The sequence below is a fragment of the Vicia villosa genome, unplaced genomic scaffold, assembly GCF_029867415.1.
Source record: "Vicia villosa cultivar HV-30 ecotype Madison, WI unplaced genomic scaffold, Vvil1.0 ctg.004345F_1_1, whole genome shotgun sequence".
Taxonomy (NCBI): Eukaryota; Viridiplantae; Streptophyta; class Magnoliopsida; order Fabales; family Fabaceae; genus Vicia; species Vicia villosa.
The window spans coordinates 96,713-168,801 of NW_026706417.1; the positions used below are offsets into that span (position 1 = coordinate 96,713).

A 72,089-nucleotide genomic window follows, 5' to 3' on the forward strand; every position below is an offset into this window, starting at 1 on the left:
TGGAAAGGTGACCTCTACTCCAACGGTGATTCCTGATTCCTGATATTCCTGATATCTCTGATTTTGTACCTATTAATAATTCTGAACAAGTATCAACAGAATCCCTTAAAATACCCAGAACTTCTGAACAGTTTTAGAAGCTCATAGAAGATATCGATAATGTAGACACCTCTAGTTTACATTCTTCCTCGGACCTTCCTCCTCAGAAAATACCATCATCTTCTGAACTTCCATCTTCTTCGACCACCTCAAAAAGAAATCGTCCAATTGATTCTGAATCTATTCTAAACCCCCAACCACTAAATGTTATCTTCCCACCAATTCCATCAGAAAATATCTTCTCCACTATGTCATACCCCAAAATTTACCCGATACACTCCACATCTCTTATTTCATTCAGGGTCCAAATTAGGAGTCATGGGGTTTGACATTCCTATTGTCAAACCCACGCTCTTATAAAATATCCTGAGATGAAATATGGGTGTAATCAGCAGGTATTTTGGGGCCCAATTATTTTAGGGTTTTAGTGATATTTGTTTAATTATTATCAGTAGTTCTATTGGTATTAATTATTAATACTAATATTATTAATTTTAGTAATTAATTAGGGTTACCATTTTGATTGGGATTAGCTTTAGGTTTTTATCATTTTTAATAATATTAATACTTAATATTATTAATTTTTATTTATTAATATTGGTATTAATAGTAGGATTTTTAGGGTTTTTGTATTATTTAAATTTTGGTTTATTTTGGGGTATTTATTTAATTAGGGTGTTATTTAGGGGTTAACATTATTAATATTATTATTGTTAATTATTTCTATTATTATTAAATAATTAGTTATTTTTTTATTTAAGGTTAGTGTTGTATTGTTAAGATTATTAAATATTATTAGTACTATCATTAGTATATTATTTATTTAATTAAATGGTTAGGAAATTAATTAAGGTGATTGAGTGGACTAAAGAGTGAATGATCTACACGGGCTAGAACGCGCTAAGTAAGGTTAGGCCCAATGGGGCGTTGGATCACGAAGCTGGGCTAAGGTGGACCGGGTCAGATCGACCCGTCCACTGTTCCTCCTTCGTTCTCCTCTGCGCAGCCGCTGCCAAACTCAAACCCTAGATCTAACTTCTAATGAACCAAAGCCCAAATCCATAAAATCTGAATACAATCTGCATTCAATCTTATCAAATCCAGAATCAACACAATCTTCAACAAAATAACGCAAATCAAATCAGGTAAAAACTTTATTTAATCAAACAATGATTTACAATTTACAACAAAATCAAATCCAAAATCAACTAAAACCTAAATCGGATTGAATCTAATTTTTCCTAACTAAAATCCTAACCTAACTATAAAAGAAAATTTAATCATAAGGGAAGGGGGACGAATGGCTGGAGAACGAAAACCCTTGCGCAGCTAAGAACGCCGAACCCTCACTTAAAGCTCCTTGAACGTAAGAATTTAGGGTTCATCATTAGAACCCTAAATCTCTTGAGCGCTAGCCTTCACGTCACCTGCACAACAAGAGAAGGAGAGAGATCAGGAATCAAATCGGAGCACACACGTTCCAACAACTCAAGAACTCAAGAGGTAAACACAAAGGATCACTTAGCTTAGGGTTTAAATTTGTGATTTGTATGTTTGATTGGTTTTCAATTGCATTTTTGGAAACGATTAGGTTAGGGTTCGTGCAATTGAAGGTTAGGGTTCATATAAAGAAGGGTTAGGGTTGGGGTTTAGGTATGTTCTGGGTTGCTGGGGTTGAATAGGTTTGAATGGTGGAGTTTACCGGTTGAGTGTTCAACTGGAAACTAGGGTTTGTGGTGGTTGGAAGGGTGGGTCACGGTGGTGTGAAGGTGGTTTCTGGGTTAGGTTTGAAGGGTTGAGAGAGAGAGATCGGAGAGAAGGAGTGAGGAAAGAGAAAGGAAAAAATGAAATGAAATGGGAAGAATGGGATTTGGGGTTAATCGCTCCTGTTAGCCGCTGGATCGTTGCCACGTGGCCTCCTGATGGCCACCTGGTTAACACAATAACCTTGATCATGTGTGCGACCCTCAGCGTGTTCCCTCCACCAGCAACACATGCAGGCCCTTTGATCTTCTTAGATCTAGATCCAACGCTCCAAACCTGAGCACACACCATAGCGCCATGAACACGCCCTCACTCAAACTAGCGGATCAAACCTTTAGTGGGCTTTACCTAATCACTATTGACACCCCCAAATTACTTGCCTAACATAAAATACACCCCCTGCCTTTAAAATAAAATTTAATTAATTATTTTTGCAAAACATTAGTTATTTAAATGATTGTTTTTTTATATAACTTAATTTTCTCCTCGAACCGACTAAATCTATTAGTCGCATTAGACGAGAAATAATTTTTATTAGTTAGTTTATTTATTAATAATATAATTGGTTCTAGCTTAAATTCTCTCCTCGACCCGACTAAATCTATTAGTCGCATTAGACGAGAGATAAGAAATATATATAATTTAAAACACATTTAATTTGCTGCCCGCGACGATCGAATCTATCGATCAGAGTAACCAGCAATGCCCCATTAATCCGTTAGCTATACTGATCAAATCTATTGATCATCGCATCTAACAGTGACAAATCAAATCAGGGTTGTATGTCAAACCTCAAAACTTTTTCATCTTCAAATCAAATTCAAAACTGCGATAGGCCACTCAAAAAGCCTTTAAACAATTTCAAACCACAAATTCTAATTCTAAGGCGTACAACCCTGTGCCCGAACTACGTTGACTCTGATTCTCCCTAAGGAGATACGTAGGCTCTTGGATAACCAAGGCGAGTCCCCTTCCCCTTAAATATCATTTTTCCCTATTCACTTCCTTAGCTATTAAACCTTGATGTTTAGCCATAAACCTTCACTTTGAACATAAAACCTTAGGAAAGGCTTGATGGTGCCTAACACCTTCCTTCCACCTAATTATAATAATCTTACCCCGAATCTCATATATGTGTATGGTTTCTTATTCGCCCTTCAGAATAGGTGGCGACTCTAAATCTTAATTTTTAGGGCAGGTTGCTACAGCTGGCGACTCTGCTGGGGACACTTTTGGTGAATTATTATGCTCCTAAGTTTAAGGTTTAGGGTTTGGGTTTGATATTTTTAGGGTTTTTAGTTTTGGTTTTAGGGTAAAGGTTTAGGTTTTAGGGGGGTTTAGGTTTAGGTTTTTATTTAATTGTTTTGGTTTATTATTTATTTATTTTTTATTATTTATAATAATTGAATAAATGTTTGCCTAAATTGCATATATGTTTTATTTGTTTTTTATTGCATTGCTGAGATATAAAACTGTAGTTAAACCTAAGTGTGGGAATTATCCTTAAGACCAGAGGGGACTTGCATCGCCTACGAGTCTTATTGATAATTCCACCTAGAGTGGGTTAGATATCCGGAAAGGTTTGATACGAGGCTTGACCTTGTTGAGGGCTGGACTTGGTATTTAGCTGATCTCTCTGGGAACCTACCCCTAAAATTCGAACCTTATGGATAAATGAGTTGTTCTAAAATCCAACGAGACAAAAAGTCTCGGCGGCTACGAACGACCCCATGAGACCTTCTAGAACATACCTATGGGAAGGGTAGGCACCCTAAGCCGTTACGTCGAACCTATGTGTAACACGCCTCTAATAACCCGCGGCAGTTAAATAATTATTAATCAGAGTAAACATGCAAGAGGTGTCACAATTCATAAGTAAAGAAAACACACGTCGGTACATGTCATGCATTCACTGAAAACAACTGAAATTATAACTCATTAATAAAATCATGTTTTACACAGCGGAATCAAACACACAGAGTCAACATTCATCAATAATGTATCCGACTCAACCAACAAAACCAATTAGAGTTATAATCAAACTCAAAACAAACGTGTTCCCAGTGTTACATCTATCAGAGCATGACACCGACACAATACTAAAAACCGACTTATGAGCTAATCCTCACCAAGTCACGCCGCTATCCTCAATCTGAAAAATGACAACAAGTAAGGGTGAGTCTCATCACAGTTAACCAATGTTATTGCATCATAAATAATAACATTTCATAGTTATATCATTCACCCAATTGTTTCATATTCAGACAAATCATCATTCACACATCCACAGATACACAGACAGTCATCATATAACATATATCATCATGTTATAAACAAATCATGCACATGTATGAAACTGACACTATGCATGTGGTACCAAATCATCACCAGTGGAAATCATCCACCGACCGATCTATCATCATCCAGATACGGCCCTGCCAGCACAAATTCCACACAATGGGAATTCTGCCATTCACGAAAATCCTCTCATCATCTAGGATTCAGTCCAACATCAATGTTTATGAATGCATGTAACATATATATAACATACTTTCATCATCATACTATGAGTAGCATCATCTATACTCATTTCATCATCATCATCATCATTATTAAGCATGTTCATATATACATTCACATCATTCAAATACAATCAACATATCAGTAAACCACAGATCGCATCACAAGGTTTACCTATTCTCAAACAGCACACAAAACAGGCATACAGATCGAAAGTTACACATCATTGGACTTTCCAGAAAAATCACAAAACAGAAATTTGCACACACAGCGTCCATACGCGTATCTTCAAGCCCATACGCATCCATACGCGTACCACTATGTCCCATACGCGTATCATACGCATTTCAACAGGATCAGATTTTGCCTAAAAGCAATCTCATACGCGTACCAGTCTTGCCATACGCGTATCACCAGAATAATTTTCCTCTTTCAAAACTTCCATACGCGTATGAGCATCCTCATACGCTCCTCATACGTAAAACACCAGTACTAGGTATCTGGGACAGGGCACCTGCGTATCATACGCGTATAGCCCCTTGGGAGTGTCCGTCATACGCGTATGACCTCATCCCATACGCGTATGGCACTGTTTCATACGCGAAACACCAGAAAAATTGCCCAGAACCTGCAACTTCGTAACAGTCCAAAACCCATTAGTTTTTACTCATACCAATCCATGATTTTGAGTCTAAAAACCAGAAAAATTCACATCTAAACAGCATACGAATTCATCCACAACCACAGTATATGATTCTATAATCAATTTCATTCATCATACCCTAAATCTATCAGTTATTAGGGATTCACAGTCCAAATTTCAATGATGAACACATACACAATTTCAGAATATATAATCAATGGATCCAACCATACTCCGAATCCATACTATCACCTATAATACGATAAAAGAGATTAAATGGAGAGTCTCCCCTTACCTCAGATAAAATCTTGGTTCTTGGTCTCTCCCTCTACAGTTCTCCTTCACGTTCCTTGTTCCCACTTCTGTTCTTTCACGTTCTTTCTTTTCTTTGTTTCCCAATTCCCAATTATTTTATGAAAAATAATAATATTGAGATTAGTGAAAGCTTTACTAAATTACACCCCCATCTTTACTATTTCCTCATATGGCCCAAACGCCTTAAACCATTATTTATTCATTATTTCCTCAAAATCCCTAATAATTCTAATTATTAATTAAATATTCCAATTTAAATTAATAATAAAATTATACGGGTGTTACAACTCTCCCCCACTAAAAGAGTTTTCGTCCTCGAAAACATACCTCAGGTAAAAAGTTCTGGATAAGAGTCTTTCATCTGACTCTCTAGTTCCCAAGTAACATTTCCCTCAGCAGGTCCTCCCCAATCTACTCTGACCAAAGCTATTTCCTTGCCCCGCAATTGTTTCAGCCTTCGGTCCTCTATCCTCACAGGTAAAGTCTCAACCGTCAAGTTATCTTTCACCTGTACATCATCTAGTTGGATCACATGGGACGGATCTGAAATGTATTTCCTCAACTGGGACACATGAAATACATCATGCAAATTTGCAAGCATCGGCGGTAAAGCGATACGATACGCCACTTCTCCCACTCTTTCAGAAATTTGGAATGGTCCAATAAAACGCGGAGTCAACTTCTTCGACTTCAATGCTCGACCAATTCCTGTCATAGGAGTAACTCTCACAAACACATGATCTCCCTCTTGAAACTCAAGTGCTTTCCTCCTCTTGTCGTGATAACTCTTCTGACGACTCTGAGAAGCCTTCATCTTCTCCTGAATCATTTTAATCTTCTCTGTAGTCTGTTGTACAATTTCTTGACCAATTACAGCACCCTCACCAGATTCGTACCAACACAACGGTGTCCTACACCTCCTACCATACAAAGCCTCAAACGGAGCCATACCGATACTCGAATGAAAACTATTGTTGTAGGTAAACTCAATCAAAGGCAGATAACTATCCCAAGTACCTCCTTTCTCCAACACACAAGCCCTCAACAAATCCTCTAACGACTAAATCGTCCTCTCAGTCTGTCCATCAGTCTGCGGATGATAAGCAGAACTCAATCTCAGCTTAGTACTCAAAGCTTTCTGCAAACCTTCCCAGAACTTAGATGTAAACCTCGGATCTCTGTCTGACACGATACTTGAAGGAATACCATGTAGACTAACTATCTTCTCAATATACAATTGAGCTAGCTTCTCCATCGGATAATCCATTCTCACCGGTATAAAATGAGCAGACTTCGGCAACCTTTCCACCACGACCCAAATAGCTTCACAATTTCTGACAGTTCTCGGCAAACCCGACACAAAATCCATTGATATGCTATCCCACTTCCACTCAGGAATAAACATCGGTTGCATCAACCCAGATGGTTTCTGATGCTCAATCTTCGACTTCTGGCATGTGAAACAAGAGTACACAAACTCAGCAACTTCTTTCTTCATACCAGGCCACCAAAACAACTTTTTCAAATCATGATACATCTTGGTAGCACCAGGATGAATGCTCAGTCCACTACGGTGTCCTTCTTCCAGAATACGTTTTCGGAGTTCATCAACATCAGGAACACAAACTCTGTCACCGAACCTCAGTATACCATTCTCATCCACTCTGAATTCACCACTCTTGCCTTGGTTAATCAAAGTCATCTTGTCGACCAATTCGACATCAGCCTTCTGACCCTCTCTGATTTCTTCAAGAATACCATTGGTCAGCTTCAGCATACCCAACTTAACACTAGTAGGAGTACTTTCACACACTAAACTCAAGTCTCTGAATTGTTCAATCAAATCTAATTCCCTCACCATTAGCATAGACATATGCAAGGTCTTCCTACTCAAAGCATCAGCTACCACGTTTGCCTTACCCGGATGGTAATTCAAACCAAAATCATAATCTTTCAGAAATTCTAACCACCTTCCCTGCCTCATATTCAACTCTTTCTGATCAAATAGATACTTCAGGCTTTTATGATCACTGAATACTTCAAATCTCGAACCATACAAATAGTGTCGCCATAACTTCAAAACAAAAACCACGGCTGCCAACTCCAAATCATGAGTCGGGTAGTTCCTCTCATGCACTTTGAGTTGTCTCGACGCATAAGCGACCACTTGTTGATTCTGCATCAATACACCACCTAAACCCATCAGCGACGCATCACAATAGACCACAAACGATTCTGTCGAATTCGGCAAAATCAAAATAGGAGCACTAGTCAACCTCCTCTTCAGCTTTTGGAATCCTTCTTCACACTTTACATCCCAAATAAAGGCTTGTCCTTTCCTGGTTAATTTAGTTAACGGCAATGCTAACTTTGAAAATCCCTCAATGAACTTTCTGTAGTAACCTGCAAGACCAAGAAAACTACGAATCTCTAAAACAGACTTCGGAGCTTCCCACTGAGACACAGCTTCTATCTTTGTAGGATCAACAGCAATACCATCCTTAGAAATCACATGTCCAAGAAAACTGACTTCTTCTAAACAGAATTCACACTTCGACAATTTGGCAAAAAGTTGTTTCTCTTTCAACAGTTCTAACACAGTTCTGAGATGCTCTGCATGTTCTTCCTCACTCTTAGAATATATTAGGATATCGTCTATAAACACCACTACAAACTTGTCGAGATAAGGATGAAAGATCCTATTCATATATTCCATAAAAACACCAGGTGCATTAGTAACTCCAAACGGAATTACAGAATACTCATAATGTCCGTACCTCGTTCTAAAAGCAGTCTTCTGAATATCATCATCTTTCACACGTATCTGATGATACCCCGATCTCAGATCAATCTTACTAAACACACGTGCTTCAACCAACTGATCCATCAAGTCATCAATCCCCGGCAATGGATACCGATTCTTGATAGTAACCTTGTTCAATTGTCTGTAATCTACACACAGTCTCATTGAACCCTCTTTCTTCTTTACCAGCAACACAGGCGCACCCCACGGCGAAACACTAGGACGAATAAATTTCTTCTCAAGCAATTCCTCTAACTGCTTCTTCAGTTCAGCCAATTCAGACGGCGACATACGATACGGTGCCATCGACACTGGACTAGTTCCCGGAACCAAATCGATAGAAAATTCCACTTCTCTTTCTGGTGGTAATTCATTCACATCTTCTGGAAAAACTTCTGGAAACTCACACACCACAGGCAATTCGCCACTCGCCACTTTCTCCTTCACATTCATCAATGCGAACAACATAAACACTGTTGCACCATCTCCGATAGCTTCATTCACCTGTCTAGCTGTCATTTCCAGACTACCAGAACTAACCTCTTCAGGAAAAATTACCGTCTTCGTAAAACAGTTGATATGAACACGGTTGAATTCCAACCAGTTCATTCCTAGGATTACATCGAGTTGCTTCAACGGAAGGCACACTAAGTCCATCCCGAATTCTCTACCAAAAATGTCAACCGGACAATTCAGGCATGCAGACGAAGTAGTTACTGAACCCGACGCAGGAGTGTCAATAACCATACTTCCATTTATATCAGATATCTCAAGATTCAACCTCATAGCACAATCCAAAGAAATAAAAGAATAAGTTGCTCCAGTATCAATAATTGCAACTAAAGGTGTGCCATGAATGAAACACGTACCTTTAATCAACCTGTCCTTTGGAGTAGTCTCAGACCCGGTCAAAGCAAAAACCTTTCCTCCCGATTGGTTCTCCTTTGGCTTAGGACAATTAGGACTGATGTGACCCTCTTCACCACAGTTATAACAAGTCACAACCCTCTTCTTGCAGTCAGCAGCAATATGACCTATTTGGTCACACTTGTAACACTTCTTCTGATCAAGCTTGCACTCATTCCTACGATGTCCCATCTCACCACAATTGTAACATCTGATACGAGCACTGGAATCTCCCCCACTGGGTTTCTTCCAGTCAGCAGGTTTACCTCTACCATACGGCTTACCTCTACCATACGGCTTACCTCTATCCATATGCTTCTTACCCTTTCTGTCAACTAACTCGCGAGAGTGAGACGACCTCAGCTTGATGTTATCTTCCTCAAAAATCCTGCTATAATCCACCAGATCAACAAACCTCTGGATCCTCTGGTACCTGATACCCTGCTTGATCTCATCACGAAGGCTGTTCTCAAATTTGACACATTTCGAGAACTCACTGGCTTCATCATCATTATAGTGCACATAGTACTTTGCCAGTTCCACAAACTTAGCAGCATACTCCGGCACCGACATATTGCCTTGAGCCAGTGCCAGAAATTCAACTTCCTTTCTGCCCATGACATCTTCAGGAAAATACCTCCTCAGGAATTCCCTTCTAAATACAGCCCAGGTAATTGCTGTACCACTAGCATCCAGTTCAGCTCTGGTTGACATCCACCAGTCATCAGCCTCCTCAGATAACATGTGAGTGCCATATCTCACCTTGAGATTCTCAGCACAGTCAATGACTCTGAAAATCCTCTCGATTTCCTTAAGCCATTTCTGAGCACCCTCGGGATCATGCGTACCCTTGAACAATGGAGGATTGTTCCTCTGAAAATTCCCCAACTGTCTTTCAGCACCAATCCCAGCCCCTACGGCATTTCCCCCAAGCACACCAGCAATCATGCCCAGAGCCTCAGCGATAGCATCATCGTTTCTTCCTCCTCTTCCAGCCATTGTTTTGCTTACCCAAACAATCCAGTCAGAACAAAAGTATCGACAAATAACTCGTATTAGTCGCATACACAGAAAATTGACACTAAGACTCTGGTCACAACGACCGACTATGCTCTGATACCACTATTGTAACACCCCTCTAATAACCCGCGACAGTTAAATAATTATTAATCAGAGTAAACATGCAAGAGGTGTCACAATTCATAAGTAAAGAAAACACACGTCGGTACATGTCATGCATTCACTGAAAACAACTGAAATTATAACTCATTAATAAAATCATGTTTTACACAGCAGAATTAAACACACAGAGTCAACATTCATCAATAATGTATCCGACTCAACCAACAAAACCAATTAGAGTTATAATCAAACTCAAAACACACGTGTTCCCAGTGTTACATCTATCAGAGCATGACACCGACACAATACTAAAAACCGACTTATGAGCTAATCCTCACCAAGTCACGCCGCTATCCTCAATCTGAAAAATGACAACAAGTAAGGGTGAGTCTCATTACAGTTAACCAATGTTATTGCATCATAAATAATAACATTTCATAGTTATATCATTCACCCAATTGTTTCATATTCAGACAAATCATCATTCACACATCCACAGATACACAGACAGTCATCATATAACATATATCATCATGTTATAAACAAATCATGCACATGTATGAAACTGACACTATGCATGTGGTACCAAATCATCACCAGTGGAAATCATCCACCGCTTGATCTATCATCATCCAGATACGGCCCTGCCAGCACAAATTCCACACAATGGGAATTCTGCCATTCACTGAAATCCTCTCATCATCTAGGATTCAGTCCTCATCAATGTTTATGAATGCATGTAACATATATATAACATACTTTCATCATCATACTATGAGTAGCATCATCTATACTCATTTCATCATCATCATCATCATCATCATTATTAAGCATGTTCATATATACATTCACATCATTCAAATACAATCAACATATCAGTAAACCACAGATCGCATCACAAGGTTTACCTATTCTCAAACAGCACACAAAACAGGCCTACAGATCGAAAGTTACACATCATTGGACTTTCCAGAAAAATCACAAAACAGAAATTTGCACACACAGCGTCCATACGCGTATCTTCAAGCCCATACGCATCCATACGCGTACCACTATGTCCCATACGCGTATCATACGCATTTCAACAGGATCAGATTTTGCCTAAAAGAAATCTCATACGCGTACCAGTCCTGCCATACGCGTATCACCAGAATAATTTTCCTCTTTCAAAACTTCCATACGCGTATGAGCATCCTCATACGCTCCTCATACGCAAAACACCAGTACTAGGTATCTGGGACAGGGCACCTGCGTATCATACGCGTATAGCCCTTTGGGAGTGTCCCTCATACGCGTATGGCCTCATCCCATACGCGTATGGCACTGTTTCATACGCGAAACACTAGAAAAATTGCCCAGAACCGGCAACTTCGTAACAGTCCAAAACCCATTAGTTTTTACTCATACCAATCCACGATTTTGAGTCTAAAAACCAGAAAAATTCACATCTAAACAGCATACGAATTCATCCACAACTACAGTATATGATTCTATAATCAATTTCATTCATCATACCCTAAATCTATCAGTTATTCGGGATTCACAGTCCAAATTTCAATGATGAACACATACACAATTTCAGAATATAGAATCAATGGATCCAACCATACTCCTAATCCATACTATCACCTATAATACGATAAAAGAGATTAAATGGAGAGTCTCCCCTTACCTCAGATAAAATCTTGGTTCTTGGTCTCTCCCTCTACAGTTCTCCTTCACGTTCCTTGTTCCCACTTCTGTTCTTTCACGTTCTTTCTTTTCTTTGTTTCCCAATTCCCAATTATTTTATGAAAAATAATAATATTCAGATTAGTGAAAGTTTTACTAAATTACACCCCCATCTTTACTATTTCCTCATATGGCCCAAATGCCTTAAACCATTATTTATTCATTATTTCCTCAAAATCCCTAATAATTCTAATTATTAATTAAATATTCCAATTTAAATTAATAATAAAATTATACGGGTGTTACACTATGAACCTTGGGCTTATGTGCTTATGTGTTTAATTATGTGTTTATTATATCTTTTATTCATATAAATTGGTTGCATGCATCATTCATCATATGCATTTTTTTCCATCATGTCTTATCCACAGGTAAAAAAAAAGAGAATAAAAAAAAGAAATAATAAAGATATAATTTCTTTTGGTGAATATTCAGGAAAATGAGTGCTAGGAAGCCCATCATCCACCTTACTGCTTCAGTGCCCGATATCAAGAAGCTAAGAATAATCAAGGAGAAAATGCCGTCGAATGCTCTGAACAGGTTTGTGGGTCGCTATCGTGACATTCTGGATTTGCTTAAGGTTAAAGTTCAAAAGGAAGCTATCACTGCCTTGGTCCAGTTCTATGATCCTTCGCTTAGGTGTTTTACATTTCAGGATTTTCAGTTGGCTCCTACTTTGGAAGAGATGGATACTATGTTAGGGTTCTCAAGGATTAAAAAGGGATATTATACAGGTATTGGAAAGAAGGTTGAGATTGCTGATTTGGCCAAAACCTTAGAAGTGCCCACTGCGGATTTAGAGCCTAACTACAAGACTGATGATAATGTACATGGTATTAGGAGATCTTATTTAGAAGCTCAAGCTATGTTGTATTCTCAAAAGAAACAATGGGACATTTGTGGGCATTTTCTGGCTCTCTTAATTTTTGGTGTTATTTTATTGCCTAAAAAGGTGGAATATGTGGATCATGCTGCGATTCATGTTTTTACATCCTTTAGGGTTTCAGATGTGGATCCAACTCCTACGATCCCCGCTAATATTTACTATACCATCCATACTCGATGCGAAAAGAAAAGGGGAATGTTATTTTGTTGCGTGCAATTATTGTACTCTTGGTTGACTTCTCACATTTACAAAGCTAATTACTTGGTTAAGGATTTGACTAGACATGAGTGGTCGCAAAAATTAAGGGCTCTCAAAGCGGATTCCATCTTTTGGTATGCAAGAAAACTGAACTACGAAAGGATTATTTACAAATGTGGAGACTTCCCTAATGTACCTTTAATTGGGACTTTAGGTTGTATTAATTATAATCCCGTGCTAGCATTGCGCCAACTGGGCCATTCTATGGATGATGAACCTTCCAAGCAACAAGTGGAGGAATTGATTTTGCATGATATGGGAAAGGGTGATCCTAGAACATTGAAGAAGGTTATTCAAGCTTGGAAATTCGTTCAAACAAAGAACTTTGGGCCGAAGAATGTCATAGCTAAGGAGCCTTACACCAGATGGGTTCAAGAAAGGGTCGGAAGGATTTTGCTACCATTTATTGTGGATCCCGTGTACGAGTCTGATTCTCCTAATCCTGTTCCTCTATCCATCGAAGAGATAGAAGGGATCAAGGCTTCCCTAGAGGCGTCTCGTAAGGAAAAGGAAAAATTAGAGCTTCAAATCCACCAACTGACCAATGAGAAAAGTCAATTACGCCTCGACCTTAAGGAGAAGAACCAAGAGCTTCAAGTTTATAAAGAGGAGAATGAAAAGGAAAGGGGTAAAAGGAAACGTGCAATAGATGGTGTCTTGAGTGCTAATTTCAATTTAATTGCACATAATGAAAGGTTAGAGCAAGCAGGTATGGAAATTGCAAAGTGGAAAAGGTACTACGAACAAGCTTCCTGGGATAAAAAGGAGTCCGAGGAAAATTTGGAAACTATGATCTTCGAATTAACTATAGGACCAAGGATCAAGAGAGGCAAATAAGGGATCTTAAGTATGATCTTTAAGAAGCCCACCATTCTGGACAAGAGGAGCGCACAAGGAGAGTAGCTACGGAAGATGCACTTGCACAACGCATCGAGGATCATAAAAGGGCACTTTTAGCTTTGGCCGCACTTAGGGAAGTCTTTGTAAGGCAAAGAGAGTTATTTGAGCAAACAAGGGATGAAAAGGAGCATTGGAAGTGGCAACATACAATTGTCTCTATGGCAAGTGAGCATGTGAGCTTGGTTCCTAAGCTTCTTAAGGATTATGAGATATGTCGTGACAACTATGATAAGTTAATCTTCTTGTGTAACGACTTGATCGAAGACATTCCGAAGAGTTTGGAAAGAGCGGAATCCTCTCCCGACATCCTTCCCGAAGTGGTGAGAGATTTCACGGAGCTTTGTAGGAGCATGGTGGACAAGTTCAAGGTGGATATTCATAGGCGTTCTTAGGCGTTTATAGTTTTACCTTAAATTGGAGTGTTTAAGTTTCTATTGATTATTTCTTTTCGCATTATGAACAATTTGGCTTGTATTTTCTCTTGAGTATTTTGAATTAATAAAAGGTGTTTGCTTCTGCGTTATTCATTTTTATTCACCAAAAGGATTATGTTAAAAAAAAGAGGCGTTTCTTTCTCTAAAAAAGAAAAGAGAATAAAAAAAGAGGAAAAATAAATATATGGATGTGGATAAGATATGAACATAGCATTTGCATTTCATTCATAGCACGCATATCATTGCATTTTTTTCAAAACATTAAAGGAAGAAGCTATCTCTATCTCCAGTTACACCATTGTAAAAGATCACTAAGCAACCGCACCGCCGTACCACGCTAGGTATCAACAAAAGAAAGCAATGGAGCAATTGGAGCATAATCAAGCCGCCCTCCGCGAAGAAGTGACTCAACTAAAAAGGACTGTGGGTGAGATTAAGGGAGGGATGACACAAGTGATAAGCCTCATGAAGGATCTCTTGGAAAAACAAGAAAGAACCATTGAGATCTTGGCCAAAGAACTTCAAGCTCGAATTAACGACTGGCCAAATGATGACAACCCCCTACAAGGATATCTCCCTGGTTTTGGCCCGCCTAAAAACACACCTTTTTATCCAGGGGCATATGTACCATCTCCTGATAAAGTCACACAATCCTCCGATGAAGGGGAGACTTCTCAAGAAAGATTTGTCCCTCCTCCACAGAAGGGCGGGGCACCCAGCACAACACCTATCCCAGTCATTAATCCTCCTAAAATGGAAGTGCAACCTCCACTAAAAGGACTTATGGATATGTTCGTGGATACTTTACGCGGGCAATACCACAACCAAAGGATGGATAACACCGTTCCAGGATTCTCCGACTCAAAGATCATAGGAGAAGGGGCTGAGGTTGATATTGGAAATGACAAAATTCAAGGAGCACATGCTAACTCCTTTAATTCAAGGGAGTCTAATCCCAATTTCCCAAGTAGGAAAAGAGGAGAAATCAATACTGAGGGGTACCAAAGGGTTAGGCAACCAGTAGCGAAATTGCAAGGGTTAAAAAGAGGACCTACAAGGAAGTTTGACCCACTTCCCATGACACGCCGTCAACTATTGCAATATCTAGTTAGCATGTCGCTTGTGGAAATTAAACCACTCCCTCCTCCTCCCAAAGGAAAATTACTACCCAAATACAACGCCAATGAAAGGTGCGAGTACCATGCTAATTCCCCTAGACACACGCTGGAAAAATGTTGGTCCTTTGGACACAAGGTCCAGGATTTGATAGAGTCAGGGGCAATTACCTTTGATAAACCCAATGTAAAGGCGAATCCTATGACCCACCGCGATGGGGCAGTCAATGCAATAGAGGTCGTTGACGAGCGAGAGTTGGTTCAACAAAGAAGTTCCCCTATAGATGCACTTAAGAGGTATCTACTTATAAGGGGGTTCATCTTAGAACACAACGGAGCTTTCAAAGACACTCTGCAAAGGCTCATGGATCAAGGGTTAATCCAGTTAAAGGAACACCCTGTGGAGAAAATAAGGAGGGTGGTAACATCCTGGAGAGACCTACAAGATGTGGATATGGAAGGCTGGGGCAAGGTACCGGAAATCTCGGAGAAGAAGGATCGCTTGGGGTTAGGATATCGACCGCTGAAGATCATAAGCACTGCAACGGAGGAACAACGATTCCCCCCGATTATGCAGACTTTCATGACAGGCGGGTACGAACACGTAACTATGATATCCAACAAGGGCTCCAATGAAGGAACATCTAACTTCATCCGAAGTGTCAGATCAGGGGAACAACTTCAGAATTGGACAAGTTTGGAGATACCAGAGATAGTTTTTATTTCAAAGTAATTTACTTTTCGTTTTGTTTCGTTTCTTTCAATAAAAAACAATAACGCCCGTGCCTCGCCCGAAGTATAGAGCTGGTTTGTAAGGCCCCCATTTACTTTCAAATTTAAGGTTTATTAATAAAAATTGTCTTTTGCATTTGGTATTGGAAATCTTGTCTCTGCTTGCATTTATTTCTTTCAAAATGACAAATAAACTTCTTGCACGAAAGCACATCCATATCTGCATACTAAAAAGCAAAATATAAAACACGTGCAGATCACCTGCCGACACTACCGATAATAATACTGCTGAAACTCAATATAAACTCGAGGCTCTCGCTAATCAGTCCAAGGAAGGGGATGAGGAAGACGATGAACTTCCAGAAGAATTGTCAAGGTTAATAGACGGAGAATCCAAAAGCATGCTCCCTCCTCAGGAGGCCATTGACATCATAAACTTGGGTACAGACAAAGAACCCAGGGAAATCAAGATTGGGGCAACACTGAACGAGGACGTCAAAGCAGCACTAATCAAGCTCCTCCACGAGTATGCAGAAGTATTTGCTTGGTCATACCGTGACATGCCAGGGTTGGATACGGATATCGTCGTACATAGACTACCACTCAAAGAAGGGTGTGCACCTGTCAGACAAAAGCGGAGAAGGATTCGTCCTGACATGGATAACAAAATCCGAGAAGAGGTGCTCAAACAATTCGACGCAGGGTTTCTTGCTGTTGTTGACTATCCACCATGGATTGCCAATATAGTGCCAGTTCATAAGAAAGACGGGAAAGTACGCATGTGTGTGGATTACAGGGATCTGAACAAAGCAAGTCCAAAAGACGACTTCCCACTACCACACATAGATGTTTTGGTGGACAATAAAGCGCAAGCTTCGGTTTTCTTCTTCATGGACGGGTTCTCTGAGTATAATCAAATCAAAATGGCTTCCGAAGATATGGAGAAAACAACCTTCATGACATCCTGGGGCACATTCTGCTACAAGGTAATGCCTTTTGGTTTACGAAACGAAGGGGCAACATATCAACGAGCCATGGTCACACTATTCCATGACATGATTCATAAGGAGGTTGAAGTATACGTGGATGATATGATTGCTAAGTCCTGCACAGAGGAAGAGCATATTACACACCTACAGAAATTGTTCGAACGCTTGAAGAAGTTCAAACTGAGGTTAAATCCAAACAAGTGTACATTTGGTGTGAGGTCAGGAAAGATATTGGGATTCATTGTGAGCCAACGTGGCATAGAAGTAGATCCCGATAAGGTGAAGGCTATACAAGAAATGCCTGTTCCAAGGACAGAAAAAGAGGTTCGTGGGTTCTTGGGTCGGTTGAATTACATCTCAAGGTTCATCTCACATCTTACAGCCACATGTGAGCCTATATTCAAATTACTAAGAAAGGATCAGCCGATCAGATGGAATAACGATTGCCAAGTAGCATTCGAAGCTATAAAAAGCTACTTACAAGAACCACCTACCCTCATACCTCCCGTGCCAGGGAGACCACTAATCATGTATCTCACAGTTCTCGAAAGATCTATGGGATGTGTACTGAGGCAACAGGATGAAACAAGCAGAAAGGAGCATGCTATTTACTATCTTAGTAAGAAATTCACGGATTGCGAATCTCGGTATTCACCATTGGAAAAGACATGTTGTGCCCTAGCATGGGCCTCCAAACATCTTCGGCAATATATGCTGAACCATTCCACATGGTTGATATCGAGGATGGATCCTTTGAAGTACGTGTTCGAAAAGCAGGCTCTCACGGGTAGAATTGCAAGGTGGTAAATGTTACTGTCAGAATACGATATACAATATGTCACTCAAAAGGCAATAAAAGGGAGTGTATTGGCAGAACATCTTGCTCACCAACTCCTCGAAGAATACCAGTCAATGAAATTTGACTTTCCTGACGAGGATATCATGTGATAATGGATTATGAAATACCAGGGCCCGACGAAGGACCTGAACCAGGGGCAATATGGACACTTACGTTCGATGGGGCCTCAAATGCACTAGGACATGGTATAGGAGCAGTCTTGACTTCTCCTAACAATCATCACATACCTTTCACTGCGAGATTATGCTTCGACTGCACCAACAACATTGCAGAATATGAAGCATGCATATTGGGGTTAGAAGCTGCGATTGATCTAAGGATTAAACTTCTTGAGGTGTATGGGAATTCAGCATTGGTGATCCACCAAGTCAATAAAGAAGGGGATACTCGAAATGCAAAGCTCATCCCATACCGAGATCTCATATTGGAGTTAATGACTGAATTTGAAACAATCACGTTCACTCACATCCCAAGGGAAGAGAATCAAATGGCTGACGCACTGGCAACGCTTTCCTCCATGTTCAAAGTAACTTGGCCGAATCATGAACCGCATATAACGGTTAGATACTTTGATGAGCCTGCCTATTGGTGCAGGTGAGTTTGCTATAACCCTAGCAAACGATCCTATTGGTGCAGGTGAGTTTGCTATAACCCTAGCAAACGATCCTGTTGGTGCAGGTGAGTTTGCTATAACCCTAGCAAATGATCCTATTGGTGCAGGTGAGTTTGCTATAACCCTAGCAAACGATCCTATTGGTGCAGGTGAGTTTGCTATAACCCTAGCAAATGACCCTATTGGTGCAGGTGAGTTTGCTATAACCCTAGCAAATGATCCTATTGGTGCAGGTGAGTTTGCTATAACCCTAGCAAACGATCATATTGGTGCAGGTGAGTTTTCTATAACCCTAGCAAATGATCCTATTGGTGCAGGTGAGTTTGCTATAACCCTAGCAAATGATCCTATTGGTGCAGGTGGGCGTGTTAGAACTATAACAAGTGATCCCTATTACAAGTTCTCGCTATGTAAGTCTCCAGGCTTTAGCAGAACATTTCATCTTTCACAATCCGGTATAAGGTAAATTTAGGGGTCTTCCATTTATTTAATAACTCTTAGATCCGATAAGCGTGAGACCTGCGGGTTCTCACGCCATTCGATCCAAAGTAATTAAATAGGGGCAGCTGTCATACCCCAAAATTTACCCGATACACTCCACATCTCTTATTTCGTTCAGGGTCCAAATTAGGAGTCATGGGGTTTGAAATTCCTATTGTCAAACCCACGCTCTTATAAAATATCCTGAGATGAAATATGGGTGTAATCAGCAGGTATTTTGGGGCCCAATTATTTCAGGGTTTCAGTGATATTTGTTTAATTATTATCAGTAGTTCTATTGGTATTAATTATTAATACTAATATTATTAATTTTAGTAATTAATTAGGGTTACCATTTTGATTGGGATTAGCTTTAGGTTTTTATCATTTTTAATAACTATTAATACTTAATGTTATTAATTTTTATTTATTAATATTGGTATTAATAGTAGAATTTTTGGGGTTTTTGTATTATTTAAATTTTGGTTTATTTTGGGGTATTTATTTAATTAGGGTGTTATTTAGGGGTTAACATTATTAATATTATTATTGTTAATTATTTCTATTATTATTAACTAATTAGTTATTTTTTTATTTAAGGTTAGTGTTGTTTTGTTAAGATTATTAAATATTATTAGTACTATCATTAGTATATTATTCATTTAATTAAATGGTTAGGAAATTAATTAAGGTGATTAAGTGGACTAAAGAGTGAATGATCTACACGGGCCAGAACGCGCTAAGTAAGGTTAGGCCCAATGGGGCGTTGGATCACGAAGCTGGGCTAACGTGGACCGGGTCAGATCGACCCGTCCACTGTTCCTCCTTCTTTCTCCTCTGCGCAGCCGCTGCCAAACTCAAACCCTAGATCTAACTTCTAATGAACCAAAGCCCAAATCCAGAAAATCTGAATACAATCTGCATTCAATCTTATCAAATCCAGAATCAACACAATCTTCAACAAAATAATGCAAATCAAATCAGATAAAAACTTTATTTAATCAAACTATGATTTTCAATTTACAACAGAATCAAATCCAAAATCAACTAAAACCTAAATCAGATTAAATCTAATTTTTCCTAACTAAAATCCTAACCTAACTATAAAAGAAAATTTAATCAGAAGGGAAGGGGGACGAATGGTTGGAGAACGAAAACCCTTGCGCAGCTAAGAACACCGAACCCTCACTTAAAGCTCATTGAACGTAAGAATTTAGGGTTCATCATTAGAACCCTAAATCTCTTGAGCGCTAGCCTTCACGTCACCTGCACAAAAAGAGAAGGAGAGAGATCAGGAATCAAATCGGAGCACACACGTTCCAACAACTCAAGAACACAAGAGGTAAACACAAAGGATCACTTAGCTTAGGGTTTAAATTTGTGATTTGTATGTTTGATTGGTTTTCGATTGCATTTCTGGAAACGATTAGGTTAGGGTTCGTGCAATTGAAGGTTAGGGTTCATCTAAAGAAGGGTTAGGGTTGGGGTTTAGGTATGTTCTGGGTTGCTGGGGTTGAATAGGTTTGAATGGTGGAGTTTACCGGTTGAGTGTTCAACTGGAAACTGGGGTTTGTGGTGGTTGGAAGGGTGGGTCACGGTGGTGTGAAGGTGGTTTTTGGGTTAGGTTTGAAGGGTTGAGAGAGAGAGATCGGAGATAAGGAGTGAGGAAAGAGAAAGGAAAAAATGAAATGAAATGGGAAGAATGGGATTTGGGGTTAATCGCTCCCCTTAGCTGCTGGATCGTTGCCACGTGGCCTCCTGATGGCCACCTGGTTAACACAATGACCTTGATCATGTGTGCGACCCTCGGCGTGTTCCCTCCACTAGCAACACATGCAGGCCCTTTGATCTGCTTAGATCTAGATACAACGCTCCAAACCTGAGCACACACCATAGCGCCATGAACACGCCCTCACTCAAACCAGCGGATCAAACCTTTAGTCGGCCTAACCTAATCACTATTGACACCCCCAAATTACTTGCCAAACATAAAATACACCCCCTGCCTTTAAAATAAAATTTAATTAATTATTTTTGCAAAACATTAATTATTTAAATGATTGTTTTTTATATAACTTAATTTTCTCCTCGAACCGACTAAATCTATTAGTCGCATTAGACGAGAAATAATTTTTATCAGTTAGTTTATTTATTAATAATATAATTGATTCTAGCTTAAATTCTCTCCTCGACCCGACTAAATCTATTAGTCGCATTAGACGAGAGATAAAAAATATATATAATTTAAAACACATTTAATTTGCTGCCCGCGACGATCGAATCTATCGATCAGAGTAACCAGCAATGCCCCATGAATTCGTTAGCTATACTGATCAAATCTATTGATCATCGCATCTAATAGTGACAAATCAAATCAGGGTTGTATGTCAAACCTCAAAACTTTTTCATCTTCAAATCAAATTCAAAACTGCGATAGGCCACTCAAAAAGCCTTTAAACAATTTCAAACCACAAATTCTAATTCTAAGGCGTACAACCCTGTGCCTGAACTACGTTGACTCTGATTCTCCCTAAGGAGATACGTAGGCACTTGGATAACCAAGGCGAGTCCCCTTCCCCCTAAATCTCATTTTTCCCTATTCACTTCCTTAGCTATTAAACCTTGATGTTTAGCCATAAACCATCACTTTGAACATAAAACCTTAGGAAAGGGTTGAGGGTGCCTAACACCTTCCCTCGACCTGATTATAATAATCTTACCCCGAATCTCATATCTGCGTAGGGTTTCCTATTCGGCCTTCAGAATAGGTGGCGACTCTAAATCTTAATTTTTAGGGCAGGTTGCTACACACTAATCAACCAACCTCCTCTATTCCTAAACCAATCTCACCCATTGCTGATCCTTCATCACCAGCCACTTTTTCTGACCCTCTTGTTGCTATCATTGACTCTAAAAATGAAGTAGAATCTTCACCCCCTCCATCCTCTTCAAACACTTCTTTGTTTGATAGAGTTTCTGAACCATATTCTGTTTCTAACACCTTTGACCCAATAACCATTCTCAGATATAACCCTTCTAAACCCTCTGTTGATATACGTTTTTAATTATTAAAGTATAAAGTCAGAACAGGTTTAGACTATCTGAAGGTTACTCATGACTCCAAGCTGGATCATGTAGCTGCTGGAAAGATGTGGAGAGCTTTTGCTGAAGAAGTGCAGGCAGAATTTTTGGATTTCCAGAAGGATTGCCTAACTGCTGCTCCTGGTCTTGCTGGACTATGCTTGGAGTACATTGCTGGCATCTACTCTCATCCAATCACTGACTATAAGCCTCTGGAAGAGAAGCCTTTCATTAATGAAATGGAAGTGGATAATTCTTTGGCCATGGTTCAGGGAGAATCCTTTGGAAGCGAATCCTGACATGGTGTATCCAGTGATTGAGTATCCTGCAGAAGAAGAAGAAGAATCTGAAAAAGAGCAACAAGCTGAACAACATCATGCTGAAGAGATTCAAGTTCCTGTTGAAGAGGAACCAGTTGCTGAAAATCAGATGATTCAAGCTTCTGATATTCCTACCTCTTTTGTTGGTCCTTCTACTTCTGTGCTGATGAACACTCTGAAGGATCTTCAAGTGAACCAAGCTTCAGTGTTCAGTCGCCTATACAAGCAAGATGAGACTAATTAAGAATTCCGAACTTGGATGCATAGACAAGAAGAAACCTCCAAGAAGCATGCTGAAGACACTACTGAGATTAAGAACCTTCTGGTTGCTTTGGCCTCCAAGCTAACCCAGTCATAGTCTGTGTCTTTGTGTCTTAGTTAGCTTTCTTTGTTTTTGCATCTGTTTGTTTTGCATCTGCTTGTACTCTCCTTCTGATTAATCAATGAAAATCATTTCTTTCTTCACTCTATATGTCTTTTCATCTGAATCTTTTATGCTTTTTGATGTTATGACAAAAAGGGGGAGAAGCGTGCTAATTGAATTGATTTATAATATCAGTTGTTGGGCTTAAGTCTCAACATTCCTAACTATTATTTTGCAAGCTTTTTGATTCTGATAGTTTTGCAGGAATGTGATACTCTGAACAAGCTCAATATAGAAAGAAGCAAATATGGGGAGAAGCAAATATGAGGAGAAGCATATCTAAAGAAAATCTCTTAAAGAGTTGAAGCAATCGAGATTAATGTTCTAATGCATAAAGTTTCAAAGATCTGATACAAGCTATTCCTCAAAGTGCTCTGATACAGATCTTGCTCTGATTACTCATATAGAAGAAGTTTCAAGATCAGAAAGAAGCTATGTTCTTATTCAAGTTATGCTCTGATTCAAGAAGCAATGAAGCTCTGATTCAAAGCAAGCCTTCTTAAAAGCTCTGATAAAGCAAAGTGATCTTAAAGAGAAATTCGAAGCTCTGAAGCTGTCCAATGGAAGCGCTGAAGAGAAGCTATGAATTATTTGAAGTTCAAAGTTCAACGTGAAAGTCTCAACTGAAATGGAAAAATACTCAGGGAAGTCTTTTATTTATAAAATCTTCCAGTATTAATTTCAGGGAGAGATTGTTAATCTCAGGGGGAGACATATTCACACACTCTGATTAATATGCTTAATGCTAAATCTGTGTATTGTCTTTTTCATCTGATATTCTGGATACAAATTCATATCAATTCTGTATGTTTTTGTCATCATTAAAAAGGGGGAGATTGTTAGAACAAGAATTGTTCTGATCAATATTCTTAGTTTTGATGATAACATTATATATGAATTCTGTATAAGAGAATGTGGTACTCTAATTATTCACGTTTTCCATTTCAGGAAAAGTATAAAAGAGTATGCACAAATCAGCGTTCAGAAGCACTAACCCATAAGTTCTGGATGGCTTCATCAGAACATGGTCTGGCAAGACATCAGAAGATGGTCCTGCAGAATCAGAACATGAATTGGAAAGCATTAGAAGATGGCAGTCAGAAGGAAAGCTCTGAAGCTCTAATGGTATCACGCTCAAAGCACTTCTGAAGTCTGAAGACAGAAGTTGCAATCTGCACCAAAGCTGAAGACTCTGATATTCAAACGATTATTCTACATATTCTGAGTCCAGAAGAAAGTACAAGTACAAAAGGCTATAACGTCAAATCTCTGACTGACAAAAGGAACGTAAGAAGCTACAAAAGGCAAAGTCAGTAAAAGCAGTGAAAGCATGGCTCGAGGTAGTTGACAAAAGTGTGAAACATTAAATGCAGCGGTGTACTATTCACGCAATGAATTAAATGCTCCCAACGGTCACATTTCCTCCAACGCCTATAAATAGAAGTTCTGATTCAGAAGCAGCTAGAACTCTCTTGCGCAAACATACCAAAACTTTGTCAAACTGAAATCAAAGAAAAGCAAAGAAGAACTTCATCTTCAACCTTACAACTTTGTAATATTTTAATGAGTGTTACGAACTAGAACTTAAGAGAAATATCACTTGGTGATTACAGCTTTATTAGAAGCAAATTAAACTCTTGTAATATTTATTTTACATTGATTGTAAAAGGATTTCCTAGAGTGATCAAGTTGTGATCTGTAGACTCTAGAAGACTTAGAGGGTATCTAAGTGGAGAACCATTGTAATCAGTTTGATTAGTGGATTAAATCCTCACTTGAGGTAAATCACCTTGTCAGGGGTGGACTGGAGTAGAATGGTTAACAATGGACCAGGATAAAAATAATTGTGTTCTTTATTTTTATCTACCATTTTTGAGAAGTTACACTTATTCAATCCCCCCCTTTCTAAGTGTTTTTCACTCCTTCACAAAGGTGTACTTTTTATACAAAGGAGTAAACGACTTAATGAATTTAGTCAGATCAACAACAAAAGTATTTTATGTTGTAGAGCCTTGTCAAATTTGGCCTTAAGACTTTTTACTTCTTTTTGCCAAATGTGCTAAGTCTCACAACCAAACTAAGATGATTTTCTATCCTTATTCTCATCCATTTGCATATCTAGCATGGATTGTTTTAAAGCTTTCATATTCTTTTCTGTTTGTTCAACCTTAGATTCAAGATATGAAAATATTTTCTTATATGAAGCTAATATTTTAAACTCTTCAATAACATCTCTATGTAGATCATCAAATGCTAATTTTAATTGAGAATGAGATACTCTATCTACAAGTTTGGGTTTCAAGTGACTTACATGTTATTTTTCTTGTGTTGATGAGCCATGAGACAAATATTTTCCTTTTCTTTCTCATCGCTTGAGCTTTCATCATTTGAGGATTCATCGCTACCCTAGCTATATAGGCTCTACGAGGCTTGTTGTACCTTTTGCCTTAACTAATGCTTTTGTCCTTCTTGAGTGCTGGACAATCCGGTTTATAGTGGCTGGACTTTCCACAATTAAAACATAGTCCTTGGCTTTTCCCTTTATTGTTGTCATCTTGTTGAGCTTGTTTGGATTGATTTAGATAGTTTTTTAGGTTGTTGTCCGAGTAATTGACACCTTTCCCCCTATGTACCTATTGTACCTCCTAACAAACAATCTCATTTCTTCATCATCATATTTCTCATCATCGCTTAAGTCATTCTCATATTGCTCTTTGTTTGAGGTCTTGGAGCTTGAAGCCTTTAGAGAAATGGACTTTTTCTCTACCTCCTTGTCCATGTTTATCTCCTTCTTTACTCTTTTCTCATGCTCTTCTAAGCTTAAGAGATGTTGTTCACGCTCTTCTAGCTTTCCAAATAATGTTGTGATGCCTAAAATAGAAAGGTTGTTAGCTTCCTTAATAGTCGTGACTTTAGGTTGTCGTTCCCTGTTCAAACATCTCAAAATTTTGTTATTTGCCATCTCGTTTGGAACGGGCTTTTCAAGTGCATTCAAACGACTTAATAGATGTGAGAATCTCTTTTTCATATTGGAAATAGTTTCACCATTTTCCATATGAAGAAGTTCAAAGTCTTGATTTAAAGTGTTGACTATAGCTAGTTTGACGTCATTTGTGGCCTCATAGGCAACTGTAATGCATCCCACATAGCTTTATCCGTCGTACAATTAGAAACTCAGTAATATTCATCAACCCCCAAAGAGGCTGCTAGAGTATTTCTCGCTTTCCAATCGTACGAGTACTTTTTCTCATCTTCTGTATCCCAAGTTTATTTGAGTTTAGGAATAGTAACACCATCCTTGTTGGTCAATGTTATTTGGCACGGAATGTCTTGGATGGCTTTCCATACTTTTCTATCAACAAAGTTAATATGAATGCGCATATAATCCTTTCAATAGTCGTTGTTTTCACCATTGAAAAATGGAGCACTATTATGCGCCCATGTAGGTTAGGAAGCCATTCTTCTAATAAGTGTATTTCTTAGTAAGGATAAACTAGAGCTCTTGATACCATTTATTAGACGATAGGCTAATGATCTAGAGGGGGGTGAATAGATCAACAGAATTTTTTATGGTGTTTTAAAAACTTTTGGTTAACGGAAGCGTCCTGGAATTGACTTTCGTCTATTCCGAACCACTATTGGCAGGATCATATATGATATGAAAACATGAAGAAGTATGACGTGCTAAAGGGCTTGAAAAGGAATCAATTATGTTTTTAAAAAGCTTATTCGTTTATATAGATACACCTGATTACCTACTTCTAATGAGAATGGAATTGATAAATTGGCTAAGGCAATTTATCAAGCAAGTAATGTGTAAACAATTTCCTGCACAAAAAAAACAACAAACACTTGGCGTGCAGTAGTTAACTTGTCAATGCAATTTAAGTGTGGTTGATTGTGATATCCAATTGCAATTACCAATTACAATTCTCTTATACAAAATGGTTTAGTATCACAATTTAACACTTAGACTACTTTCCAAATTAACAATTGTGAACCAAGATTAATAGCAAATAATGGATAAGTAAGGAAAGAAGAACACAAGGATTTAATTAGGCAGTTCGTCGCTCATCCTCTCTACGACTACTTCTTCCCTCAATTCCAAACAGGAATTGAGATAGTGTTTATTTCTTTGCAAATTGTTATTACAAGAGAAGTTAAAGTAATGAACAAACAAACTCAGTTTAATGTTGATTCTTTATCTTCTCTCCCCTTGATCCTAAGCAAGATCAAGTCGACCCAAGAGCTTTCTTTGATCCTCCGTCTATTGTAACTCTCTTGAATGAACCTTTGTTCTTCAATACCTTCACTCGGTTGAATCTTCACCAAGCCTCTTGTTAAAAAACCCTAAATCGCCTTGATCTTGGGGGAAAAAACCCTAAAGATTTTATTCAATGGAACCATCATAATCTTCACCCAAAGGAATACTCAATCCCTATCCATGCACATTATTAAACTTGATCATGTACCCACAATAAAAAAATGTTTATGTGTAGTTGTGTTATGAGTAGGAAGAAGAATGAAGATGAGAAGACCTGCGTATCTTTTAGGTTCCAATGTTGCTTCATGATAGTATGCATAGGAGTATATATGTGTATGTGTGTTGGTGAGCTAAAACAATACTCTGATGCCCAAAATTTCAATTTGTGCCAACGACGCGTTGACCTTCTAGTCTTCATGCGTCTACCAAAATTGTGCATGGAGTTGCAGTTTGGAAACTGGTTCAGAATAGGTCGACCTAAATTGGATAAATTTTCCAGTTTTGACATTTCTACAATGACCTAAAGTTACAAGTCAAAATAATTCTAAGTAAAAAATGACCTATAATGTTATCCAACTTTTCATGGCCTTTCAAGCATAATTGGCTCTTGATTTTTGAAGCAAACTAGTAGATAACATCAAGTAGAGTTCATGGCAAAAATAATCATCCAAAAATGTTGAACGTTGAGAGAGTTATGGTCTTTGAAAGTCAAGTAAAATCCACTTGAAAATAGGTCAAATTTCACTAAGTCCACAAAGTGACCTCTAATGTTTCTAAAATTTTGATGGTCCTCCAAGCATAATTGACTCTTGACATGAGAAGAAAATTGTAGGGGACTTCAGGAAGAATCATATACTCAAATAGGCACTAAAAAATATTGAAAATTGAAAGAGTTACAATATTTTGAACTTTGACTTAAAATGTTGACTTTTTAGGTCAAACCCCTTGAATCAACTTGCTATCTTTGGACCTTTCCTTGCAATTCAAACCATATTGAAGGAAGAATCATTTACTTAAGCGAGAACACTTGGTTATTATGAGAAATGAAAACAATGAATCACGATCATTAAATTTTGATTTGTTTATTTTAATGGATTGAATTAGTTTCTCTTTCTATGATCCTTAATATTTATTTTAAATCAATATAGAAAAAGAAAGCAATCCAGTTCATTAAAATCAACAAATCAAAATTTAATGGTCGTGATTCATTGTTCTCATTTCTCATAATAACCAAGTGTTCTCACTTGAGTCGTCCCATATATATATATATATATATATATATATATATATATATATATATATATATATATATATATATATATATATATATATATATATATATATATATATATATATATATATATATATATATATATATATAAGATAGAAATACTAGTTTATGATTGTAACCTTTGTGAGTGTTGTCCATCATATTAAAGCTTGATATATGATGTATCGTCTTGGATACCCTCGTACTCTCATAATTAATTTTGTTTGTTTTAAATACGAAAGAAAAAAAATTGACTGTAAATCAATATTTATTTTAAAGGTCAATATTATCATATCTTAAACTAGTATGACTACATTGTTATCCCAAGTACAACCTCAAAGGGTGATTTATAATTAGATTGATATTCAAAAGATAAGAATCAATTCAATAAAGTGATTAAGTTATCTACGCGTCTATTGGGTCGAAGAAGTTGAAGTGGTGAAAATGAAGGCCGTAAATTGGATGAAATTGGAGACTAATTCCTATCATATATTTGGAAGTTAAATTTAATTTTCAATGCATGCCAATTTGATTTAAAACACATAAGTAATAGAAAATGTAAATTTAGATGTGAATGATTTTGTTTGCATGAGTTTTTCTTGTTGTCCCACAATATTTTTTCTTCTGTTGTTTTTTATTAATGTTTAGGGTGAGCGATGTTGCCCTAGTGGAATGCATAGAATATCGTAGGGCTTATTTGGTGATATATTAATTATTTTTGGTTATATAAAAAATAATAAAGAAATGGTAATTTACTCTCTTTCTAGATTTGTAATGTATAGTACAGTATATGATCTATCTATTTATGCCAACCGGCACCATCAATTTATAAGATCAGGTGAGTCGAAACCAATTAAACAAGTTACTGTTAACGAGAATTGCAGCAGGTACTTCCTCAAGCTTCATGAGTGTGACCATGAGTCAAAGCAACAGCCATGATGCCATTAACAATGACAACAACAAGCCAGATGATCATGCTCACGACATTGTGATGCCTGGGTTTCGTTTCCACCCAACTGAAGAAGAACTCGTGGAGTTCTACCTTCGCCGTAAGGTGGAGGGCAAGCCTTTCAATGTCGAGCTTATTACTTTCCTTGATCTTTATCGCTATGACCCTTGGGAGCTTCCTGGTATATATTATATTATATATATTTAATCATAAAGTTATAGTTTCCCTTTTCTATAAGGAATTCTTCAACAAGCCAACCTTACTTGACCTTTTACTTATAATATCAATTTGTTTGTTTAGTAAACATCTATATTAGTATATCAATAAAATTCAAACACATAGATCCGTGTGAAATCTTTCACTCTATAAATAAAATATATATGATGAATTGAGCAGGGTTGGCAGCAATTGGTGAAAAGGAGTGGTACTTTTATGTGCCCCGAGATAGGAAGTATCGTAACGGTGATCGTCCAAATCGTGTTACACCTTCTGGGTATTGGAAAGCAACAGGAGCTGATAGGATGATTCGAACAGAGAACTTCCGTTCAATCGGGCTTAAGAAAACCCTAGTTTTCTATTCTGGGAAAGCTCCAAAAGGCATCCGAACAAGTTGGATAATGAACGAGCATCGTTTGCCTCAACATGAAACTCAAAGATTAAGTCACAAGGTAGGCACCATGCAAACCTTCTTGTACTTTCAGATCTAAATATCACGAGGAATTGGTAACATCAATATACATAAATTTAGTTACTTTGTTATTCTATAATATTTTCATAACTGCTTATGCATGCATCATCTATCTAGACATTAATTACAGTGTCCGACCATAAAGGAAATGATTTAATTCTACAAATTTTTCTCGTGACTATAATTTAATTTATCATAGAGCTAGCTAGGTTTACATTTCTTTATTACTTTCTTCCTTATAATTACTTACTCATGCATTCATCATGAATCAATCATTCACCAAGTTCATATATAGCTAGATCTCTACTATATATATATATATATATTTATATATTATATATTCTAATTCATTATTTGGTAGGCTGAAATATCACTTTGCCGTGTTTACAAGAGAGCGGGTGTGGAAGACCATCCTCTTCCTCCCTCCATATCCTTCCCTCGTTGTCTCCCATCAAGCTCATCGTCAACAAGTTCATATTTGGACAAGAAACAACACCTGAACATGGCGTTTATGGGAATCAGTCATCTACAGCCACAGCCACAGGTAATTGATGATCATATAGTTTATAAAATTAATGAAAGCGACCCAACTGTTATTCCAGGGCTAGTAGCTCCCATAGATCAGCAAGTACAACCTGCAGATCCTTCTGTGTGTGGTATTTTCATCCCAACCAGCAGTGTTATGGCAGATGATGATCTAAACATACTAACAAGTTATCAACAACAAAGCTATCCAAATAAGTTTTCTACTTTGCTCATGCAATCACCTACTCTGCCTCTAAACTTGCTACCGAATTCGCTCACAACCATCTTCTCTGAGCGACAGTGGAAATGGAATAACTATAACCCTATCCCTGAGGCTGCAAACAGAGAGCACAGTACGTAACATATCCTAGCCTTCAAGTAATATTTAATAATCAATTAATGATCCTTTTATATTTATGATCTGTGTGTGTTTTTTTCATATCAAGATATTGGTACGTTGTATTTTCATGTATCAACATTAAACAGACCCTTTTCCTTGCTCTAATTTATATGATTTTGGATTCCAATTATATAACTATGTTGTACGAGTACGACTCAGGCATGTTGGCTGCTGTACTATATCAGTGTACAACGAAATAAAAATTTATTTGAACACAGTAACTAACCTTTATAAGTTTTTTCGATATTGTTTTTTTAATGAGTTAAAAGATAATTACGATGTAAAATAGTTTTACACTGTCATCCAATAGAGAATCATCAATATGCCATGTCATTAAAGTTTTTCACATGATGGTGATTGATAGACAGTGTAAAAATATTTTACACTATCAATGCATGACCTCATTTCTCTTTTTTAATACAATATATATATCCTAGAGTTTGGCTATATATATATTCGAACTTGAGAGGAGCACACTCTCAAGACTTAAAGACCTAAGCCTTCATTACTAAATCACACACGATTATGTAACTTAAATTGGGATGACAGTTGTACCCCTAATGGACACCCGTAAAAACTATTTATAGTAGGTTGGATAAAAATCTGCTAAAACCGGTATAGACGCGGACACAAATAATTACCTATTAAAATATGCGAGTACGAGTGCGTGCATGAATATCTTAGTACCCACACCGTCCCATACCCGCATAATAGTATATTTTAATTGAAATTCTTATAAAAAATATATTTATATATTTAAATACGACACAATTGAACTATTACACATTTTAATATAAGTGTTTTTTTATTTCACAAATCAATAATAAAAATTTTGAATTTTTTTGTTAAAAAATTAAAATGATATGATATTTTTCAATTCATAGATTTTTTAACTAGAAATACGGTTAATAGGACCGAGTAAGGGTATTTAGTACCCACAGGGTACGAGTATAAAGTTTGAGAAAAAAAATTTAAATAACCAGGTTTAATAATAAAATTACAAAAAAAACCATGTTTTCGGGGTATTTACCAAAATGTCTAGGTTTGGGACCGAATGTAAGTGAATGCGCCAAATGGTTTGGCGCATAGGTATATATTTTAGGTGAATACGCCAAACCATTTGGCTAACCCTAAAAATGTGGGTGTATGCGCCAAATGGAATGGCGCATTAGGCTAAGCATTTTGCCCTAATAGCCATACCATTTGGCGCCTTAGTGTGCTCCCCCACCTTTTTTTTTTTTTTCAATTTTTTTTTTAAGTAATGTTACTATATTTTTTTCTTTTAAAATTTTTTTTTAAATTATTTAAGTTTTTTTTTTTTTCTTTTTTTTCCAAATTTTATTTTGTAAAGTTTTGTTAAATACATAGGTTTTAACCTTGTTCTAAAACTAATTTTTTAGGGTTTATAGTTTTAAAATTGCATTTTTTATAGTTATGTTAAACATACCTATATATATATATCGATGCTTAAATATTGTATTATTTGTAAAAATGTAGTGCACAAAATGTAAAATGAAATTTGATAATCGAAAACAAAACATTGGTTATAATAGATTAAAGAAAGGAAACATCGATTACGACTGATTAAATAAACGATACATTGACACAATTGATTGAAGAAAACACAACTAAATCCTCAATGGCGTCCATCACCAAGATAGCCATCCGTTCCGCACCCTGGTCTTGTTATCACACGTTTGCCGCGATCGTTCATCCCGCCGCGAAGATTGGCACCACCCCTTTCCCTAGCTCGACCCCTGCCCCTGCCCCTTTGTGCTTCTTGTTGGGTCTGTGTCACTGGGCCTGGAATTGGGATGTCTCGTGGGTCGCTGTCTATGAATTCGTCCACGCCCCCATAATTTTCCGGTAAACGGTTGTTGTAAAGTCGGTGACCCATCCCCTCAAAAGCGTTAAGTCGTGGTTGTGGAGTGGTTTGGGAAAAGATTTCAGGTGCGTAGCATCCAGCATCACTAGAACTACCTTGAACAAATCCGAATTGGTTCGATGGTGTTGCATATCCGGAGGGGGTGCCTCGGTGAGAGGAATCACCAAAAGGACCATCGTCGGGACTTAGATGTAGGCTAGAAGAACCGGCCGTAAGGTTGTGGCCGAAAGGCCTTGAGGACCCTGCAAACGCTGTAAATCCTAATGGTTGTGAATGAGTCTCATATTGGCCCGAGGAATGATGGTGGTCTCCAGATTGTTGAAAAGGCTGGGACTGGGATTGGAACATATTTGGATGTCGGTAGTTGTGTGCGGAACGGGACGGAGTGTTGAAAATATTTTGTTGTTGCTGCTGCAGTTGTTGTTGTTGTTGTTGTTGTTGTTGTAGTTGTTGGCGTTGTTGTAGGCGTTGTTGTTGCGTTGTTGTTGCCGTAGTTGTTGTCGTAGTTGTTGTTGTTGTTGTTGTTCTTCTTCTACTTCTTCTTCCTCCTCAGGTTGTTGTTGTGGTAAGATGTAATTGTGAGCACGGGGATCAATCAAATAGAACGGAGCTGCAAGAAACAGGTTAGGGGATGTAGCTGTACGATACCAACTCATGTACTCGGCGGTCGGTTTCATCTCATGGTCACTGACGGGGAAGTTGAGGACATATTGGCGACGGTCCTTCCACATCTGGCGGTGTTCGGGTGCAAAATCCTTCCAGTTTTGGTGTGTCCATTGATGATTGACTCGTTTGAGGTGCCACCGTCCGACGTCAGTTGGAGGGTCTGGTATACGTTGGCGCATTCCGAACTGTAGCATAACACGGTCACTATGATGCATTTCAATGATGTTGTACCGGATTATGCAACACTTTGTGGTCCAAATTTCTGCATCCTGAGCTCTAGGCACATGCTCACATTCGAGATACGGTCTCCATATAAACTGCATGCATAAGAGTTATACATTATCTCGGGAAATTATTTATAAAAAATAAACATATAAAAGAGAAAAAGTTTAGAGATAATACTTGTTGAGGTCCTAGGTGATCAATCAGCGTGCGGTACATTGTTATATTTGACCGCGGATTTAGTTGGAAGTCCATACCTTTCACGCAAAATCTACAAAATAAATGTAGTGGATTAGTTAGTCTGGAGTAGATCATAATCCACCAACTGTGTATTAAAATTTATGGTATACTAAAAAATTACCTCAACGCATACGGAAAGCCCCAATCGCCATTGTTAACAGGGGCCAGTATGGGCATCCTCCACCACCCCCACACCTGCACCAACAGGGCGCATCCATAGAATGTGCAAGAATCAGCTTTGGAGTTCTTGCATAGGGATTGGTAGACCGTAGCCAGCACTGCAGACCCCCAGCTATACAGACCAACTCTAGTAAAATCCATTAACAAACGAAGATACATAAAATTAACCGTGTTACCAGTGCTATCTGGGAACAAAACGTTTCCAATTAGCAGGAGTATGTAACACCTAGTTTTCTGAAGTATGGTCTCTTGGGGAGACGCATCATCCAAATGAAACCGATCATAATAAAGCCTTAACCTCTTAAGGTTAATGCCCTGTCCCCTTGCACCAACCTGTCCCTCTACCAAGTCTATGCCAAGAGCCTGAAAGCATAAGGAGTTAGCCTGCATAACACAGCCATTAATTGCCTTACCGTCAACTGGAAGGCCTAGTAACATGTGTACATCTTCTAGGGTTATGGTGCACTCCCCTGTTGGAAGGTGGAACGTGTGTGTCTCGGGCCTCCAGCGTTCTAGCAACGCAAGAACAAATTTGTGGTCAATAGATGACTCGGCTATGGTACTAATCGGTCCGAAACCCGCCACTTCCAAGTATGGTTTTATGCGGTCGTCCGGAGAGATAGTAGAGTGACTACGAGTCAGGAAACGTCCAACGTCCTGGAGATAATAATGTATGCAAAAAAAATCAGTTACATATTCTCAGGCAGATGCATGTTATCAATGTTATACTAAAATACTTACATAGGTAGCGATGTTCTCTGGTGTTCCTCGGTGTGTATCGCCCATTGTTAAAAGAGACATGGTTGAAGTATGAAATCTGGAAGTTGTAGGCAGAAGGTTTAGTGTGGGAGTAGATGAGTGAAAGTGGTGAGGAGCTTGCAGAGCTAAGTGGTTTATATACCCGTCAGACAAAAACGGTAACATTATGCATGTTGGACAACTCAACACTTCCATAGTCGATAGGTGTTGCGTGTGCAGAAATTGTTAGCATGCATGCAGACTAACTTTCGGTGAAAAGACATATGCATGTAGATCAGAAGTAGCCTGTAGATTAGGGGGAATCGTTGCAGGAATCTATCAGGAATCGCTTCAGGAATCACTGCAGGCGCATGCTGTGCTACAGGAACTCGTTCGGACGCATGCGAAGGACAGAAAACAGGTGGGGACCATGTGGGCCCTGGGGGTCCACACCTAATACACATGCGCCAAATGATTTGGCTTATTCATAAAAAATCCTTCTTATGCGCCAAACCATTTGGCGCCTTCCAGTTGAACGTTTTCACTAATGCGCCATTCCATTTGGCGCATTAGAAGGCCTTGTTTTTTTTTTTTCAAAATTAGGGTTTACGTGTGTGCCTTGTATACGAAACCCTAATTGTGATACAGACCTAAGGCAAGGCGTCCGTCCCTCTATAAATTAGGGTTTACTATGTGCATTAGTACACACAAGCAAAAATGAGATCTCGAATAAGGCTAGATAGCTCGCACCGGACTTCAGAGCCTCCACCCCCTGTGAGGCGTTTCGACTATCAACCGGACTATCATCGAAGGACTGGAATATTCCATCGGCTTTTTTGGGCGTTCAAACCTTGCGTACGAGGGTTTGCACACTGTAAACCCATACTTCAAATTGATGGGACATGGTTATACGGCAAATACAAAGGCACCATGCTCATGGCGGTTGCACAAGACGGGAACAGCAACATATTTCCAGTGGCGTTTGCAATCGTCGAAGGTGAAACTGCGGCGGCTTGGAGTTTCTTTCTAAGGAACCTCCGAGAACATGTTGCTCCTCAGCCTGACATCTATTTAATCTCTGATAGGCACGCTTCCATAGAGAGTGCTTATAATAATCCAGCAAACGGATGGCATGACCCCCCTTCAAAACACGTCTATTGTATTCGCCACATCGCCCAGAACTTCATGCAGGAGATCAAGGACAGACATCTAAGAAAGGCCCTGGTCAATGCTGGTTATGCATTGACCCAACCCACGTTCCAGCATTATCGGAGTGAGATTGTAATGACAAATCCAGAGGCAGGTAGTTGGGTAGATAATCTTTCCAGGGAGAAATGGACAAGGGCTTACGACAAAGGCGTGCGATGGGGCCATATGACAACCAATCTCGTGGAATCCATGAATGGCGTTTTCAAAGGCATTCGTAACCTTCCAATCACAGAACTGGTGGAGGCCACATACTTTAGGATGGCTTCACTGTTCTCAACAAGAGGCAGGAGATGGGGTGATGTTAGGCAATCTGGCCAACTTTTAAGTGATAGCTGCATGAAATTTATGCAACAACAATCGGCAAAAGCAAACACTCACCAAGTAACTTCTTTCGACCGATTCAGTCGCACGTTCAGTGTGCGCGAGACAATTGACCACAATGAGGGATTGCCAAGACAACAATATAGGGTTCTTCTTGACGAAGATTGGTGCGACTGTGGAAGGTTTCAAGCTTTTCGTATGCCTTGCTCGCACGTCATAGCTGCATGTGCGTATGCCCACCGCGACGCTATATCACTACTGTCTCCGATTTACAAGACTCAGACATTGCTTAGAGTTTACAGTGTTGCGTTTCCTGTGGTGGCCAAGGAGGATTACTGGCCTGACTATGAAGGAGAGGTAGTTTGGCACAACGACGCAATGCGGCGAAAGAAAAAAGGGTGTCCCAATAGTACACGGATTAGAACCGAAATGGACGTCCACGACAAAATGGAACGAAAATGCAGCATTTGTCGTCAGGTGGGGCACAATAGAAAAAGATGCCCTCATCGTGGCTCGACCTCGTCGCAAGTTTAGTATAATCTGTATTTTTTTTTAAAGCATTGTATCAGTTTCGCTTACCACCTCTTGTAACCTTGCCTCCGTCTTTCATCAATAAATTGTGCTTTAGTGAATAACTGAAATTGCCAAGGCAAACATTATTCAGACATATTCTTCTGTTTTTCCAAAATCGATTTATCAGACATTTTCCGGAATCGATTTATCAGACATATACCCGAACCGGTGCGCGAAAATACCCGAAACAGGTAAAATTTTAAAAAAAAATAAGCACAACACATAGGAGCCAAATGAAATGGCGCCTATGTGTTGTTTTAGGAGTGCATGCGCCAATTGGATTGGCTACTTCCCTTTGCCCTAATTTTTTTAGGGTTTACGCCAAATGGATTGGCTAGTTAGGTATATATGCGCCAAATGGTTTGGCGCATTCACTTCCAGTCGGTCCCAAACCTAGACAGTTTGGTAAATAACCCGAAAACATGGTTTTTCTTGTATATTTTTTATTAAACATGGTTATTTTAATTTTTTTTCTAAAGTTTGATGCTCACGTAAATATGGAATCGAATACAGAGATTTTTTTGAACTACGGGTACGGGAACGAGTAATATAGTACCTTACCTACTGTCATCCATAAACTCAAAAAAATATCATATTGATTTCTCACCTTTTCAAAACATATCATTAGTTTTTTTTTCTTCTAATTAATGACGAAAAACACAAAAGGAGTCAAAATGAATTTTGATGTCTAGTTAAAGGACTAAAAAGTTATTAAGTAAAAAATAAATTTACAAATTCATAAATTGGCAAAATATTGAACTACAAAATGTTAAACTTTCAAAAATTTAAAGGATTATATAATCAAAAGGAAGATTTTAAAAGTTTAACAATTAAATTCTTAATAGAATTTTTTATTAGAAAAAAATATAACTATATATAAATAACGGGGCATTAAAGGGCCGATCGACGACATAAGATATACTAATACTACTATATAAAGGTGATACCACAATAGTTAGAAAAGGGATACCATAACATTTGACCAACCATTATGAGATAAGGGGGTGATTGTATGTATGATGCTTTCCACCACGACGGCGCGACCGTGATGATATGCTAGCTAGCGCGCTACCTATCACAACCGTTATACTACACAACCATTGTGAAATATATTTAGGTCATGGATTCGAAACCAAGCAATAACAATTTATTTTGAATATAATTAACATTTCACCACAGTTCCAGAAGATAACCGTCGTGGAAAGTACCATGAGCTTATTATATAATATGTAGATTGTTTATTTTTCCCCACACTTTACTAAACATATAGAACCATTAAAATTGATGTAGAAGATAATAATTTGAAAAATTAAATTATTCTTGAAAAACAACTTAAATGAACCATATTTTTCAAATTGCATGCATATTGTAATTCATATCTTGCTATTTAACATATAGAATTTGGTTCAATGCCTCAAGTTCTTCAAAGAGACGATTTCATTCTCTCCTAATTTATTTTGCAAAGCATCAATATGTTAACTACTTCAGAATCATCAACATCGCTATCATCATCATTATTTTAATCAATGAAGATGATTATTATGATGACAACAATGAAAATGATTCAGAATCTCTCAACAAATTTGATGTTTTGCAATATTAACAAAAAGAGAATGAACTGTTGCTTTGAAGAACTTGGGGCATTGAACTAAGTTCTACGTGTTAAAAAGCGATAGATGAATTACAAGATGAATAAAGTTTGAAAAACATTGATTAATCTAAGTTGGTTTTCAAATATAACTTAATTTTTAAATTATTATTTTCTAAATCACTTTAAATGAATGCATTTGCAATTAAGGATTAGTGAAACAAGCCAACTACATACATTATAATAAATTCAACAATAACATACATCAACAACAACAACATTTATCAACAAAATGACAACAACACACCTCAATATTTATTAACATAACAACAACAACATACCTTTTATTGAAAAAATTCGTGGAATAATCTAAAGTTGATCTACATAATCTATTTAGCTAACCTATATAGCATTTTTTAATAGCCTAAGCCTGACCTATCTAATAAAATAGGCTATTAAAAAAGCCTAAGCCTCACCTCTTTATTAAATAGGCCTGACCTAGCCTGGACTTAAGTAGGCTATGTTATAGGCCCCTGTAGGCCGGCCAGGCCTATTCTCACCCTTACTCGTAAGCTCTACTTTTCAAAAGTTTTGTAGCTTGCTATTTATAACACACATTTGGTCTGGACTTGGGCTTCAGAATGCAGTAAGGAGACTGCAAGATATTCTCCAAGAAAATAGTGTTCAATCATTACTTTCCTAAATATTCTCCAAATTTAGAAACCAATCAAATCTCTTTAAACAGATAAAATTTTGTATCCTTAGGTTAAGCGTTATATTGGATTGCATAATATTCTCCAAATACTCTGCATCTGTAACAACCTAACCAGAATCCAAAAGATCAATTTAATAATTAGTCACGATGTTGGAAGATCTTTGCATATGACATCTTGTTCGACATGTTATATCACATGCAGTAAATAGAACATCACGTCGCTGTCTAATTTGTTTTACTAAAATTAATGCCAACCATACAAACAGAGAATCTACAATATCCCCTTTTGGAAAATTTTCGATAAAACAAATTTAAATATTACATTCAGATTTCACCAACATAAACAATAAAAGCTTAGCAATAATGTAGTAGTCTTCATGCACTCCTAAAGTATAGACTTTCTGTTTCTCTTTAATCCAACTATCAAAGAGTTAGTCTTCTTCTTATTCATATGCAGGTTGTCAAGACATCATTCTTGATATCTTTGCACAACATTTTGAATGAGCTCCACTTTACACACACCACATAACAGCAACATCAGGAAAGGAGTACAAAGTCCTGAAGTCATTTGGTGTACATGAGGAAGAAGATAGATGACACTCCCCTTCAATGTGGAAACTAATGCTTGCCACTGATGGAAGTATCCAATTTTCCCTATTGATGGATAACTCTTCCAAAGGGCATAAGCGACCCATTAAGTGGCATAAGAGACCCATAAAGGAGCATAAGAGGAAACTTAATCAGCAGCCACCAGTCGACCTATGTAACTCAAAACACAAGACACAAACAAACAATAATCTGGCTGAAACATCTCACTTGACATCTTTGTAACCCTATAAGTTCTGACAGAAGAATGAAGGAAGTCACATAACCCGACCCATAACCATATTTTCTCTCCCCTGTTTTTCCAAAAATTGACAAAGAAGGCCATCACAGACCCATACCCATACTGTACTCATCCATACCCGAAAAAATTCCATAGGCACAAATAGGGAACAAAAACAATATGCAATGAAGAAAAGAAGGAGTGACCTCTTTAAATATCTGGACAGTTACTTAGGAATGAACAATCCTGGAAAGTAACGATGGTCTTGGTAAAAAACACGTTATTTAAGAGAGATTCCTTAGAAAAAAGTGCACCATCCAGGCCAGTTTGTATGGCTTTATTGACTTTGGATAGGTTCTCTTAAAACGGTGGTTCCAATTAATGTGCATGCAAAGACACGTTTTACACACTTCTGACGTGTTCTTGATTGCATCGTCCACAATATTCCCTTGCTGATATTGAGGGATACAAGTCCTGAACAATGTCCTGACATCTTTTCACACATTTTCTGCCTTCTCTAGTATTCTCAAGACTCCTTCAGTCAAGTAGTGGATAGCTTAAGAAGCCATCACGTGACCTGAAGTACACCATTATGCCTTCCACTGGATACAGTTCTTAACTCACACAGAATTAGTAACATAGTCCACGAAGATAAGAGATCATGTGTGACATCTTCCCTCCTTAAATGTTGGCCTTCATACAGCCACTCCTTAAACAGAAGATAAAAATAAATTCTCTTATGCTCAATGCTGACCCTCTGGGTATTTCAAAGTGACACGTGCCCACATGATTTGATCAACCAGTATCTTATGACTAGAATCATATATGTCCTCCTAAGATCACCACAACACTTGGCATTTCTTATGTTAGGACATGTTATCTAACATCATCATCCCCCAAAGCTTAACCAACACATAAAACCTCAAGGCAGTAATATTAAGGCAATAATCCATGTACAAGACTTAACTCCCCGTGTCTTGGACAACTAAAACTTCTACTGATGATGAACCCTAGAACACCTGTTAAAGACTCATGAAGCAGACTATACACAATCCTCATACATATGCTTAGCTCCCGTCAAAGTATTTGCACTCAGTCATATGCATCCCTTTATTAGAGGAACACTTTATCAAGTTCATATCATCACAACTTCTCTTATATCCTCACACATGGTATACCTCAAGATCTGGCAGATTCCTTAAATACACCACTAGTACAGTAGGATTCTTCATCATGATTAGAATTCACAATATTATGCCAGATTAGGCCAGTGACTTGTCTTCATACTCCACTATGAGCTTTTAGAACAACCCCTTGAGAAGATGTTTTAACATTAGTCCAGACATCAATCTTGAACACATGGATTTCATTATTTACTATGGCTTTTGGAAATAACACCCATAGTAATTCAAGCACATCTCTTGAAGGGACCACAAGAGACTTATATATCATCAGCTGATCAACCTTCAAGGCTAAATCTTAACTACATGTAGTAGCATGCACACTCAAGAATCTTCTTCTCACGAGTGCAATGAAAAGAGTGACTGTGGGGATTTGAGGCCCTAGAATCTTCCTATGAATTTGAACCTGATTCATTCACTAAGATATTGTATGTCATATAGTCTAGAGATGTAGCCTGTGTTTTCCCAAAATGGATGCTTTAGGAGGAAGTTACAACCATGAAAAGTCACCTATTTGGTAAGAAACTTTTGTAACTTACAAAAATTTCAAAGTGATCAAAGTTAGGGTTTACGATTTTGAGTTTAAGGTATTGGTGTTAGACATTGGCGACTTATCTAGTAGGGGGTGAATAGATACCCAACTGAAATTTCTCATTTTATGGTACAGGGTTTAGGGTTCAAGGTTTAGGGTTCAGGGATAAAGTTTCAGGGGTCACGGTTCTGGGTTTAGGGTTCGGAGTTCAGGGTTCATGGTTCTGGGTTCAAGATTTAGGATTCTGGACTCATGATTCAGGGTTCAGGGATTAGGGTTCTAGGTTACGGGTTCAGGGTTCACGATTCAGGGATCGTGGTTCTAGGTTCAGAGTTCAGGGTTTAGGTTCAGGGTTAAGGGTTTAGGGTTCATGGTTCAGGGATTTTATGCGATGTTTTAGCTTCCAAAATACCAAAAACTCAAAGTATTAGAGGTTCGATTAGAAGATATTATGGATAATGAGGGAAATCCTTTGTTAGAGATGAAAAGTGATATACAATTTTTCTTACAAATCTGCTTTACCATGGCCACTTTGATCCACCTTAACTTCATGCTTATGCACCAAAAATTTTTGCACTTGGTATCAATGGAAAGATGTCATCATCCTTTACAACTCTGATGTTTGACACTTGAAGAGAATCATTTTGCATCATGGAGAAAACTGGCCAGGAAAATTGGATTTTTCATCTAAAAAATCTCAGAAAATTTCTAATTGTTTGGACAATTTCACAACTTAAAGGTACCTTTTTGTTATGATCTACAAATCCAATGTGTGATGAATTTGAAGCTGATTCTTTCACTAAGATGTTGTATGTCATATGGTCTTGAGGTGTAGCCCTTGTTTTCCCAAAAATGGATGCTTGAGGAGGAAGTTACAACCATGAAAAGTCACTTATTTGTTAAGAAAATTTTGTAACATCAAAAATTTTCAAATTGATCAAAGTTAGGGTTTAGGGTTTAGAGATAAGGTTTAGAGTTTATGTTCTTCGTGTTAGACGTTGGCGACGTATGTAGAAGAGGGTGAATAGATACCCAACTGAAATTCACTAGTTTACGGTACAAGGATCAGGATTCAGGGTTCAGGGTTCAAGGTTCAGGGATCATGGTTCCAGGTTCAGTGTTCAGGGTTCATGGTTAAGGGTTTAGGGTATATGGTTCAGGGTTCAAGGTTCAGGGTTTATGGTTATGGGCTTTTGGTTCAGAGTTTAGGGTTCATGGTTCAGGGTTACGGGTTCAAGATTTAGGGTTCAGGGATCATGGTTCTAGGTTCAAGGTTTAGGGTTCAGGTTTAGGGTTTAGGGTTTACAGGTCAGGATTCAGGGTTAAGGTTTTAGGGTTCAGTGTTAAAGGATTTTGCAATGTTTAAGCTTTCAAAATACCAATTTGTTATTTGTATTAGAGATTCAATTCGAAGGTTTTATCGATCATGAGGCCAATCCTTTGTTAGAGATGAAAAGTGATATACAATTTTACTTAAAAATATGCTTTACCTTACACATTTTGCTCCAGCTTAAATGTATTCTCAAGCGTTAAAATTTTTTGCACTTGGTATGAATGGAAAGATGGCATCATCCTTTATAGCTTTATTGTTTGATACTTGAAGAGAATCATTTTGCATGATGGAGAAAAATGGCGACGAAAATTGGATAATTCATAAAAAAAAACTCAGAAAACTCGTAATTGTTTGGACAACTTCACAACTTCAAGGTAACTAAAGTGTTCAAGAGGGTGAGTGGTGATTGCGGTTTTAGCCTTGAGTGTGCGAGTTGTAATCTGATCTAATGTTGGGTTAATATTAGAGTCAGAGTATTTTAATTGAGTTGTATTTTATTTATTCACAAACCTGTAGGTGTGTAATGGTGTTTAATCTCTGAAGCTGTTAAGCAAGGAGAGTGGTGTTAGTTCTCATAAGCTTTTAAGCTTTGAGAATTGTGTGTCTTGAAAGAGTGACTTTTACTTTTAATTATTTGTGGTGTTTGTCATGGGTTGTGACTGTGGGGATTTGAGGAGGGCCTCATACCTAGGTGAGTCTTAGGTAGAAGTCATAGGAAGGGTAGTGATTAAGTGAGAAGTTGTAAATGGGAGAGTTTAACTTTGAATTGATACTATTGTATATTAATTTCATCCCTGGTTTGGTAGCCCCTAGAGTAGGAAGGTTGTTCTGAACTCGGTAAACAATTCCTTGTGTTTGTTACCTTTCTGCACTACTTTTCGTTACTGTTGCCATCTTGTTCCATAAAATATATCAACAGATATTTGTGTCATGACATCTCATTCGACATCACATATCTGATACCAGAATTTCAATTAGTATTAGAGCAGGCATCCTGCTCTCCATCTGGGTGAGATATAGGGAAATTACTTTCTAGTATGATGGAAAAGGAAGGAGGATCCTTGAACAGACCACCTGTTCTAGATGGAAGCAATTATCACTACTGGAAACCTCGTATGGTGGCCTTCCTGAAATCCATAAACAGTAGGCTTTCTTGAAATCCACTACTAAGCTAAAGCATGAAGAAGACTGGGACAAAGAAGAGGATGAACTAGCTCTTGGAAATTCTAAAGCCCTGAATGTCATCTTCAATGAACTGGCCACAAGAATTGGATTTTTCTTTTAAAAATCACTCAGAAAATTCCTAACTGTTTAGACAACTTCACAACTTCAAGGTATCATTTTGTCATGATCTCCAATTCTAATGTATGATGAATTCCAATGTCATCATTTTGTCAAGACTTCCACTTCTTGTAACTTGAAATAGAAGAAACTTTTGAATAGCCCTGAACATGTCTTCAACAGATAGGTCTGAACCTGAACTTTACTGGTGTCTTCAAGTGATGTAACAAACAAAACATCACATACATCTTCTTCTTTAAATGATCACATAGTAGATGTTAATATCCAGCTCCCATCAAGATACTTCTCATCTCCCATATGTTAATTCTTCTTGAATCAACTCACTATCCAACCATTGCCCTTCTTAATGCTTAAGAGAAGATAACATAGAACTACAATTGATACATAGTTCAAACCAAACCATGGATACTTCATACATATACTTAGCTCCCGACAGAGTATATGAGTCTTGTATTCAGGCTATACATTCAATAAGTACTAAGTCTCCCGTCAAAGTGTAACACCCCTCTTTACCCCATAAATAATAAGCATATAATCAAAGAATAAGCATGCATATAATTAAAAAGGGCGTCACATCGATGTTTTCGAAAAACTAAAAGCTTTTAAAAACCGACAACATTTATCCACAAAATACAATACACCTGGTCATTTCAAATAACACCTGACATATAATCATAATTCATCCAGAATATGCATTAACAGCGGAAAGTAATACTCATGTGTTTCATATAGATGATACATGTCCCATACCATGATCATATCTCCATAAACAACTCATAAGATAACCATAATCATAATATTTGGCTTAAAGCCTCTCAACAACAAGTAACCAATTAAACAGGTTCACAAGTTATAACAAAATACATAAACAATTAGAACATGAGTTCAAAGTCTAAGCTACCCAGTGTTACATGAGCAGAGCATTGACTCGCTACTTAATTACCAAGCAACTCGGACGAAACTCCGACTAGATCACACGCCAGCTACTAATCATCAAACCTGCATGTCACCAAACGAGGGCAACATTAAAACAGAAGGGTGAGAATACAAACCATTATGAAGAAAGTATAATGAGATACATTGGTTAAATCAACAATTATAGGAATGCATTACACTTGCCTAATCATAAAATTAATGCTAATCATAATTCACATATATTAAGCATACACCAAGTATAAGAGTATAATATCTCAATACTATATTCTCAATTATACACATAGCCATAATTATCACATATTCCCGCATTTAACCAATTACGTATTCAAACATCACCCATTCTCAATTATCAACTAATACAAATATCGCTACAACACCAAGTGTACATAATCAATTACCAAACTCATACACATAGCATTACGACATCAATGCACATAATCAATTGTTCACTCGTACACTTATTACAACAACATAATGCACATAATCAATTATCACAATCATGCACATATCATGACAACATAATGCACATAGTCAACTATCACATAACTCTAATGTGACTCAATGGAACATGTGACACTATGCATGTGGTACCAATGTGAAATTCTAAGTTTCACCGGCCTCCGATTCATATCTCTGGAATCTAAGCCACACTTCCGATCCGGACAAGACCAAAGTCCACCAATTGTAAACATATAGTTTACGGCTTCCGATTCACTCTAGAATCCAAGCCCGCTTGTGTTTAAAAGCAAATCCACATGTGTTTCAAGGCACGCTATGATATGAATTTATGTACAATATCACAAATATATGCAATTAAGATTATCTCTACCATCTTAACTTTCCGCATATCACAATAATTCAACTCTATGAATTATCCACCAATTGTACACAACATTCACAACACACACACATCATTCACATATGAGAGGCCAATTAATCAATTACGATTCACACAATCCAATTAACACTAGTAACCATACTATCTCATGTTAATTCTCATTTTTGTCAATTATATATGAACACACACTTTCCACATCAAACAATTAATTATTAGAATTAATGCTATCCAACTACTCATAGAGAATCAATTTTAGCACAACATCATGGCATATACATATATTTATTCTCAACATAAACATATTCAAGCCAAAACACAATTACGGACAAATTCCCAAAATACCGTAATTTACCGATAACCGAATAATTTATCCAAGTCCAAGTATATTCCAAATAAATAGTCTTATTAAAATTAATTCAACTATTAATTTAATTAACCAATTAATAATCACACTATATTAGTTTAATTCACTTCTATTTCTACTTCATTTCAAATTTCTAGCATTCTATTGCTCAAGACCATTTTTTTATTGAAAAGAATATCGCGCTAGCTTTCTATCGCTTCGAACGGAGACTCAAACGGAGTTACGGTTCAAAATATATGAATTGTTAAAGTTTCAACAAAAAAAACAAACACCGACGTCATACACTAACAACTCTAAACATGTCAAAATTACGCAAAATAAATAAAAATATGACTCTTAATAACTCTAAACAACTCTGACAACTTATTGTCAACTCTAACAACTCTATTGACAACTCTAACAACTCTATTGACAATTATATTAAATTGTTAAAATTTATTTATAAAGAATATTTAAATAAAACACAATTAAAGAGTTTAGGGTCCATGGTTCTGGGTTCAGGATTTTGGGTTCAAGATTCAGGGTCTAGGGTTCTGGGGTCAGGGATTAGGGTTCCGAGTTACAGGTTGAAGTTTTAGGATTAAGAGTTCAGGGATCATTGTTCTAGGTTCAGAGTTTAGGGATCAGTTTCAGGGTTTAGGGTTTAGGGTTTAGGGTTCAGTTTCAGGGTTTAGGGTTCAGTTTCAGGGTTTAGGGTTTAGGGTTTAAGGTTCAGTTTCAGAGTTTAGGGTTCAGTTTCAGGGTTTAGGGTTTAGGGTTCAGTTTCAGAGTTTAGGGTTCAGTTTTAGGGTTTAGGGTTTAGGGTTCAGTTTCAGGGTTTAGGGTTTAGGGTTTAGGGTTTAGGGTTCAGTTTCAGGGTTTAGGGTTTAGGGTTTAGGGTTTAAGGTTTAGGGTTCAGTTTCAGGGTTTAGGGTTTAGGGTTTAGGGTTTAGGGTTCAGTTTCATGGTTTAGGGTTTAGGGTTCAATTTCAGGGTTTAGGGTTTAGGGTTCAGTTTAAGGGTTTAGGGTTTAGGGTTTAGGATTTAGGGTTTAAGGGTTTAGGGTTTAGGGTTTAGGGTTTTAGGGTTTAGGGTTTAGGGTTCAGTTTCAGGGTTTAGGGTTTAAGGGTTTAGTTTCGGGTTTAGGGTTTAGGGTTTTAGGGTTTAGGGTTCAGTTTCAGGTTTTAGGGTTTAGGGTTCAGTTTCAGGGTTTAGGGTTTAGGGTTCAGTTTCAGGTTTTAGGGTTTAGGGTTTAGGGTTCAGTTTCAGGGTTTAGGGTTTAGGGTTTTGGGTTTAGGGTTTAGGGTTTTAGGGTTTAGGGTTTTGGGTTCAGTTTCAGGGTTTAGGGTTTAGGGTTCAGTTTCAGGGTTTAGGGTTCAGTTTCAGGGTTTAGGGTTTTAGGGTTCAGGGTTTAGGGTTCAGTTTCAGGGTTTAGGGTTTAGGGTTCAGTTTCAGGGTTTAGGGTTTAGGGTTCAGTTTCAGGGTTTAGGGTTTAGGGTTTCAGGGTTTAGGGTTCAGTTTCAGGGTTTAGGGTTTAAGGTTCAGTTTCAGGGTTCAGTTTCAGGGTTCAGTTTCAGGGTTTAGGGTTCAGTTTCAGGGTTCAGTTTCAGGGTTCAGGGTTTAGGGTTTAGGGTTCAGTTTCAGGGTTCAGTTTCAGGGTTCAGTTTCAGGGTTTAGGGTTCAGTTTCAGGGTTCAGTTTCAGGGTTTACGGTTTAGGGTTTAGGGTTCAGTTTTAGGGTTCAGTTTCAGGGTTTAGGGTTCAGTTTCAGGGTTCAGTTTCGGGTTTAGGGTTCAGTTTCAGGGTTCAGTTTCAGTTTCAGGGTTTAGGGTTTAGGGTTTAGGGTTCAGTTTCAGGGTTCAGGGTTTAGGGTTTAGGGTTCAGTTTCAGGGTTCAGGGTTTGTCATACCCCAAATTTGTCCTACCCTTTCAATTTTATCTGGCTTAGGCTCATTAACATAATTCATGCATCCTTAACATCTAAAAAAACATGGAATCAAGGATCATGGACTGAATTGAGGTCTCACGTAGGTTTTGGCACAAGGTTATTCATCTCTTCAAAGAGGATATCTAGCACTCGACCAGAGGGATTTCTTGGCCTAGGGTTTATCTCCCTAAGCACTTGGTGACCTCTTGGATATCTGTGAATTTGGGTTTCCATGACTGCAATACTTGATTACCCAGTTGGTTGATGTACACAGTTGGTTGATGTACACTATATCAGACTAGGGTGAGACATCTATTCATCTAAGCAAGTTTCTTATATTACAAGCATCGAATTCGTGATTTGATTAACTTTTGAGGATTAAGTGTAAAAAGGAGAATATGAAAGTTTACATCTACATTTAAAAGAGAGAAACTTTGTGGGAACTTCAAGATTAATTTGAAAGAGAAGATTGCTTTAATCAGTTGGAAGCTTGTAAATTGACTTCACAAGATTACAAGGTGATCATGTACTACATCCATTACAACTTTAACCCAATTCACCACAGGATGTCCATATACAAAACCATCAGCCGTGTTTAGTTCAAAAAAACAAAAAAAACAACATAAACACAATACAAAAAGAAAAGAGCTTCACAAAAACTACTTTGATTTCCTAAGAAACTCCAAGAGGACGTTTTTTTCTTCATTTTAACATAAGAACTCGCTGCAAATAATCTAATCTACATCAGCTCCATATTCCAAGATTAAACATCATACAACACACAAAAATTCTCTTCGGTTCCACTCATAATCTTTTGTAATCAACATATATTCTGGGGGGTGTTGCTGCTTGTAGCGGGGAAAGTCTGATATCGAAGCCATGGGATTGACTCGAATCAATATTCCGTTTTGAAATCGCCACCGCGCTTTATTTTTTCAAAGGAAAAGGGAAAAGAACGAAAAACCCAAAGTTTTGTTTTTTTAAAACAAGAAAGAGAACTCAGGTTCGGGTGTTGATTATATGAGGGGAAGGTTTAAAGCACCCCTCATATCCGTGGTACTCCACAGGAACCTTTTTGAAAATCTGTGTTGTGTGTGTGCTAAAAACGGTTTGTTTTACTTTTAAAATAAGCTCGGCAAAGCGTTAAGCTTTGGGCCTACATACCTCCTCGGTGCAATGGAGAAGTCAGAGCTAATGTAGTTCCGCTTTTGGGAAAAAACGTTTTTAAAACGAATAAACACTTTGTTGTCGTTAGAGAGAAATACTCAGCCATTGATCTTGAGCATGAGAACAAACAAGTTCTTTGCATCGCAAATGAAAGAAGGGCTCCAACTCGGATAAAATCAACGAGTATGCCACTAGCTCTCTCACGCGGAAAAGATCTTGTTATTATCAATCAATTTCAAAATCGTGGGGGATAACCACTCGTTTCGACAATTAACGGTGTCTAAACTTTTGAAGAAAAGCCACTAAGGGCGAAAGATATTTTTAAGAAAAAGGTTTTGAAAAGATTGCAAACATAAGAATATTTTAGAAAAAGGGAGAAGATTTTGAAAATTTAAGAATGGGAGGAGATGAAGAGGCTAACCTAGTACATAAAATAAAAGCTAAGGAAAGAAACGGTCTAACCAAATAAGAAGCCAACACTCGACATTAAGAGCCAAGGTAGTTTTCCCATCCTTTGGATTTATCAATACCAACACATTAACACTTGGGGATCCAGATGAACTTATTATCTTAGCACCATTTTTCATTAAGAACATTAAGATTCCGACGAAAATCGGGCAGAGTAACGGCTGTTTTCGGGTAAAATCCTTATATCAATGCCTTGGAATTAACCATCAAGGGCTTTCAAGGAAATACCTGCACACATAAACATACAACAGAACAATGCCAGACAGACAGAACAATCACAGGATAGTAATAGAATGAGTCCAGAGGTACTAGGTCCATAAGTCCGAATCTCCAAAGTGCTAGGGATAGTAACCGATAGTCCAAAGAGAACCTTATGTATTTTTTAGATTTTTGATTGTTTATTAGTGTTTTAGCAAAAAAAGATAAAGTATGGTCCAAGTGGACAAAGAAAAATAACGGAAGCATAAACATATGTCCAAGTGGACAAAGGAAAAAAATGGCGGAAAGTAAATATGATGAAATGATAAAATAAAGCGATAAAGCGAGAAATATAAAGAGCGGTATAGTAAAGGTGCGGAAATTAAAGTTAGTTGTTAAATGTTAAAGATAACCATCTTGAAACTTGTCAAGTATGTTATCAAAGTTAGTAGGAAAATCTATGGTGAGTGAATGATGTACTCGGATTTAAATTCAATGGGGTTTATCAGAAGCTTGATAAAATCATAGCGACTACACGATAAAAACCTCCACAAGTCTTAAATCAACCGCATACAATTCTCTTCCATATTGGATCTTTTATTCGGGACACGAAATATTGCGCTATGTTAAGCAGATCGCCAAGTGATTTATGTAGAAATCACCCTACAACGAGGCCGGTCAAAACTTTATGTGCTAATGCATGCGAGAAGAACGATATGTAGATCGCCTTCCGAAAGCAATACCGCACGAAAAGAAAATAGGTAACGATCTAGTCTTTACTAAGAATCCATAAGAATTCTCAAAGTATTAAGACTTTCATCGATCAAAAGAAAAAAAGGAGAAGGAGAAGATAAAATGCATAAAGATAATCAACTCACACTATCATTAATATCATTCATCTAATATTATGGATTTGGTTCTTTCAAACCTATCAACATCCTAGATCCAATGATATTAATGAAATGGAGGAAGAAAAATAAAATTCACAAAAGATAATCAACTCACACTATCATTAATATCATTCATCTAATATTATGGATTAGGTCATTTCAAACCTATCAACATCCTAGATCCAATGATATTAATGAAGTGGAGGAAGTAGGAAGCCAAAACAAGCATAAAAAAGGCAAAAAAACACATTCTGCCAGCAGGAAATCGATTTACCTCTGTAGGAAATCGATTTCCTGAGTGCAGAGTTCAAATTTTGAAAAAAAATAAAGTGGAAATCGATTTCCTACAGAGGGAAATCGATTTCCTGCACGCAGCATTCAAAAAATCAGCATTAGGAGGCATAAAACTTGACTTAAGCAAACATACAAACACCTTATGATCACATATCCATTGGAGCACGAATTTTCCATCAAATCACCATCAAATAGCACCAATATAGCATCAAATATGCATTGAACACAAGCAACAAAGATCTACATCTTAGAATTGAGGAATTTACCAATTCTTGAATTAAAGTGTTGAAGTAGCTTCAAGAACAAGCACAAAGTGTAGATCCTTCAAGTATGGAGATGAACAATCAAAGAAAAGAGTGAAATGTAGGAGGCTTAGTTCAAAATTAGCAAGATTCAATGTGAACCTTACTAATCTTATGAAAATGAACTATGGGTGAGGGTTTTGGAAAGGGTGAGAAATGAATTTGCAAGCAATTTTTTGGCTCTCCAAGCTTGAGAAATGAATTTGCAAGAACTTTTTTGGCTATCCAAAGCTTGAGAAATGAGAGAGTAGAGGGCTCTATTTATAGAATTGGAGCAAGAGTAGTGGCAAATTGGTCTTTTTGTGTTTGGTGATTAACTTGTGTTTAATTGGTGATTAAAGTGGCAATTAAATGGTAAAAATGGTAAAATGAGGTTAAAGTGGGTTTAATGAAGGGGTTAATTTTGATGAGGTGGAAAATTGATAAAATGATCAAATAAAAAGGTGCCAAAATGATGTCAAGCTTCCCTCCTTATATTTATTTGAATTTTGCGCACAGGAAATCGATTTCCCACAGGGGTAAATCGATTTCCATATTGAAAATTTCAAAAATTCCCTTTCTTGCACTTTTTGATTTTTGCTCGATCTTTTTCCTACAAAACACAAACAAGGGAAACAAAATGCATATTTTTGTATTTTGGTTAGTATAAAACAAATTAAAGAAAATTAGGTGCTTGATAGTTCCCCTCAAAGACGAAGCGAACATAACACCGAAAAATGAAATCTCAAGATTGTGATCTTGATTAATGATTGAGATGCAAATGATGTATGATCTTAGGGTCAAAAATTGGGGTATGACAGATGCCCCTATTTAAGTTTCTTCTATCCGGAGATGTGAGGGTTAAAATCCTCAGCTCGACGTAATTGAAGAGACTTAAATATAAAACACACAATTTTTGAACCTAAGGTATAATGCGATGCTAATGGATGCATCAAGTATGATTATGGAATTGAGAGAAGTATAACACAATTGGGGAGAAAGGATTCCACTGGGGGAAAAGGTATATGTCATCTAGGAATAAAACTTGGATTCCACAGGAGAAAGAGACAGTCAACAGAAGCTTTCAAGATAAAACATGATTGCACTTCGAGAAGAGAATATCTGAGGCCTACATGAATGTGGCTACATCAAATGAATATTAAGGTAAAACATGATTGGAAAACATCAAATGACAACCAAGGTAAAACGTGATTGGGCAACATCGAATGACAATCAAGGTAAAACATGATTGAAAAATACCAAATGACAATCAAGGTAAAACATGATTGGATAACATCAAATGACAATCAAGGTAAAACATGATTGAAAAATACCAATGACAATCAAGGTAAAACATGATTAGGTAACACCAAGGTCAATCAAGGTAAAGCATGATTTGAACTTTGGGAAGAATGTATCAGAGACGTTCAAGATAAAGCATGGACGAAGCAACATCAAATGACAATCAAGATAAAACATGATTGAAGGTAACCAAGATAAAACATGGTCGAAAGTGATCAGGATAAAGCATGATTAGAGACAATCAAGATAAAACATGATTGAAGGGAAACAAGATAAAACATGGTGTAAATCTTTCAGGAATGACACTAAAAGAAGAAAAGCCACATCTAGGAATAACACTAGACGGACAAGACAAACAAGCATCTGCTCTGGATAGGTGCCAAGTAAGTTGGACTTTGATCTCAAGGTGAAGATGTTGATAGCAACAAAACTTCGAAAAATGCAAATGAGTATGAAATTTGTTTCAATGCATGGTGTTTAATTTTTCTATGCATGATATATGATCAATGCAATGCAATTGTTTGTTACAACTGAGGTAGACTCTTTTGTGAGGCACGATAGGAACTCGATTCCTCAACACAGGAACTCTGCCAATTCTGCTTACGAAGAAGATGCTTGGACATACTTCTATTACACTGGTAACTGTATCAAAACGATGATCCTTTGATAAGGGCTGATAAAACTGCTTGGGGATTGCTGAAGAAGATTGCCCCTGATTCACTAATTGTTGCAAGTTAACTGATCATGGCTTCAGCTGGAATGTATTGGGGATGGCTTGCCCCAGTACAAGTATTGGAATGATATTCTGATCAACAAATCTTGAATGAACATCTGAACAACAGGATCTTGAAATAACGTGCCCCTGATAGGATCACTGATCAATTTTCTCGACTGTTTGAACTTCCTGAAAGGTGAGTGCTTACTTGCAGATAAAATGTTCATTCAAGAATGGTAATTTTAATGCAATGCTCAAAGAATATTTTTGAAATCAAAATCATTTTTGGAAAGATGTTATTGATGTAAAGCAAATAGAATCACTGGTCAAAACATAAAGGTTAAGACATTCAAAGTGAAAGATAAAGCAATGGCATGATATCAAACAAATGATTGGAAAATCTCATGGGAGTCAGCTTACGCAACCTTGTTGTAGTATGCTTTCAAACAAACCTTGCCTCAATTAGGTCTTTTAAAGGTTGTAACGTGGCCAGGTTCACGGTTTTAGAAACAAAGGATATAAGGCTCAAAATTTGATTGTACCCACCCCCTTCGTGATGATCTTCAGTCCTAAGCTCAGTTAATTCAACTTATGCATTCAGGTTCCAAGAGGCTTCTGGAATTGCAACTTTGTAATGATGATAGCTCATAAGCAAAGAGAACTTTTGAGATGGAAGTCACTTCTTCCTTTTTGTTGTCACAACATTTTGTTTCTTGAGGAATTTATTGACTTCTCTTTTTTTCATCTTTTTCTTTTGATATCCCTAACTTTTGCCTGAACTGTTTATTTTTGAACTTACAGTCAGCGGGATGCCTTTATTTTTGCCTAAGTCGTTTTTGGTTTTGACTTAGCAGGCTTTTCTTTGTATACATTTTTTGATACATTTTTTTTGAAAGATAGTGACTGCCTTGCTTAATGATTGATGAACCATCATTGGCTTTTGATTGACATCTCCAACACTTCGTTGATGTATGCGGAGGAAAGCTTGCGATTGAAGCACTTGTTGAAAGGTGTACTGAATGATTCTCTTAAAATAGAATGCACAGCCAAATTAACTGAGAACTACCCTGCCCCAGGTTAAAAATGCGGGTTTTTTCATACAGAAAGAAACTCCAACTTCGAAGGCTCAGAGGGGTTGACAAGGGATTAACTTCCTTATTTCTCCAGTGTTTGGGAATTGAAACAATGCCTGTACATCATCAGCAAAGTTTTATTCGAAAGCATACAGTTCAACAACTTGGGTATTTTGTTGTCATCATCCTCCCTCCAATCTTTGCATAAAACACAAGTTTGATAGAGAATAGCAGATGGAAGAAAAAGTTTTGTAAAAGAAAGCATAGACATAGTGTATGTGAATGAATTCAAAATATGCAATGCTTACTTCATTAAAATCACCATTCAGAAACAAACAAGATCTAAAAGTAAACAGCACAATAAAGGAAATACAAACAGCACAAAATCAAGGCCTAGTGACTAATCAGCAACAAAGATGAGCTATCTTGTCTGAAACACTTGGCTTTAGGAAAATTGGGCTTTGACTTATCTTCAGCCACTTTGATCTGGCAAAGGATTAGTGACGACATTAGGACCCATATCTTTGAAAGAAAGCATCTTTGATCTTACCAACTCTTGGTCTTGTTGAAGTTCTTCCATACTCTTCAGATACATGCTTCTAGTTCAATGTGTCGAGGAATCAGCTTGACAGATAAGCAAACCACTCTGAAGATGGAGACAGACAAGGATAAGTTTTCTGGACAACCTGGATGTATGTATGCAAATGATGCAATGGCTGTTTTTTTTTTGTTTTATTTGATTTTCAAAGAATTCAAGTTATTACTTTGTAAACATCAAAACATGAAGGAGGTAAATCCTATATTGGATCAAAACTTTGATCAAGTTATCATCAAGATCAATCATCCATTTTGGTGGATTAAGGTTTTTACCTCATCGACACCCAAGATCCATTGAGTTTGATGAAACTTATGATGTTTACAAATAAAGACCTATGAGTTCCTTGGAAATCAAATGAATGCATGGATGCATGATTTATGCATCAATCACAATCAAGATCACACATGGTCGCACAAACAGGGTTCAAAGGTTCGACGTCACGAGCATGGAGTCAAGGTTAAGAACCACCCACAAAGGTATGTACTAGGGAATTTTGTACCTGCCGAACGGGTTCTATAAAGGTTCCCAGAGTTTTCAATCTTCTATCGGATACTACCGGCACGCACAATTGCTCATGGGCGCCAATAATATGCCTAAAAAGACCTCGTCTGAGCGTAGCATCGCATGACAACAAGCTCAAATTGGTACTTGATCTTGTTTATGCACTACATCCTAAAAAGGCTTAGATTGGTTAAAAAGGTTCTAGGCCATTCAGCTTCTACGGACACTCACTATTGAAAGTAATAGCGTTATCACGATGATTCGTAACAACCTCTACTACCTTCCATGAGGCCTCCACTGATTGGGGTTCCACCATATGATGCTCATGTTAAGGATTGCTCCTGACATGCAACTATTGGTCTTACCACCTCCTATCTCAAGTTACTCACCAAAGTTCGGGTTAGAACTTTATCTCATCACAGAGGAACCATCGAGCACCAAAAAGAAAAAGAAAATAAACAAACAAAGCACATAATAATATATACAAACACACAGATAAACAAAAATAGGCTTAACACACTTAAAACTGGATCCCCAGTGAAGTCGCCATTTTTCTGTAGCGGGGAAAGTCTGATATCGAAGCCATGGGATTGACTCGAATCAATATTCCGTTTTGATATCGCCACCGCGCTTTATTTTTTCAAAGGAAAAGGGAAAAGAACGAAAAACCCAAAGTTTTGTTTTTTTAAAACAAGAAAGAGAACTCAGGTTCGGGTGTTGATTATATGAGGGGAAGGTTTAAAGCACCCCTCATATCCGTGGTACTCCACAGGAACCTTTTTGAAAATCTGTGTTGTGTGTGTGCTAAAAACGGTTTGTTTTATTTTTAAAATAAGCTCGGCAAAGCGTTAAGCTTTGGGCCTAGATACCTCCTCGGTGCAATGGAGAAGTCAGAGCTAATGTAGTTCCGCTTTTGGGAAAAAACGTTTTTAAAACGAATAAACACTTTGTTGTCGTTAGAGAGAAATACTCAGCCATTGATCTTGAGCATGAGAACAAACAAGTTCTTTGCATCGCAAATGAAAGAAGGGCTCCAACTCGGATAAAATCAACGAGTATGCCACTAGCTCTCTCACGCGGAAAAGATCTTGTTATTATCAATCAATTTCAAAATTGTGGGGGATAACCACTCGTTTCGACAATTAACGGTGTCTAAACTTTTGAAGAAAAGCCACTAAGGGCGAAAGATATTTTTAAGAAAAAGGTTTTGAAAAGATTGCAAACATAAGAATATTTTGGAAAAAGGGAGAAGATTTTGAAAATTTAAGAATGGGAGGAGATGAAGAGGCTAACCTAGTACATAAAATAAAAGCTAAGGAAAGAAACGGTCTAACCAAATAAGAAGCCAACACTCGACATTAAGAGCCAAGGTAGTTTTCCCATCCTTTGGATTTATCAATACCAACACATTAACACTTGGGGATCCAGATGAACTTATTATCTTAGCACCATTTTTCATTAAGAACATTAAGATTCCGACGAAAATCGGGCAGAGTAACGGCTGTTTTCGGGTAAAATCCTTATATCAATGCCTTGGAATTAACCATCAAGGGCTTTCAAGGAAATACCTGCACACATAAACATACAACAGAACAATGCCAGACAGACAGAACAATCACAGGATAGTAATAGAATGAGTCCAGAGGTACTAGGTCCATAAGTCCGAATCTCCAAAGTGCTAGGGATAGTAACCGATAGTCCAAAGAGAACCTTATGTATTTTTTAGATTTTTGATTGTTTATTAGTGTTTTAGCAAAAAAGATAAAGTATGGTCCAAGTGGACAAAGAAAAATAACGGAAGCATAAACATATGTCCAAGTGGACAAAGGAAAAAAATGGCGGAAAGTAAATATGATGAAATGATAAAATAAAGCGATAAAGCGAGAAATATAAAGAGCGGTATAGTAAAGGTGCGGAAATTAAAGTTAGTTGTTAAATGTTAAAGATAACCATCTTGAAACTTGTCAAGTATGTTATCAAAGTTAGTAGGAAAATCTATGGTGAGTGAATGATGTACTCGGATTTAAATTCAATGGGGTTTATCAGAAGCTTGATAAAATCATAGCGACTACACGATAAAAACCTCCACAAGTCTTAAATCAACCGCATACAATTCTCTTCCATATTGGATCTTTTATTCGGGACACGAAATATTGCGCTATGTTAAGCAGATCGCCAAGTGATTTATGTAGAAATCACCCTACAACGAGGCCGGTCAAAACTTTATGTGCTAATGCATGCGAGAAGAACGATATGTAGATCGCCTTCCGAAAGCAATACCGCACGAAAAGAAAATAGGTAACGATCTAGTCTTTACTAAGAATCCATAAGAATTCTCAAAGTATTAAGACTTTCATCGATCAAAAGAAAAAAAGGAGAAGGAGAAGATAAAATGCATAAAGATAATCAACTCACACTATCATTAATATCATTCATCTAATATTATGGATTTGGTTCTTTCAAACCTATCAACATCCTAGATCCAATGATATTAGTGAAATGGAGGAAGAAAAATAAAATTCACAAAAGATAATCAACTCACACTATCATTAATATCATTCATCTAATATTATGGATTAGGTCATTTCAAACCTATCAACATCCTAGATCCAATGATATTAATGAAGTGGAGGAAGTAGGAAGCCAAAACAAGCATAAAAAAGGCAAAAAAACACATTCTGCCAGCAGGAAATCGATTTACCTCTGTAGGAAATCGATTTCCTGAGTGCAGAGTTCAAATTTTGAAAAAAAATAAAGTGGAAATCGATTTCCTACAGAGGGAAATCGATTTCCTGCACGCAGCATTCAAAAAATCAGCATTAGGAGGCATAAAACTTGACTTAAGCAAACATACAAACACCTTATGATCACATATCCATTGGAGCACGAATTTTCCATCAAATCACCATCAAATAGCACCAATATAGCATCAAATATGCATTGAACACAAGCAACAAAGATCTACATCTTAGAATTGAGGAATTTACCAATTCTTGAATTAAAGTGTTGAAGTAGCTTCAAGAACAAGCACAAAGTGTAGATCCTTCAAGTATGGAGATGAACAATCAAAGAAAAGAGTGAAATGTAGGAGGCTTAGTTCAAAATTAGCAAGATTCAATGTGAACCTTACTAATCTTATGAAAATGAACTTTGGGTGAGGGTTTTGGAAAGGGTGAGAAATGAATTTGCAAGCAATTTTTTGGCTCTCCAAGCTTGAGAAATGAATTTGCAAGAACTTTTTTGGCTATCCAAAGCTTGAGAAATGAGAGAGTAGAGGGCTCTATTTATAGAATTGGAGCAAGAGTAGTGGCAAATTGGTCTTTTTGTGTTTGGTGATTAACTTGTGTTTAATTGGTGATTAAAGTGGCAATTAAATGGTAAAAATGGTAAAATGAGGTTAAAGTGGGTTTAATGAAGGGGTTAATTTTGATGAGGTGGAAAATTGATAAAATGATCAAATAAAAAGGTGCCAAAATGATGTCAAGCTTCCCTCCTTATATTTATTTGAATTTTGCGCACAGGAAATCGATTTCCCACAGGGGTAAATCGATTTCCATATTGAAAATTTCAAAAATTCCCTTTCTTGCACTTTTTGGTTTTTGCTCGATCTTTTTCCTACAAAACACAAACAAGGGAAACAAAATGCATATTTTTGTATTTTGGTTAGTATAAAACAAATTAAAGAAAATTAGGTGCTTGATAGTTCCCCTCAAAGACGAAGCGAACATAACACCGAAAAATGAAATCTCAAGATTGTGATCTTGATTAATGATTGAGATGCAAATGATGTATGATCTTAGGGTCAAAAATTGGGGTATGACACTGCTACTGTTTCATCTTCAAACTGAAGCCTTTGTGGTAGTTCTCTACATTCATCAAAGTCCTGCAAAAGAAAAAGAAAATCAATTTCAGTTCACAATCAACCAATCCTGCATCAATACACATACAGTTTTGCATCATCCTATTCAACTCAAGCTTGAACACCAAGACCTCTACCTAACAGTCACATAACATGTTACAAACCGGCCCCTGCAACGTTTCAATACCAAACCTACATTCACAATACCAAACACAGATACATACCATATAATAAATACTCAAACTTGCAGCAGCCAACAATTCTCCTAATTATTAACAAGGTGCAGCTGACCATAGTGATAGCAAAACCAAAACAGCCACATCCACATCCTTTAATCCCCGACTGTTTCTAACCCAATTACCCAACTTACTGCACATAACCTATCATTATACCTAGATACCCACATAACAGATTTTCCAACCATAACAGAATTTTCACCTCACCTATAACTAACTTGAACCACCTTCTAACTACCTGAAATAGTTACAAACACATAGCTATAACAGAGTTAACAGTTACAAACTAATCCCTTTAACCCAAAGCAACTAACTCCTAACTTCCCAAACTAATTCAGTTTTCATTCCTAACCGAATCTAACAGCATCCAACCAAACTCTAACCGACTGCCAGCTCATAACTACCCTATAACTGTCACATAACCGAATTCCAACTGATCACAACTAACTTGCCAGCTCAGAATCAATCCGCACCCTCCAAATCCCTAACTGAAATTCAAAATCCTAAGGCTCTAATTGATTCTCCCTCTAACTGATTTCACAACTCTGCAGCCTATATAACTACCCTTCCCTCCATAATTCAAATCACACGCCATTCTTCTTCATACCTCATTCTGCATCATCTTCCTCCCCACCACGACTCCACCATTTTTCACCATCTTCACATCATCTTCAATACTCTCCCCATCTTCATCACTCCACTTCCATCTTCAATCTTCACACTCTCTCACAATCCATAATCTGCATCTTCAACCTACAACCGAAACTGTAACAAACTTCTTCAAAACTTCCCCTGAACCTTTCTTCACCATCCCTCACTCTCTTCATCTTCTCCATAATCTTCACCATCATCACCATTCTTCAATCTTCACTTCACCACCACCACAACCACCTCCTTCATCCTTCTCTCTCTCTGCTTCTCTCCCAAAAATCTCTCGGTGACTCATTCATTCGCCCTCACCCTCACCATGCGCTCTCACCATGGTTGTTAGAGTTTCAACCTTTGAGACTCTAACAACCGAGCTAGACCTCCTTCATAATCACTCTCAACTCTTACCAAACTTCACGCGACAACAATAACCCCACACACTCATTCTCCGCAAACTCTCAAGCCCTCTATCTCGCGAAGACGGTAACTCACAGAGCTCATACAGAAAAATCACAGAAAGAAGAAGAAGAAGAAGTATCGAATCCAAAAAAATTAATAGGGGAATCAAAAAACTCACCGGAAGACCATCATCGTCGCGTTTATTTCGCACGATTCAAGTGTGCGCAGGGAGCAAAGATTCTCCTCTCTGGTCTTCTCATAGCTTGGTGCGCATACTTCAAACAAGGAAATCGAGACGAGAGAACGTCGAAGCAGAGAAACGAGAGAATATCGGTCTCCACGGTGGCCGGTGATTTGATCGGAGAGAAAGAGCCATCGCCGCCGCCGAGTTCATGGGAGAGAGGAAGACGAGTTGAGAAAAGCTCAAATGCCACGGAACACGTAACCCTAATTCTTCCCCTTTCTAATATCTTTTCTATAGTTAATTGATTCTTTTTTAGTCTATAGTTTTAATTGAATAAAGATGAATTAAACTTGGTTAATTAACATAGGATCTAGATTAATTGTTGTTAATGAAGGTTTAATTAGGTTTCAATGTGAATAAGTCCGATACTTAGGATTAATCAGAATGTAAAAATCTGATGAGGAAAAACAATCTGAACCAAAAATAATTCCCAGGGCCACACAAGTCATGTTCCTCGGCCCGTATAGCTTTTTATTGATGACAATAACAAAAACAATCCTAATTTGGGCCATACGAATCACAATTCGCACCCCCTGTAGGCCCATAGCTTTCTTTGTGGCAATAATTGAAACTGAACAAAAACAACTTCTGGGCCAGCCTTTGTAGGGCCCTGCGCCCTGCTATACATCACCACTAAACTCAATTAGCACCCCCCTGTTTCTATTTCTTTTGATTACTAGAACTTAGGTTTGATTAGATTTTTCCTTTTTTTAGGTGATCAAAAAACTAATTTTTCCACTATCATTTTTTAGACTTTAATACTAATTTTGACATAAAAAATGTTCATAAAAATATTAGTTTTAGGCTTATGGTTTTAGTCTCTTTTTGCTTGATTTAGAAGTTCATTTCTCCTTCATAAAAACTCATAAAAATAGTAGTTTTTTTTAGTTTAATTTTGTACTAATGCTTGAATTGATTTTGTATCATTCACATGTTAATTTTTGTATGCTATTTTTCGTATAATTGGTGTGTGATTTTGTTACTTGTTTTGGCCATATTTTAGGCCTATCTTGTTAATACCATTTTAATGTTCCTTTTAGAATTTAGTCACCATGTTAACATTAGGATTTAGACTTGTACATGACAATAACTCTAGGCTTAGAAATTAGGCTAGTCCCCCTTTTCATTCTTTTTTCTTTTCAACATAAAACATCTAAAAATATTCAAAATAAACTCCCATTAAAAAATACAAAGAAAACACTTAAAACATTAATAATCAAAGTGAAAATCTTAAAAAGGGAATGGAACCTTGAAACATCCCTTGCTTAAGGGAATGTTCGAGTGCTTGGATCTCCCTTGCTTAAGGGTCCCATTCAGGCGTAAGTTCCCAACTTCTAAAAAACACAAACCAAAGAGTAACTCGAGTTTCCCTTGCTTAAGGGATTTCCTCGAAACGCTCAAACTCTCTCTCTCTTTCTCTCCTTTCTTAAGGGCACCGTTATTTCCGCTCCATTGCATCCTAGGTCGATCCCTTATGCAAGAGCGCAAACGTTAACGCCGCCCAACTAAAAAACACAAAAACAAACAGAAACTATGGAGCCGAACTACGGCGCTCTGATTCCTGAAAAGGATACGTAGGCATCAAGTCGCGGGGCTTGAACGAGCACACTTGTAAATATTTCCTTCTTTTCCCCGTATTTCCTTTTGCATTCATTCGCACATAGACATAGACATAGATACACCCTTTAGATATAAACAAACATAGGTGGATACCATCGAGTACGATGGGCGCGAGGGGTGCTAGTACCTTCCCCTTGCGTAACCGATTCCCGTACCTTGATTCTCTGGTCGCAAGACCCTGTTCCTTCCTTTGTTAGGTTTCCTGGTATTCCTTTCCCTTATGGGATAAATATATTGGTGGCGACTCTGTTCATTTTTCGCGAGCGTGCGACAGGGTTTAGGGTTTAGGTTTTAAGGGTTTAGGGTTCAGTTTCAGGGTTTAGGGTTTAGGGTTTAAGGGTTTAGGGTTTAGGGTTTAGGGTTTAAGGGTTTAGGGTTCAGTTTCAGGGTTTAGGGTTTAGGGTTTAAGGGTTTAGGGTTCAGTTTCAGGGTTTAGGGTTTAGGGTTTAAGGGTTTAGGGTTCAGTTTCAGGGTTTAGGGTTTAGGGTTTAAGGGTTTAGGGTTTAAGGGTTTAGGGTTCAGTTTCAGGGTTTAGGGTTTAGGGTTTAGGGTTTAGGGTTTAGGGTTTAAGGGTTTAAGGGTTTAGGGTTCAGTTTCTGGGTTTAGGGTTTAGGGTTTAAGGGTTTAGGGTTCAGTTTCAGGGCTTAGGGTTTAGGGTTTAGGGTTTAAGGGTTTAGGGTTCAGTTTCAGGGCTTAGGGTTTAGGGTTTAGGGTTTAAGGGTTTAGGGTTCAGTTTCAGGGTTTAGGGTTCAGTTTCAGGGCTTAGGGTTTAGGGTTTAGTTTCAGGGTTTAAGGGTTCAGTTTCAGGGTTTAGGGTTTAGGGTTTAGGGTTTAGGGTTTAGGGTTTAGGGTTTAGGGTTTAAGGGTTCAGTTTCAGGGTTTAGGGTTTAGTTTCAGGGTTTAAGGGTTCAGTTTCAGGGTTTAGGGTTTAGGGTTTAGGGTTTAGTTTCAGGGTTTAAGGGTTCAGTTTCAGGGTTTAGGGTTTAGGGTTTAGGGTTTCAGGGTTTAAGGGTTCAGTTTCAGGGTTTAGGGTTTAGGGTTTAGGGTTTAAGGGTTTAGGGTTTAGGGTTTAGGGTTTAGTTTCAGGGTTTAAGGGTTCAGTTTCAGGGTTTAGTTTCAGGGTTTAGGGTTTAGGGTTTAAGGGTTTAGGGTTTAGGGTTTAGGGTTTAGTTTCAGGGTTTAAGGGTTTAGTTTCAGGGTTTAGTTTCAGGGTTTAGGGTTTAGGGTTTAGGGTTTAGGGTTTAAGGGTTCAGTTTCAGGGTTTAGGGTATAGGGTTTAGGGTTTAGGGTTTTAGGGTTATAGGTTTAGGGTTTAAGGGTTCAGTTTCAGGGTTTAGGGTATAGGGTTTAGGGTTTAGGGTTTTAGGGTTATAGGTTTAGGTTTTAGGGTTATAGGTTTAGGGTTTAAGGGTTCAGTTTCAGGGTTTAGGGTATAGGTTTTAGGGTTATAGGTTTAGGGTTTAAGGGTTCAGTTTCAGGGTTTAGGGTATAGGGTTTAGGGTTTAGGGTTTAGGGTTATAGGTTTAGGGTTTAGGGCATAGGGTTTAGGGTTTAGGGCATAGGGTTTAGGGTTTAGGGTATAGGGTTTAGGGTTTAGGGTATAGGGTTTTAGGGTTATAGGTTTAGGGTTTAGGGCATAGGGTTTAGGGTTTAGGGCATAGGGTTTAGGGCATAGGGTTTAGGGTATAGGGTTTAGGGTTTAGGGTTTAGGGTTTAGGGTTTAGGGTTTAGGGTTTAGGGTTTAGGGTTTAGGGTTTAGGGTATAGGGTTTAGGGTTTAGGGTTTAGGGCATAGGGTTTAGGGTTTAGGGTTTAGGGTTTAGGGTTTAGGGTTTAGGGTTTAGGGTTTAGGGTTTAGGGTTTAGGGTTTAGGGTTTAGGGTTTAGGGTTTAGGGTTTAGGGTTTAGGGTTTAGGGTTTAGGGTTTAGGGTTTAGGGTTTAGGGTTTAGGGTTTAGGGTTTAGGGTTTAGGGTTTAGGGTTTAGGGTTTAGGGTTTAGGGTTTAGGGTTTAGGGTTTAGGGTTTAGGGTTTAGGGTTTAGGGTTTAGGGTTTAGGGTTTAGGGTTTAGGGTTTAGGGTTTAGGGTTTAGGGTTTAGGGTTTAGGGTTTAGGGTTTAGGGTTTAGGGTTTAGGGTTTAGGGTTTAGGGTTTAGGGTTTAGGGTTTAGGGTTTAGGGTTTAGGGTTTAGGGTTTAGGGTTTAGGGTTTAGGGTTTAGGGTTTAGGGTTTAGGGTTTAGGGTTTAGGGTTTAGGGTTTAGGGTTTAGGGTTTAGGGTTTAGGGTTTAGGGTTTAGGGTTTAGGGTTTAGGGTTTAGGGTTTAGGGTTTAGGGTTTAGGGTTTAGGGTTTAGGGTTTAGGGTTTAGGGTTTAGGGTTTAGGGTTTAGGGTTTAGGGTTTAGGGTTTAGGGTTTAGGGTTTAGGGTTTAGGGTTTAGGGTTTAGGGTTTAGGGTTTAGGGTTTAGGGTTTAGGGTTTAGGGTTTAGGGTTTAGGGTTTAGGGTTTAGGGTTTAGGGTTTAGGGTTTAGGGTTTAGGGTTTAGGGTTTAGGGTTTAGGGTTTAGGGTTTAGGGTTTAGGGTTTAGGGTTTAGGGTTTAGGGTTTAGGGTTTAGGGTTTAGGGTTTAGGGTTTAGGGTTTAGGGTTTAGGGTTTAGGGTTTAGGGTTTAGGGTTTAGGGTTTAGGGTTTAGGGTTTAGGGTTTAGGGTTTAGGGTTTAGGGTTTAGGGTTTAGGGTTTAGGGTTTAGGGTTTAGGGTTTAGGGTTTAGGGTTTAGGGTTTAGGGTTTAGGGTTTAGGGTTTAGGGTTTAGGGTTTAGGGTTTAGGGTTTAGGGTTTAGGGTTTAGGGTTTAGGGTTTAGGGTTTAGGGTTTAGGGTTTAGGGTTTAGGGTTTAGGGTTTAGGGTTTAGGGTTTAGGGTTTAGGGTTTAGGGTTTAGGGTTTAGGGTTTAGGGTTTAGGGTTTAGGGTTTAGGGTTTAGGGTTTAGGGTTTAGGGTTTAGGGTTTAGGGGGTTTAGGGTTTAGGGTTTAGGGTTTAGGGTTTAGGGTTTAGGGTTTAGGGTTTAGGGTTTAGGGTTTAGGGTTTAGGGTTTAGGGTTTAGGGTTTAGGGTTTAGGGTTTAGGGTTTAGGGTTTAGGGTTTAGGGTTTAGGGTTTAGGGTTTAGGGTTTAGGGTTTAGGGTTTAGGGTTTAGGGTTTAGGGTTTAGGGTTTAGGGTTTAGGGTTTAGGGTTTAGGGTTTAGGGTTTAGGGTTTAGGGTTTAGGGTTTAGGGTTTAGGGTTTAGGGTTTAGGGTTTAGGGTTTAGGGTTTAGGGTTTAGGGTTTAGGGTTTAGGGTTTAGGGTTTAGGGTTTAGGGTTTAGGGTTTAGGGTTTAGGGTTTAGGGTTTAGGGTTTAGGGTTTAGGGTTTAGGGTTTAGGGTTTAGGGTTTAGGGTTTAGGGTTTAGGGTTTAGGGTTTAGGGTTTAGGGTTTAGGGTTTAGGGTTTAGGGTTTAGGGTTTAGGGTTTAGGGTTTAGGGTTTAGGGTTTAGGGTTTAGGGTTTAGGGTTTAGGGTTTAGGGTTTAGGGTTTAGGGTTTAGGGTTTAGGGTTTAGGGTTTAGGGTTTAGGGTTTAGGGTTTAGGGTTTAGGGTTTAGGGTTTAGGGTTTAGGGTTTAGGGTTTAGGGTTTAGGGTTTAGGGTTTAGGGTTTAGGGTTTAGGGTTTAGGGTTTAGGGTTTAGGGTTTAGGGTTTAGGGTTTAGGGTTTAGGGTTTAGGGTTTAGGGTTTAGGGTTTAGGGTTTAGGGTTTAGGGTTTAGGGTTTAGGGTTTAGGGTTTAGGGTTTAGGGTTTAGGGTTTAGGGTTTAGGGTTTAGGGTTTAGGGTTTAGGGTTTAGGGTTTAGGGTTTAGGGTTTAGGGTTTAGGGTTTAGGGTTTAGGGTTTAGGGTTTAGGGTTTAGGGTTTAGGGTTTAGGGTTTAGGGTTTAGGGTTTAGGGTTTAGGGTTTAGGGTTTAGGGTTTAGGGTTTAGGGTTTAGGGTTTAGGGTTTAGGGTTTAGGGTTTAGGGTTTAGGGTTTAGGGTTTAGGGTTTAGGGTTTAGGGTTTAGGGTTTAGGGTTTAGGGTTTAGGGTTTAGGGTTTAGGGTTTAGGGTTTAGGGTTTAGGGTTTAGGGTTTAGGGTTTAGGGTTTAGGGTTTAGGGTTTAGGGTTTAGGGTTTAGGGTTTAGGGTTTAGGGTTTAGGGTTTAGGGTTTAGGGTTTAGGGTTTAGGGTTTAGGGTTTAGGGTTTAGGGTTTAGGGTTTAGGGTTTAGGGTTTAGGGTTTAGGGTTTAGGGTTTAGGGTTTAGGGTTTAGGGTTTAGGGTTTAGGGTTTAGGGTTTAGGGTTTAGGGTTTAGGGTTTAGGGTTTAGGGTTTAGGGTTTAGGGTTTAGGGTTTAGGGTTTAGGGTTTAGGGTTTAGGGTTTAGGGTTTAGGGTTTAGGGTTTAGGGTTTAGGGTTTAGGGTTTAGGGTTTAGGGTTTAGGGTTTAGGGTTTAGGGTTTAGGGTTTAGGGTTTAGGGTTTAGGGTTTAGGGTTTAGGGTTTAGGGTTTAGGGTTTAGGGTTTAGGGTTTAGGGTTTAGGGTTTAGGGTTTAGGGTTTAGGGTTTAGGGTTTAGGGTTTAGGGTTTAGGGTTTAGGGTTTAGGGTTTAGGGTTTAGGGTTTAGGGTTTAGGGTTTAGGGTTTAGGGTTTAGGGTTTAGGGTTTAGGGTTTAGGGTTTAGGGTTTAGGGTTTAGGGTTTAGGGTTTAGGGTTTAGGGTTTAGGGTTTAGGGTTTAGGGTTTAGGGTTTAGGGTTTAGGGGGTTTAGGGTTTAGGGTTTAGGGTTTAGGGTTTAGGGTTTAGGGTTTAGGGTTTAGGGTTTAGGGTTTAGGGTTTAGGGTTTAGGGTTTAGGGTTTAGGGTTTAGGGTTTAGGGTTTAGGGTTTAGGGTTTAGGGTTTAGGGTTTAGGGTTTAGGGTTTAGGGTTTAGGGTTTAGGGTTTAGGGTTTAGGGTTTAGGGTTTAGGGTTTAGGGTTTAGGGTTTAGGGTTTAGGGTTTAGGGTTTAGGGTTTAGGGTTTAGGGTTTAGGGTTTAGGGTTTAGGGTTTAGGGTTTAGGGTTTAGGGTTTAGGGTTTAGGGTTTAGGGTTTAGGGTTTAGGGTTTAGGGTTTAGGGTTTAGGGTTTAGGGTTTAGGGTTTAGGGTTTAGGGTTTAGGGTTTAGGGTTTAGGGTTTAGGGTTTAGGGTTTAGGGTTTAGGGTTTAGGGTTTAGGGTTTAGGGTTTAGGGTTTAGGGTTTAGGGTTTAGGGTTTAGGGTTTAGGGTTTAGGGTTTAGGGTTTAGGGTTTAGGGTTTAGGGTTTAGGGTTTAGGGTTTAGGGTTTAGGGTTTAGGGTTTAGGGTTTAGGGTTTAGGGTTTAGGGTTTAGGGTTTAGGGTTTAGGGTTTAGGGTTTAGGGTTTAGGGTTTAGGGTTTAGGGTTTAGGGTTTAGGGTTTAGGGTTTAGGGTTTAGGGTTTAGGGTTTAGGGTTTAGGGTTTAGGGTTTAGGGTTTAGGGTTTAGGGTTTAGGGTTTAGGGTTTAGGGTTTAGGGTTTAGGGTTTAGGGTTTAGGGTTTAGGGTTTAGGGTTTAGGGTTTAGGGTTTAGGGTTTAGGGTTTAGGGTTTAGGGTTTAGGGTTTAGGGTTTAGGGTTTAGGGTTTAGGGTTTAGGGTTTAGGGTTTAGGGTTTAGGGTTTAGGGTTTAGGGTTTAGGGTTTAGGGTTTAGGGTTTAGGGTTTAGGGTTTAGGGTTTAGGGTTTAGGGTTTAGGGTTTAGGGTTTAGGGTTTAGGGTTTTTAGGGTTTAGGGTTTAGGGTTTAGGGTTTAGGGTTTAGGGTTTAGGGTTTAGGGTTTAGGGTTTAGGGTTTAGGGTTTAGGGTTTAGGGTTTAGGGTTTAGGGTTTAGGGTTTAGGGTTTAGGGGGTTTAGGGTTTAGGGTTTAGGGTTTAGGGTTTAGGGTTTAGGGTTTAGGGTTTAGGGTTTAGGGTTTAGGGTTTAGGGTTTAGGGTTTAGGGTTTAGGGTTTAGGGTTTAGGGTTTAGGGTTTAGGGTTTAGGGTTTAGGGTTTAGGGTTTAGGGTTTAGGGTTTAGGGTTTAGGGTTTAGGGTTTAGGGTTTAGGGTTTAGGGTTTAGGGTTTAGGGTTTAGGGTTTAGGGTTTAGGGTTTAGGGTTTAGGGTTTAGGGTTTAGGGTTTAGGGTTTAGGGTTTAGGGTTTAGGGTTTAGGGTTTAGGGTTTAGGGTTTAGGGTTTAGGGTTTAGGGTTTAGGGTTTAGGGTTTAGGGTTTAGGGTTTAGGGTTTAGGGTTTAGGGTTTAGGGTTTAGGGTTTAGGGTTTAGGGTTTAGGGTTTAGGGTTTAGGGTTTAGGGTTTAGGGTTTAGGGTTTAGGGTTTAGGGTTTAGGGTTTAGGGTTTAGGGTTTAGGGTTTAGGGTTTAGGGTTTAGGGTTTAGGGTTTAGGGTTTAGGGTTTAGGGTTTAGGGTTTAGGGTTTAGGGTTTAGGGTTTAGGGTTTAGGGTTTAGGGTTTAGGGTTTAGGGTTTAGGGTTTAGGGTTTAGGGTTTAGGGTTTAGGGTTTAGGGTTTAGGGTTTTTAGGGTTTAGGGTTTAGGGTTTAGGGTTTAGGGTTTAGGGTTTAGGGTTTAGGGTTTAGGGTTTAGGGTTTAGGGTTTAGGGTTTAGGGTTTAGGGTTTAGGGTTTAGGGTTTAGGGTTTAGGGTTTAGGGTTTAGGGTTTAGGGTTTAGGGGGTTTAGGGTTTAGGGTTTAGGGTTTAGGGTTTAGGGTTTAGGGTTTAGGGTTTAGGGTTTAGGGTTTAGGGTTTAGGGTTTAGGGTTTAGGGTTTAGGGTTTAGGGTTTAGGGTTTAGGGTTTAGGGTTTAGGGTTTAGGGTTTAGGGTTTAGGGGGTTTAGGGTTTAGGGTTTAGGGTTTAGGGTTTAGGGTTTAGGGTTTAGGGTTTAGGGTTTAGGGTTTAGGGTTTAGGGTTTAGGGTTTAGGGTTTAGGGTTTAGGGTTTAGGGTTTAGGGTTTAGGGTTTAGGGTTTAGGGTTTAGGGTTTAGGGTTTAGGGTTTAGGGTTTAGGGTTTAGGGTTTAGGGTTTTTAGGGTTTAGGGTTTAGGGTTTAGGGTTTAGGGTTTAGGGTTTAGGGTTTAGGGTTTAGGGTTTAGGGTTTAGGGTTTAGGGTTTAGGGTTTAGGGTTTAGGGTTTAGGGTTTAGGGTTTAGGGTTTAGGGTTTAGGGTTTAGGGTTTAGGGTTTAGGGTTTAGGGTTTAGGGTTTAGGGTTTAGGGTTTAGGGTTTAGGGTTTAGGGTTTAGGGTTTAGGGTTTAGGGTTTAGGGTTTAGGGTTTAGGGTTTAGGGTTTAGGGTTTAGGGTTTAGGGTTTAGGGTTTAGGGTTTAGGGTTTAGGGTTTAGGGTTTAGGGTTTAGGGTTTAGGGTTTAGGGTTTAGGGTTTAGGGTTTAGGGTTTAGGGTTTAGGGTTTAGGGTTTAGGGTTTAGGGTTTAGGGTTTAGGGTTTAGGGTTTAGGGTTTAGGGTTTTTAGGGTTTAGGGTTTAGGGTTTAGGGTTTAGGGTTTAGGGTTTAGGGTTTAGGGTTTAGGGTTTAGGGTTTAGGGTTTAGGGTTTAGGGTTTAGGGTTTAGGGTTTAGGGTTTAGGGTTTAGGGTTTAGGGTTTAGGGTTTAGGGTTTAGGGTTTAGGGTTTAGGGTTTAGGGTTTAGGGTTTAGGGTTTAGGGTTTAGGGTTTAGGGTTTAGGGTTTAGGGTTTAGGGTTTAGGGTTTAGGGTTTAGGGTTTAGGGTTTAGGGTTTAGGGTTTAGGGTTTAGGGTTTAGGGTTTAGGGTTTAGGGTTTAGGGTTTAGGGTTTAGGGTTTAGGGTTTAGGGTTTAGGGTTTAGGGTTTAGGGTTTAGGGTTTAGGGTTTAGGGTTTAGGGTTTAGGGTTTTTAGGGTTTAGGGTTTAGGGTTTAGGGTTTAGGGTTTAGGGTTTAGGGTTTAGGGTTTAGGGTTTAGGGTTTAGGGTTTAGGGTTTAGGGTTTAGGGTTTAGGGTTTAGGGTTTAGGGTTTAGGGTTTAGGGTTTAGGGTTTAGGGTTTAGGGTTTAGGGTTTAGGGTTTAGGGTTTAGGGTTTAGGGTTTAGGGTTTAGGGTTTAGGGTTTAGGGTTTAGGGTTTAGGGTTTAGGGTTTAGGGTTTAGGGTTTAGGGTTTAGGGTTTAGGGTTTAGGGTTTAGGGTTTAGGGTTTAGGGTTTAGGGTTTAGGGTTTAGGGTTTAGGGTTTAGGGTTTAGGGTTTAGGGTTTAGGGTTTAGGGTTTAGGGTTTAGGGTTTAGGGTTTAGGGTTTAGGGTTTAGGGTTTAGGGTTTAGGGTTTAGGGTTTAGGGTTTAGGGTTTAGGGTTTAGGGTTTAGGGTTTAGGGTTTAGGGTTTAGGGTTTAGGGTTTAGGGTTTAGGGTTTAGGGTTTAGGGTTTAGGGTTTAGGGTTTAGGGTTTAGGGTTTAGGGTTTAGGGTTTAGGGTTTAGGGTTTAGGGTTTAGGGTTTAGGGTTTAGGGTTTAGGGTTTAGGGTTTAGGGTTTAGGGTTTAGGGTTTAGGGTTTAGGGTTTAGGGTTTAGGGTTTAGGGTTTAGGGTTTAGGGTTTAGGGTTTAGGGTTTAGGGTTTAGGGTTTAGGGTTTAGGGTTTAGGGTTTAGGGTTTAGGGTTTAGGGTTTAGGGTTTAGGGTTTAGGGTTTAGGGTTTAGGGTTTAGGGTTTAGGGTTTAGGGTTTAGGGTTTAGGGTTTAGGGTTTAGGGTTTAGGGTTTAGGGTTTAGGGTTTAGGGTTTAGGGTTTAGGGTTTAGGGTTTAGGGTTTAGGGTTTAGGGTTTAGGGGGTTTAGGGTTTAGGGTTTAGGGTTTAGGGTTTAGGGTTTAGGGTTTAGGGTTTAGGGTTTAGGGTTTAGGGTTTAGGGTTTAGGGTTTAGGGTTTAGGGT

General features: G+C 38.2%; 1 protein-coding gene across 1 annotated transcript; it reads left to right on the forward strand.

The window, feature by feature from the left end:
- Positions 1 to 22,550: 22,550 nt before the first annotated feature.
- LOC131641984 (NAC domain-containing protein 35-like) lies at positions 22,551 to 31,298 on the forward strand. Its single transcript, XM_058912278.1, has 4 exons — positions 22,551 to 22,782; positions 29,362 to 29,658; positions 29,874 to 30,145; positions 30,527 to 31,298. The coding sequence occupies exons 1-4, from the start codon at positions 22,551 to 22,553 to the stop codon at positions 31,049 to 31,051; spliced, it is 1,326 nt and encodes a 441-aa protein (XP_058768261.1). The 3' UTR covers positions 31,052 to 31,298.
- Positions 31,299 to 72,089: the final 40,791 nt, after the last annotated feature.

Bases quoted from the DNA above. Each gene is read 5' to 3' on its own strand.
- LOC131641984 (XM_058912278.1), top strand. From the start codon at position 22,551: ATGGTGTATCCAGTGATTGAGTATCCTGCAGAAGAAGAAGAAGAATCT. The intron at 22,783-29,361 runs GTCGCCTATACA...TCAATTTATAAG, and splicing joins GAACCAAGCTTCAGTGTTCA to ATCAGGTGAGTCGAAACCAA. The intron at 29,659-29,873 runs GTATATATTATA...TGAATTGAGCAG, and splicing joins TGACCCTTGGGAGCTTCCTG to GGTTGGCAGCAATTGGTGAA.